This window comes from Hyaena hyaena, unplaced genomic scaffold, assembly GCF_003009895.1.
Source record: "Hyaena hyaena isolate Hyena2069 unplaced genomic scaffold, ASM300989v1 scaffold_418, whole genome shotgun sequence".
NCBI classification, from domain to species: Eukaryota; Metazoa; Chordata; class Mammalia; order Carnivora; family Hyaenidae; genus Hyaena; species Hyaena hyaena.
Window position 1 is genome coordinate 17,126 of NW_024081051.1, and position 72,089 is coordinate 89,214.

The window sequence follows — 72,089 nt, forward strand, 5'->3', positions numbered from 1 at the left end:
TTTCTCTACACCCTCATCAACACTTGCTATTGTCTTTTTTATTACTTCATGTATCTTCTTTGGGGAAATATCTATTCGAATGTCTGTTTTGCCTATTTATTAATTGGGTGGGGTTTTTTTGTTGTTGTTATTGAGTGTAACAGTTCTTTATATATTCTGGATACAAGTCCCTTATCAGATGTATGATTTGCAAATATTTTCTCCCATTCTATGGGTTGTCCTTTCACTTTCTTGATGGTTTCCTTTGAAGCACAAAAGTTTCTAATTTTGATGAGGTCCAATTTAACTTTTCTTGCTTTTGTCTTTTGTAATTTTGGTGCCATATCTAAGAAACCATTGTCTAATCAAAGGCCATGAAGTCTTCATCTTATGTTTTCTCCTAAGGATTTTACAGTTTTGATCTTACATTTAGGTCTATGCCCTATTTTGAGGTTTGCATATGGTATGAGGTAGCAGATCAGCTTCAGTCTTCTGCTTGTGAATATCCAGTTGTACCAGAACATTTGTTGAAAAGATTGTTCATTCACATGAATGGGCTTAGTACCTATATTTGTCAGGATTCTCCAAAGAAACAGAATCAATAGGATCCACAAAAAGACATCTATTTTAAGTAATTAGCTCATGTGATTGTGGGGGCTGGCATGTCTGAAATCCTGAGTGCAGGACAGCACGTGGAAATTTAGGCATGAGTTGATTTTGCAGGATAGAGTCTAAAATTTGCAGAGGAAGCCAAAATGTGCTTCTGTGTTGCCATCTGTCTTAAGCCAGACCTCAACTGCTTCTTCCTCTGGAAACCTGTCTTTGCTATGAAGGCCTTCCATTGGTTAGATGACACCTACCCATGTTATGGCAGGTAATCTACTTTACTTAAACTCACCGGACTATAAATGTTAATCACATCTACAAACACCTTCACGGAAACATCTAGGCTAGTGTTTGACCAACCAACTGGGCACCATAGCCAAGCCACGTTGAAACATAAAATTAACCATCATAGCACACTTGTCAAAAATCAATTGACCACAAATATAAGGCTTATTTCTGAATTCCCCTTTCAATTTCTCTGATCTTTATAAAGGCCTATTCTTATGCCAGTATCACAGTGTTGCTTTACAGTAAGCTTTAAACTCAGGGTGTGGCTCTTTCAACTTTTGTTGGGTTTGAGATTATTTTGGCTATTTGTAGTCTCTTGCAATTCATATCAATGTTAGGATCAGTTTTTTTTTTTTTTCAAATATTTTTATTTATTTCTAGGAGAGAGAGAGAGAGACAGCGTGAGCAGGGGAGGGCCAGAGAGAGAGGGAGTCACAGACTGAAACAGGCTCCAGGCTCTGAGCTGGCAGTCAGCACAGAGCCCGACGCGGGGCTCGAACCCACGAACTGCGAGATCACGACCTAAGCGGAAGTCGGACGCCTAACCGACTAAGCCACCCAGGCGCCCCAGGATCAGCTTTTTCTGAAGAAAAAGTAGTTAAAATTTTGACAGCCATTGCTTAAATCTGTAGATCAATCTGGGGAGTATCGCCATCTTACTTTTAAGTCTTCCAATCCAGGCACATAAAATGTCTTTCCATTTATTTAGGTCTTTTTAAATTTCTTAAGCCATGTTTTACAATTTTCAGTGTACAAGTCTTATAGGTTTGTTAAATCTGAGTATTTTATTTTATTATTTGATGCTACATAAGTGAGATCTTCTTAATTTCATATTTTGATTGTTGATGGCTAGTGTATGGTACATGATTTTTGTGTATTGACCTTATATCCTTCAACCTAACTGAATGCATTAATTTTTCTAACGAATAACACATTTCTAACAAATAACATTTTTGTGGATTCATCAGGATTTTCTCTGTATAAGTTCATGCCGTCTATAACTCTCTAGTCCAATGCTGAATAGAAATGGTGAGCATGGGCATTCTTGTCTTGTTCTTGATCTCAGGAAGAAAGCATTCAGTTTCCCCCCCAGTAAGTATGCTATTAGCTGTGGGTTTTTCACGAAATGGCAACCAATTTGAGGAAGCTTCCTTCTATTCCTAGTTTATTGAGTGTTTTTATCATGAAACGTTGTTGGATTTTGTCAAAGGCTTGTTCTGCATCAATTGAGATGATTATGTGGTCTTTATACTTTATTCCATTAATATAGAGTATTACATTGATCGATTATCTTACATTACACCACCTTTGCGTTTCTAGGATAAATTCCACCTAGTCATGATAATCCTTTTCATATGTTGCTGAATTCATTTCACTAGGATTTTGTTGAGAATTTTTGCATCAATATTTATATTGGTAGGCATTTTCCTTGTGATATCTTTGGTTTCGGTATCAAGTTAAAACTGGCTTCATAGAATAAGTGTTCACTCTGTTTCTGGTTTATGGAAGAGCTTAGAAAGGACAGGAATTAATTCTTCTTTAAATGTTTGGTAGAATTTACCAGTAAGGCCATATCTTTTCCTAGAATTTTATGGGAAAATTTTTTATTACTGATACAGTCTCTTTAATTGCTATATATAGGCCTATCCAGTTTTCTATTCCTTTTTTAATTCATTTTGGTAGTTGTGACTTTCTAGGATTTTCTACTAAATCCAGGTTATCTAATTTGTCAGGATATAATTGTTCATAGTGTTTCCTTTTAGTTCTTTTTATTCCTGAAAGTTTGGTAGTAATAGTCTCTTATTTTTAATTTTAGTAATTTGAGTCTTCTTTTTTTCTGGATCTAGCCAGAGATTTGTCAATTTTGTTGATCTTTTCAAAGAAACAACTTTTTTCCCTTTATTAATTTTTTAATTCTCAATTTCCCTTATATCCTTTCTTGTTTTTATTGTCTCTTCTGCTTGCTTTGGGTTTAGTTTGCTCTATCTCTAGTTTCTAAGAAACTAGGTGAGACTATTGATTTGAGCTCTCTTCTTTTTTACCAAAGATGTTTACAATTCTTAAAGTTTCCCAAGAGCACTACTCTCACTGCATCCCATAAGTTTTGGTCTCTTGTGTTTTTGTTTCCATTCATCTCAGAGTGTTTCCTAATTTTTCCTGTGATTTCTTCTTCAACACATTTGTTACTTAGAAGGATGCTAATTCCCACTTATTTGCGAATTTCTCAAATTTCCTTCTGTTCTTGATTTCTAATTTCATTTTACTGAGAACAGAGAACATATTTTATATGATTTGAGTCTTTTTAAACCTATTGAGACTTGTTTTATGGTCCAACATGTGATCTACTCTGGAGAGTGTTCCCTGTGGACCTGAGAAGAATGTGTATTCTGCTGCTGTTGGAGGGAGTGTCCTACAGATATCTGTTGGGTTTAGGTGGTGTATGTTCTTCATGTCTTCTATTTGTTTTTCATCTTCTGCCTAGTGGCCCTAGTCATTATTAAGAGCGCAGATAGAAGTCTCCAACTATTTTGTTGAACTTTTCCCTTCAATTCTGTCAAGTTTTGCTTTGGCTCTCTTTTGGGTACTGCATGGTATATCTTTTTCCATCCTTTCTTTCAACCCATTTATGTTCTAACAAAAAAAACTAAATTCTTCGGCGAAGTGTATTTTTCTTTCAGGTGTTAAAAGGCAGCAAATGATGGTTTTTAATATCCATTCACATTTAAATGAACATAATCAACATAAAAAAATAAAAGGTATTCTTCCTTCCTCCAGCTTTTAATCAGTTCTTGACTTAATGTGTAAGGATTTATTCTAGAGGATCAAATCTGGCTTACTTACCTTCTAAATGTTCACAAATCTGTTTAATGTCAAACCAGCAGGGAAAGGAAATTCCTAAGCAAGGAACACTGCTCAGGAAGTACTGTACCATGTCTCCAAATCCCTGAGAATCAAGTTGGAAAACTGGAAGCAACGGAAAGCACTATAAGGTAATTGATTCTCACTTTGTGACAAGTCATTTCCTAAATCTAAATGAACAAACTATGTAGGACACTTGTGTGTAGCTAGTTGGTTATTTTGCTCCCAAACAAAGTGGTGTTCAATAGAAATATCACGTGAACCACGAATGCTAGCCATATTTGTAATTTTTCAAAATGTTTATTTGAGAGAGAGAGAGAGAGAGAGAACGTGCATGCAGGTGGAGGAGGGGCAGAGAGAGGGAGAGACAAAATCCCAAGCAGGCTCCACGCTGTCAGTACAGAGCCCTAGTGGGGCTCAAACTCATGAACCCTGAGATCATGATCTGAGCCGAAATCAAGAGTTGGACTCATAACCAACTTAAGCCAGTCAGGTGCCCCCACATATGTAATTTTAAAGTTTCTAGGAAATCATATTTTAAAAAGTAAAAACAGGAAAACTTGTTAATATAGTTAATAATTATCATTTATTAATAAGTATAATTAACATTTTTATTTAACCCAATATGTTCTCATTTTACATCTGACCAATATAAAATTGTTAGTCATTCTTCATTTTCTACTAAGTCTGAAATTTAGTCTGCACCTTACACTTAAAGCACACCTAATTTCTAACTAGCCACATTTCAAGTGACCGATAGCCACAATGGCTAGTGGCTACCACTCTGGACAGAGAACTGTAGCATTTAAAGCTGAAAATGACCTTAAAATGCTCTATGATGATCATGACCTGAGCCAAAGTCAGATGCTTAAGCCGACTGAGCCACCTAGGCACCCCGTAAAAAATTTTTTTCTTAACATTATACATTGCTATAACATGACTGCTTTCATAATAGGAGTATAAAAATGCAGTAACCTAACAAGTAGATGTGCAATCGAATTAACAAATCTTGGAGGCTTTGATCTGCATCAGTAAGGACAGCTAACTTCATTAAGCATTTACTCTGTGCCAGCACTATGCCAGGTATTTTAACACTATGCCTTCTGTCATTTCCATTTCATAGAAGAGGAAACTGGGGCTGAGAAAGGTTAATTAACTTGGGCAAGATCATAGCATGTAAGTTGTAAAGTCATTATTTGAACTCCCATTCTGGCTGGCTCTTGGAGCCTGTGCTCCTGACTTCCAAACTCTATACCTCCTTAAAATGTATCCAACCACCTGCAGACATTCAGTGAATTTCATATATAAATCTAAGAGAGAGAGAGCGCGCAAAAGAAACTAATCCAATTCAAATTTCCCGTCTGTGTTCATTTCTACAATTTGCTGACTAGTGTGTGTAGTGCCTTTTGGGAATATGCAGGTCTCACTTGCCCCAGGCCGGCATGCTCTGACTGTAACGGACTGCCTCAGACAGGGGCTTAAAAGTCTTGGTAAAAGGCAGCTGAAGAAATGGAAACAGTTCAGCATCTTATTTTCAGTAGACAACTTTCCTCAATAGTTCTCATCTGTTCTGCTGGCTCTTACCTAAACAACAAATAGCTTCAATATTAGAAAGCATTAGAAATTTTATTTATCAGCCAAATACCTGTTAACCATACTTAAACCATCAACATACCATTTAATTCTGCATAATTGGGAGGAAAACTAACAGAAAATATGCAAATACACTTCATACATAACAAATGCAATGTGTACATCTATATCACATGTAGCTTTAAGAATAACCTGTCTACGGTCTATTTCTTATTTCACCCTAAAATCCATCTAACCAATAATAGCTGACAACTATTGAGTGCTACGGTGTCATGCTATGTGCATTTACAAAAATTATCCTAATTTCTACAACACCCTATGCAGAAGCTACTCCCCTTTTCCAGATGAGGAAACAAAAACAACTTTTTATATTGCACCATGTTAACTATGAATACAAACACCTGTAAATAATACCATAACCTCACATCTGTGTATAGTTATAGATAATACTTTCATTTCTAGTATTTAAACTGACCCTCGAAATCAGTTGTGATATAGAGAGCGCACGTGCTTACATCTACCAGCACAGGTAGGTGAGGCTCTTTTGGAGTCTCAGGCAACTTTTAAAAATTTACAGATTGTTCATTTGGGAGGATCTTATTTTCTTTACATTCAGCACCCGATAAACCAGCAATGATGGACAAGACCAAATTCTACCCCAGCTGAAAGAAGCTTTCACAGAGGTTTTATAAGCCTCACTTCTCCAGCCACTCCCATCAACACAAAACCGATAAATTCAAGAGCAGTACCCGAGGAAGAGTCTAATGCTGTCTTGCCTCCTGTATCATTACAAATAGGCCAGGCTGTGCAGTACCTTATGACAAGCAGCAAGAATCCTAAATTCCCTGGATTTCATGTCCCAGTTGAGAGAAACTTCCAGTCTTCCATTTTCCCAACCTCACCCTTTTACACAAGGGGTTGTAAATGCTCTGAGCAAATATGCCTCCAGAACTTCACGGAGGTAGTAGGGTCAGGTCTAATAAGCTGAAGCAAAAGGCATCAGGAGCTGTTCACAGTCAACTGGCCTAAAGCAATGGCAGCTAGTTGGGAGTGAGCAAGACTTCTTTCTACTCCTCCATTTTATTTCCAATTATAATTTAATGTCAGAACTTTTGTGATTAATAATATCATAACTTAACAGCCATTATTACTCCATTTTATGGATGAGAAATTGAGGCTTAAAGACATTAAGTGCTTACTCAAGTTCACATTAGGAAGAGACTAAAGTCCCCAATCCACTCAACTCAAGTTCAAGGTTCTTTACCTTCTACCATCTCATGTCCTTGGGAAATAAACCTGTATTCTTATGGACTGCCATTCTACAATATTTGAGCTACTTTCTTACGGGGAGATTGTGCTCATTAAACAAATAGGACTTTCTCCATGGGAAATAGGTTTCTAAGTGCAATACATTCCCCAAAGGCTGAACATTATGAACTCTCTAAAGTGGTAGGCCTCCTGCTGAAAACGGAGCCCCCTCTTAGGAGGTTTCCTGGACACAAGAACTGATCTCGGTGGTCAGGGGGGCTGACATCCACCCCAAGTTTACAGAAATTTCTCCCATTGGGGATCTCATTACCCTTAAAAATCTCCTTACTTCTTACTTAGAATATTAAAATAAAGCTGGGCTGACATTTCATATTGTAGCAGTTGATGTCTCGACTAACTTGTTTTATTTGTAGCCTGAATAAGTTTGTGCTTCGCCTCACCAAAAAACGAGCTCTCTGGGGCACCTGGGAAGCTCAGTCAGTTGAGCATCCAACTCTTGTTTTCTGCTTTGGTCATGATCTCACGGTTGGTGGGATAGAGCCCTGAGTGGGGCTCCGCACTGTCTGTGCGGGGCCTGCTTGGGATTCTCTCTCTCCCTCTCTCTTTGCCCCTCAGCTCACGCACTCTCTCTCCCTCGGCCCCTCTCCCCTGATTACTCTCATACTCTCTCTAAAAAAATAAAAAATAAAAAATGTAAAACATCTAAAAACACAAGCTCTATATCTTGACAAATCTGTAGACCTACGGTGCAATTTCTATTATTTAATAATTATTAAACAAATGTATGTAATCTACAGAGTCATTGCCAATAAAACACATACCACAGCAAGTGTTAAAAAGTAACTGGAGAGCAGGCCTTACCCTAAGCAGGCCTCCAGGCAATTCATCTTATTTCACTGGTAAAATAGTCATAAAATGGGTTGGGTAAGTAATTCCCAAAATCTTAATAACCTTAGGTGAGGAAAATGCCTCCCAGAATCCAAATATGACCACTGCTGACATACGTGCATACATACATAACAAGCAAAAACAAAACCAAAATCAAAAGCCTACCCCAAATTAATGCACATGATGTTCTGTCTTTAAAAATATAATGTGTTGGGGCACCTGGGTGGCTCAGTCAGTTAAGCATCCGCCTTCAGCTCAGGTCATGATCTCACAGTCTGTGGGTTCCAGCCCCGCATCAGGCTCTGGGCTGACAGCTCTGAGCCTGGAGCCAGCTTGGGATTTTGTCTCCCTCTCACTCTGCCCCTCCCCAACTCGCTCTCTCTCTCTCTCTCTCTCAAAAATGAATAATTTTTTTTTAAAAAAAGAAAGAACGTGTCATAAGAACAACAAATTGTCACATCTAAGAAGCATCAATTTTTCAAAGGTAGGTCTGCAGACCTCTTGTAAAGAACTCTTACCACTATCACAGCTAAAACTTTCTAAGGGAGTTTTCTTTTTTCTCCACAAATCAGAATCCTTTAAAAGATCTCGGCTGGCAATCACAATTGCATAGCGATCTCTCCCCCCGCCCCCGGGCCTCAGCACACAGATGCTGGGCCCAGTGGCTTGGATTCTAATACAGAGCAAGGTTTAAAATCATTCACTTTAAAGTTTTAAGTGGGCTTCCAAAGAGAACGACTTCCGAGTAATCGACAGGAAATTAAATTCCCTACGGCTGCCAAAAGTGTAGTACTCTCCATCTCAGCCGATGTGGAACCTCCTCCCCACCACTGTCCTTTTGAAGCAACGATGAATTATTGTTTTCCTCACTATCACCCTTAGCCCAAAGCACTGGACACAGTAGGGGCTCAGCATAAGCGCCCCTAGATTTGAACACATCAAATCTCCTATTTTGGCAGCTCCAGGAGCTAGGGAAGATTGGGTGTATTGTCTATGCAATTGAAATCAGGTCTCTGGGTGCCCCCTCGGTACCGGTAGTCATCACTAAGCATTTAGATCAGATGCCCTACAAACCAGGATTGCTTTAGGGAGGGGTGCTCTGTCTCAGCGCCTCCCAATCATTGAAAGAACGGGACCCCAAAACAAGGAATTCAAGGAAAAAGTCTCAGATCCTGGGTGAGGAGGGGATGGAGGCATGTGTGCTACGTGTACAACTCAGGACGACCCTGGGCTGGGGAGGGCAGGGGAGGGAGAGCCCAGGGCTGAGTAACACCCCTCCCGGACAAGCCGAAGGTGTGAGTCACCGGTGAGCGCGGCGGGAGGAAGGGGTGGCCTGAGTCATAGCCCCGGGGGATGTCGGAGGGTCTGACAGAGGAGCTTGTGAACCCGGGGGTGGAATTAAGTGGGAAGTGGGTGTCAAAGGAGCTTCTCCCTTGCGGGGAGTGGGGGTTTAGGGTCCCAGAGACTGAGGGGGCTGGGGTTGGGGGGCGCTCCGCAGGCCGCAGGGAGAGGCTGGGGGGCGGCTGCAGAGGAGGCCGGCCAGCGCGCGGCGCCGAAATCTCCCGCGCTCTGGAGCTGGCCCCACCTCCCCAGCCTGACCTCACGGCCCTCCGCGCGGCGCACCAGCCAGCCCCTCCCTCCCGCCACCCTCCCGACGTCACCCCGGGCCCCAGCTGGCCGGCCGAGTCCCCGCCCCGCCTCGCCCGCGACCAGCCCGGCAGCCCGCCGCGAGTCGCCAGTGACGGCACTGCAGGGTGCGTGGCCAATCGGCGCGGCCCCGGAGGAGGCGGCCTCGGCCCCGCCTCCCGCGCCCAGAGCCAATGAGGCGCCGGAGCTGGGGGCCGCGACGGGGTGAGGGGTCACGAGTCCCCGCCCCATCCTCCCCTTTCCCCTTTGCCCCGCCCTTTCCCGCCCGGCACCCCCCCGCTCCCCCTCCCCAGCCCCGCGCCGCCGCTGGTGCAGGTCCCCGTGCTGGGCCCGCCCCCATCCCTCCCGCCGGCCCGCCAGCGCGCCTCACGGCTCCCGTCTCCCCTCCCTCCTTCTCTCTCACACGCCTAGCGCAATGGCGGCGGCCGCGGCGGAGCAGCAACAGTTCTACCTGCTCCTGGGAAACCTGCTCAGCCCCGACAATGTGGTCCGGAAACAGGCAGAGGTAACCGAGCTCGTCGCCCCTGACTCCGCGCCCCGGCCGGCGCGCCGGCCTGCCCCCCGACGCCGCCCCGCCGGGCCTCGGCCGCTCAGCCGTGGCCGCGCAGGCCGGGCCGGGCGGCGGCCGCGTAGCCCACGTGTGAGGCGGCCCGCGGCTCCCGGCCGTGCCCCCGGGCCCTTCCGGCCCTTGTTGCCGCGGCGCCCGGGGCCAGTGGCCTCCCCGCCACCCCTCGCACACACGTGCGGCCGCCCCTGACACGCTGCCCCCGCTCAGACGGGGAAGCCGGGCGGCGGGGAGGGATGGGGGGTGTGGGGCGGGCCACGGGGGCTCCCCTCGCCCCTTTCCCGCGCTCTCCCAGTGGGAGCCTTCCCCCGCCCTTCCAGCCTCGGTGTCCACCCAGCCTCGCCCTCCTGGGCCCCCAAACCCTGCCCGCTACCTGACCCGTCACCCCCGCCTCTTTGCTGTCCCCTCATTCTTCACCCTCCCTCCCCCAGCCCCTGCTTCTGAGACGTGTGTCTTGCCCCCTTCTTGACTTTCCACTTACTCCATCTAGTCCTCTTTCTTCGTCCGGCTCCTGACATCGGAAGCTGGATTCCCCTCCTCCCCCGTCCCCCGCCACAATTTTGTAAAGTTGCCTTTAGGGCTTCTTTCGAAGCCGCTTCCACCTTCACTTTATTCTTCCTTTGGCCACATTTTCTTTGATCTCTAGAGATTTGTGGTCTCATCACTGCGATGTCCTGGGACTTCCGTTGTTTAAGTGGGCCACTGCCACCATATGTTTAAGTCTTTAATTTCATTAAATCTAACCTGAATTCCATCCCCCCCCCAACCACCTCTAACTTGTGTGTGGCCTCCCAAATGTGGAGCTGTGGATATATTTTTCACGAGACCCTGTTTCCGATGTACGTGCAAGTTCCTTTACCAAGTAGAAGTAAGACCCACTTGAGGAGGAGGAGAGGAGACTGTTAGCGCTGTCAGTGTGGAGACCACGGCACACACGTGAGACACTGTAAGGAAGGGTAGAAACTTCCCAGGCTCTTCTAGGTGCATTGGAAGAACCGTCTTCCAACTTGATTAGTATGTGCAGTTCTCTGCTACCATGTGATTGAAGGTTTTCATAAGATTCAGCGAAGGATGTTCAGCCAGATATTTTTAGGGAGCAAAATTGATTTTACAGTGTAGCTAACAAAATTGGGGGGCGGGCCCTCTTCTGGGCTCATGGGTTTCGTAGCTATCTTTAGAATCACAATGTTGTCAACACTTACTTTGAATAGATTAGGATATGCAGGTTACGCTTAGCGGTTTTATAATACTGGAAGGAAATACGCTGGAAGTTCAGTTCTGTGTGAGAACGCGCTCTAAACAACTATTTAGTGATTTTTTTGCTTCGGGTGTTAGACACGTACTATGTGTTCAGGGTAAACACTTAAACAGTGCATAGTTTTTTTTCTCCCATTCCCCAAAGGTAACCACTTTGAAGTGACTTGTGGGTCATCCCTGAAAATCTCTTCATAACTGTAAATGTTTACATTCAGTTTTACATGCATGGGCCTGTAATACACATACACACGTAATTCACATGTTGTGAACCTGGATTTTTCACTCAGTATATTTCACATTGCCACATCCGAGATTTTGTTAAAGCAGCTGTGTAGTAGTCCATCACATGAAGGTGTAATTTATTCAGCCAACCCACCTATGAATGGACATTAAAGTTTCTAGTGTCCTTTTAAAAATAAGAGTACATGCACACCTATCTTTTCAGACTTTGCCAGGTTTATTTGGAACACTTAAAAGTAGTATTTGTCCTTGGAAGTACAGTGCATTTATTACTTGCATCAATTTGCACTCCTATCGGTGGGACGTGATGGTGCCTGTGAAAACATTTTAATGCATTCTGCTAACTCTGGGGGTAATTTTTCACCAAAATAAATTCTTAATCCCAACCCATAATAGAAATTGCCATGTGTTACAAAGCAGAACAGCATTGTAATTAGTAAGCTAGTTTAATTCTCCCTCTTCCCTCCAGTTGCTTAAGTCTCTATTGTCAGGCCTAGTGGGGATTCTCTCTTCTATTGAACGAAATACCAGTGTCTGGTTCAGCTTGAATTCCAATTGGTGCCTGTTGTAAATCTTTTATCACTTCCATCACTTTGGGGATAGTTAGCAGCATTCAGCACATTTTCTCATAAAGAACAATTGGAAAGTATAGTTGACCCTTGAACAACTCAGAGGTTAGGGACACCAGCTCCCACCCCTCTAACACCCCCAGAACTTAACTACTAATAACCTTCTGTTGACTGGAACCTAACCAATAACATAAACAGCTAGTTAACACATATTTTGTGTATGTGTTATGCACTGTATTTTTACAACAAACTAAGAGAAAAGAAAATATTATTAAGGAAATCATACAGTGAAAAGATAAATTCTGGTACTGTACTGTGTTTATCCCCCCCAAAAAGAAATCCACTTATATAGGTGGGCCTGTACAGTTCAAACACATGTTCAAGGTTCAGCTGTACTGTTAGTCTTTTTATTCCTAGTGAAAACATTCAAATACTACATTTTTACTTTCTTTGTATATCCCAGGAATATATTGTGTGAAGTATTATAAAACAGAATATTCTTAATTTGACACCAAAAAAGGTAAATGTTAGGGAAGTTTCCTGATGCCACATAACACAAAACTTAACTGTGAAGTAGAGCTTAAGAAAGCAAAATAGTAGTTGAAAACATAAATAGCTGTACATAATGATACTTTAATGCCCCATTTTTTTGCCTTCTGAAATCAGCTCTTTATGAGTAATCAAGCCAAATTAAATTATTACAGTCTGATATGGCAAATAAGGAATTTTTTTAAACTAAAGAATTGGCAAAAGCTCGGTTAATATCTTTGTAATTTACCTAGTCAGAGTAAAAAATCCTTAGGTGACACAAATACTGAACTGTTGACTAAGGTCATGAATTCAAACATGAAATCAAGTACAGTAAAAGATTCATTGTAATATATTGTGAAATCATTGAAAGTCTTCAAAATTTTTGAGGTTTTAAAATTTCCATTGTATAAACCATTGGGTAGGCTTTAGATTATATTTCTGCTAAATCTTCAAGGATTTTTCGCTTTAACTTTATAAAAAATGTTTCTGGTGCTTGAAGAAATGATTTAAATGCCTCTACGTCTAAAAATACAATGATTAACATGAATAAGCAGTTTGAATAAATAGTTGACAAGTAGTACAAAGTTAAATTGTCCATGGCATTCATGACTAGACATTTTTATGTGACACAAGCTTAAGTATTATATTAATCATATGCTTGGATTTTATATTCTTTCTATTGACTTTGTTCTTCATTGATTCTAATATAGAACTTCATCGATGAGATTTGAATTGGAGGAGGGTAATGTATTGAAAAATATACCTGATTTTTGAGGAGCCAGGTCGTTTACTAGGTATAAGTTGTTGTACTAGGTAAAACTTGCCCCCTCTTTTCATAAACAAGGTAGGCTTGCCATAAATATTTATGGAACGAATAAAATGAGTATTTATTAGCATTTCTCCTTTGTATGGGCAGGAAAGAGGGTGGTGAAATACTTTGCATTGTGTGATTGTCCAATGGAGTTGTAGTTCTGTTTGCCACGACACTGGCAACAGTCATTGAACCTGCACGGCTGTTTATATATTCTTTATATAGATATTTCTTATATTTGCTGCACTCTGATGTGCTCAGTGCTGGGAAAACAAGGAGGAAGAGATACCATCCCTGTCTTGGTGGAACTCTGTCTGTTTAGGCTAATAACTTGCTTTTAAGGTTGTGTTCTTGCCAAACTATTATCCTTGACCGGTGTTACGGTGTAAATGTAATACTATATCTGGATTGCCACAGCGGAACCTACCAAATGGGAGAACCCTCTCTCAGGAGTCAGATGTCACTCATACCAAACTTTCTTTCCATCAACTTTTAATTCCTATGGAATAGAGTTCAGTTTTTGACTTAGCACAGTGTAACTGTCACATTAATAGTCCCAGCTGGGCAAGGTTTTCTGAGAACGATATCCTAGTAAAGAATTTTTTTTCTGAGACTTGATTTAGACCACTGGAAATTTAAGTGTTAAACATTTATGGCGGATACAGTGCATCAGGGGCTAGGCTAGGTACAAAGACTAAAAAGGCATTTTATTGTACAGTGAGAGACTATTAAGTGGAAAGGCTACACCGGTCGTTCAGTTGCATTCATAAAGATTAAGTGAGAAACCTCAAGGTACATTTCCATTTTTGCAATCATCTTATGAATATCTCTACATAAATTATCTCATTTCTGTATACATAAATTCAGACCATCTTTCCTCAGCTGTGAATGCTTGTCACAGTTTTCAGCATTGTTGTGTTTTTCTGTGCTTATGTGCTTGACAGGAACTTGAGTTTATCAGAGGATTTTGAATTCTCCTTTCCCCCAGATGTGCTTTTCACATTGAGATATGTTTGAGAAGTCTGAAAACTGTGCAACACTGCGTAAACAGAACTGGTTGGTTGGTGGAGTCAGACCCCAGGAGAGAGAGATACCCGGAAAGAACATTCAGTGCCAGGGAGATTTTGAATACAGTTGGCCTCAGAAAACCAAGAGTTCTTTCTACCATTTATTGTATGTGACCTTGGGTAGGTCATTTAACTTCGGAGCCTTTATTTCCGTATCAGTCACTAGCTCAGGGGCGCCACAGAGCACTTAATGGAAATTACAAGGTAGATGTGCGTTCGGGGAGACCCTGTGTTCCCTCCCTCTTCCTTGTCGGTTCTGTCCAGAGGAACCACATAGGTTATAGGGGTAGCGGCTGTTAGAGAGCAGTCAAGTTAAGAGTCCTTGGGAAAACAATTCCAAGTATACTTCAGTAATTTTTTCCCACAGTAAAAGACTGCTGTTGTCATAGAATTCTTTATTTTATTTTTTTAATGTTTATTTTTGAGAGAGAGAGCGTGTTTTAACATTTATTTTTGAGAGGGAGACACAGAATCCGAAGCAGGCTCCAGGCTGTGAGCTGTCAGCACAGAGCCCGACATGGGGCCTGAACTCGTGAACCGTGAGATCATGGCCTGAGCTGAAGTTGAAAGCTTAACCAGCTGAGCCACCCAGGCGCCCCTGTTACAGAATTCTTATACATGCACATGAATCTATCTTTCTCTTTAACGTACTTTTGTAGACAACATATACTTAGATCTTATATTTTGATCTCCTCTGACAGTCTGTCTTTTAGTTGTCTTTAGTTGGTGTCAACTTTTTATTGTTAACCGATTTGCTCTCATTTTACATTATTCATGAGGAAGGAAAGAAGTGCAAATGAGAGTCACAAAACTATATTTCTAGATTATTAAAACAATATTAAATTATTTTAAAGTCTCCTGGTCAACTTTCTCCTGGTCATATTCATTGATTATGTATATAATAATGGCTTTAGTATAATCCCTTGCTCGAAAGAAGAATTTGAATACTTTCTTTCCCTTTCTTGGATTTACTTCATCTGAGGTATGTTTCCGGTAGTTTGTAAGTTAATGGTAACATAAACCAATTTTACGTCATCTGATCTAGAAAATGTTGACAAGATAAGTAGTTTTCCATGATGTAAAGGGATACTGGGTAAGCACTTACTTTACAGCATGGTGGCTCAGGTCACATTTAGGAATTTTTTGGCCCTACTAGGCCTTGAGTTTTGTTGCTCGGGGAAGCAAAAGTTGGAGAAATATGCACTTACATTAGAAATATCTAAGAGCCAAATGTAGAAAGAATCTTGAAAGTCACTCCCTGGGTATCCTCTCTTTCATTACCAGGAGAAAATTTTAACACTAGACCTAGATTACATGACTTCTGATGCACAGACCTTTCCCTGTCGTGATTTCATTTCATTCTCACTGGTGTGCTTGTGACATTTTTGAACATCTTCTAACCTTTAATGTTTTTCTTTTCCCTGAAGGAAACCTATGAGAATATTCCAGGCCAGTCAAAGATCACATTCCTCTTACAGGCCATCAGAAATACAACAGCTGCTGAAGAGGTACTCTTTTAATATTTAAGAATATGACATTCTTACAAAACAAGTTTGGGTATGAGATGGTGGTCCATGTGGGTAATGAGAACTGGTGTTTACTGCATAGATGTTACCAGAATTTTGAACTTCTATTTGCTAAAAGCTACTTTGCAGTTAAATTTTTCTAAGTACTCTATTAAATAATGTCTCTTTTCCATGTCAAATGATGTGTTCAGGACATTGAAGTTAATGGTTTTTAAATAATTACATAAGAATTATTAAATTTAAGTGATTTCTGTAGCTGTAAAAAAATTTTTCTTCTTGAAACCATCCTAAAGGAGGAAATGTAATTCATTCACTGTTTTAATATGTTGCCAGATGTTTCTGAAAAACTGTGTTTTGTCTGTCTTTAAAATTCTTATGCTTATAATCATCTCTAGGTGGTGAATAAGATGTGGAAAGATGTTTAGGAACAAAGAGACACTTTGTTGAGTCCTTTATAAACTGGTTTTTAGCAAATGACCTGGTGACTGTACCAAATTCAAATGTGTTTTTCCTACCAGTTTTCTATGCATTAGCAGCTGATTTTTTTTCTTCCCAAAAGTAATATCCTTACATATGTTAAATGTTAAGTGAATATTTTCTTTATTTCAGAAAAGGTGTCAAAATATCCAAGTCTAGAAAACTAGTCCCACCTAGGAAACATAGAATTTAGAATGTGTAAAGTGAGGGGCGTCCAGCTGGCTTGGTTGATAGAGCATGCGACTCTTGATCTCAGGACCAGGAGTTTGAGCCCCACATTGGGATTAGAGGTTACTTTCAAAAAATAAAAAAGTGACAGAATTTGTAAAGTGAGACTTTTTGCTAATATTAAAACATGATGGAAATGAAGTCACACTAAACTACATATTATTACACCTGACTTCTTATAGTCAGTCGGTTTAAATTGGCAATTTAATGTTCTGTGGTATTACTTACAAAACAGTATGAAAGTGTCGCAGTTTTTAAAAATAGATGACAAAAGGTGCTTCTTCACCTTCGTAATATATTCTTTAACTGAAAATGATTGTTAAAGTATGAAGAATAAACATAAAGTAACAAATCTCCGGAAACAATTGGCTATTTTAATTCTTGAAAATCGAATCAAGTTAATTATGAAACACATTTTAAAGCCAAGAATAAATAATACTAAAACTATCAAATTTTACTTTTAAAAACCTATACTGAACCCATTTTAAATCTTGAATTAGATGATGGTTATGTATGAGCTAGTCTCAATGTCTTCATTATGGTTTCATAGTTTTCAGTGTATGTGTGAGAACCGCACAAATTTTAAGCACTGTCACAGGGATTTTAACCATTTTGAATCCTTTCTAAAGCACTGAAATTTTTTAAAAGTTTGCTCTTTGCCAAAATTCAAATAAAAAGATTCAGGGGCGCCTGGGTGGCTCAGTTAAGCAGCAGCATCAAACTTGGGCTCAGGTCATGATCTCTCCAGTTTGTGGGTTTGAGCCCCCCATTGGGCTCTGTGCTGACAGCTCAGAGCCTGGAACCTGCTTCAGATTCTATGTCTCCCCCCCTGCCCCTCCCTTACTCGCGTTCTGTCTCTCTTTCAAAAAATAAACATAAAAAACCTTTTTTTAATTAAAAATTCTGTGAAAAATAACTTGAGGAAAAAATTGACACTTTTTTTTTTATATAGCTTAACTGTTTTTGTTGGTCATCATAGTCCCAAAGTAATTAGAGTGATAATGAGTAGCTGCAGCCCAGGAAAAATTGGGTTTAATAATTTTAATGACTTATTGATTTAGTATGATAAAATTTTAGAATGGTATTTGTCTTGTCGTGATAATATAAAGGAATATTATACAAAAACTGCCGAACTTAAATATATTCTATAGATTTTTAAATGGGAGAAGAATGTACACATTGAGATTGATTAGCACTTTTAGGCATTAGAACTTGTAATGTTTGTCTGGTTGAATGAAGCATAAAGCATAAACATGGATTTGATAGCATGTTGTCTCAGGTTAATGAAAGGGCTGTGATGCAGGGAGATAAGGCCTGGCTGGGATTAGGTATACTGGGATAAGAAGTAGGAAAAGAGCAGTCTAGAGTTTGCAGTTTGTGTTAATCCTATTTTTCTTCAAAAAATGTATTTTATTAAAAATAGCAATTAAAGATTAATTTATCATTGCTAAGATATATTTTTTTATTTGTGATCTGATGTGGTCAGGACTTTTCCTTAGCTATTAACAAAAAGCTTTTGGGTAGCATTTCTATATAGTAGAAAGTTTTATGTATTTTATCTTTTTAAAAATGAATCTAATAAAGTGCTTTTGAAATGAATTGTAAAAGTAGAATAGTAAAATGCACTGGTGGTGGAATGAATGTAGTTTGTTGAAAATTGGTTCTCTTGGAAGACCCCAAGTTATCGACCATATTATCCACATACAGGCTAGACAAATGGCTGCCGTTCTCCTGAGACGTCTTTTGTCCTCTGCATTTGACGAAGTCTATCCAACTCTTCCTTCTGATGTTCAGACTGCCATCAAGAGTGAACTCCTGATGATTATTCAAATGGAAACCCAGTCTAGCATGAGGAAAAAAATCTGTGATATTGCTGCAGAGCTGGCCAGGAATTTAATAGGTGTGTATGCAAATACATTCATTATTATGTTATAGAAGAAAATGAGTATATTCTTCCTTTTTTTTAAGTGGAATCTTTTTTAAAAATTTTTAAAAATGTTTATATATATTTATTTTTGAGAGAGAGAGTTGGGGAGGAGCAGAGAGAGGAGACCGAATTCCAAGCAAGCTCCGTTCTGCCAGCACAGGGCCTGAACCCACAAACTGTGAGATTATGACCTGAGCTGAAATCATGACACTAATTTTTTAATCTCCACTACCAGGAATGTAGAAATTCTTGTTCAAGTCAACTTACAGATATCAACGAATTCTTAAAAATAGGAAATGTGTTGAGGCACCTGGGTGGCTCAGTTGGTTAATCGTCTGACTTCGCTTCAGGTCATGATCTCATGGTTTATGAGCTCGAGCGCCATATCTCAAACTCATAAACCGTGAGATCATGACCTGAAGCGAAGCCTGCATTGGATCCTCTGTCTCCCTCTCTCTCTCAGAAAAGTAAATATTTTTTAAAAATAAGAAATGTGTTCAATTTTTTATTTTAAATAAGTTAACCCACTGAAAGTCTTCATTTTGAATTTTTTTTAATGTCCATTTAATTTGAGAAAGAGCAAGAGCTGAGAAGAGGCAGAGAGAGGAGAGAGAAAATCTCAAGCAGGCTCCACATTGTCAGCACAGAGCCCGACTGTGGGCTTGATCTCACCAACTGTGAGATCCTGACCTGAGCTGAAATCAAGACTCGGGACGCTTAACTCTCTGAACCACCAGGGGCCCCTTAATTTTGAAAGAAAGAAAAGGCTGGTGAACCCCCCATTGTTTTCTGGGTCTTCTGTGACCACACTTTATAAATGACATCATTTCTAATTCAAAATCACTTAATAATGTAAATGTTTCAAAGTGCTCTCCCCATTGATTTTTTTTTTTTTGAATCATGATTTTATCCCCTTCCAACCTTACGTATGATCTTTATGTTAAAAGGACTGATTTAAGGGTATTTCTTTTAATGCCAGCTCTTTAGAAATAACCACTGCCAGTATCTGTGCTTATGTAACCAAGATGCACAGTTGTTATTTACAAGATTAGAATGCCATGTTTATGGTTCAAGAACCTAATTTTATTAGGATGTTTTAAAAATACAGAGCATGTGACATTTTCTACGACTACATACTTTGAGCCTTGTGAAATGAAAGGATTCACCCTTCATTCTTTGAAGTTTTGACTTACACACTTCATGCCTGGTTTTCTTTACTTTTAGATGAGGATGGCAACAACCAGTGGCCTGAAGGTTTGAAGTTCCTTTTTGATTCAGTCAGTTCTCAAAATATGGGACTGCGGGAAGCCGCCCTTCACATTTTCTGGTACATACATTGATCTTACTTTCTTGAAAAATGTAATGTCATGGAGGTGCAAAGCACATTTTAAGGGATTATTTTAGTCTGACTTTTTAGACTTAAAGAATGCCTTTAGGTGAGCTTTTTATTTGTGTTGGAAATAAATTGAAAAATCACAAAGCTTTTAATTTCCTACTATAATCCTTTTGTACACAGTGGTTCTCTGCCATTTATTTTCTATCCTTTGTCTTTTATGATTCCAAAAAAGATGGCTTCATTTCCTTTATTTGCAGGCTGACACAGTATTAAATGTATCTTTTAGAAAGCTGCTTTAATGATGAAATCTTGAAAAAGAAAGAAAAGGCTGGTGAACCGCCATTGTTTTCTTGGTCTTCTGTGACCAAACATTATAAAATTACACTATTTTAATAAAATTCTGTATATTTATAAGCAAATGGTCTAAGTTTAAGGCTAAAAGATTACCTGCACTAAGAAAATTTTTTTTCTGGTGTTATCATACAGTTCTACATTAGAAATATAATTGAATTTATAACTTTTCAAGATTAAATACTTTTTAAAAAATGAGACACACCTTGAACATCAGAAGAGAATGAGGGTAGACATTATACCATTTTCTACTTAGTTTGTCAAATGGATCTCCTTTATATAGGTAATTGCAAGTATTGAGTGTACTTGTTAGCTACATTTCGAGCAGAGCAGAACTGGGACCACTTGGGTCACTAACTGAGCCCAGGGGCAGATCGTCAGAGGCAGCTCGGTGACTACAGCTACCATCTGCAGCCTCATACTTGCTTTTGTGCCTGCCTGCACTCCTGCACTCGGGTCAGCTTCCTACAGGGACAGGAGTGATAAGGATAAAGCACAGGGCTGGGACGGGCTGCTGAGTAGTGTGTGCGCACCTGGGTCACCTCTGCGCCCAGCATAATCCTCTCTGCTGTGTTTGTTGCCATTCACCCAGCCCCCAAAGAGGATTACTTGGAGGCTGGGTAGCTGGTGTTCAGCCTTCAGGGTTAATGCACACTTAAGTCAGGCTGATGTTTAAGGTTAGAGTAGAACATTAGATGTTCTAGCTGGCACTTTACTGAAATATGTCATTTTTAAAGAGAGCTTTGGATCTTTTTTAGGAACTTCCCTGGAATTTTTGGGAACCAACAGCAGCACTATTTAGACGTTATCAAACGGATGTTAGTTCAGTGTATGCAAGATCAGGAACATCCATCGGTAAATAATTTCAATGCCATTAATATTAACACCTCATTTAATATAAAATTTAACTTGTGAAAAGGATTTACATATTTGGAGATTATCTTTAGTTTTAATACTATAAAATACAAATACTAGTTTTACTGACGAAGAAAATTTTCATTTTAAGAAATCTTGACCTTGCATCCCTCAATAATTTCTCATGTTTTGACATGTTTTTACTGTCTTCGTATTAGATCAGGACATTATCTGCTAGAGCTACAGCTGCATTTATACTTGCAAATGAGCATAATGTTGCTCTATTCAAACATTTTGCAGACTTGTTACCTGGATTCTTACAGGTAAGAAAACAGTATAGAGTAAGTGATAATTATATCCTTTTTTGGTTTTCTGTAGTTTCAAATTCTCATCAGAATTCTCAAGTACATTTCATTTATTCAGTTATGTCGTTGGCTACTGTTTGCTAGCACGAGGCACTAGAGGGAATCTCTGTCCCCATTGAACTTAGATCTCTTGCCTTTCATAGACTCTTAGTCTCTTAAAGTACCTAGGTTAGGGTTTCTAAAGTTTTCTAAATAAATAAGTAATTTATTAAGTAATCACATAGGTTATTACCACTGAATCAGCCAAAAAGCCTATGAAATGTAATACCCATTTTACATAAGGAGAAACTAAAGAGAGGAGGATAAGAAACTTGCCCAAGGTCACAGTGTCAGTAAGTGATGGGACCATGTTTCAAACCGCAATCGGACTGTAGTCCTTCCTCTTAATCCCGGGGCTTATAATAGTTTGTACTATAAATAGTTTGTGGTTAATTGTCACTATTGGATCCCAAGGGTGTTATTATTTTAGGGATACCATCTGCCTCAATCAGAGCATAAAATATGATTGGGTAAGTTAGAACAATTACTGTCAACCTTGTTAGACCCAGAGTTTCTAACTTTGCATATTCTATTTTGAAATACTGAAATGCATAGGTAATGGACTTATATACATGCACAAGTTTTAAAAATAAAAATATATTGCTCTAAGTTATAATACAAAGAAGAAATAAGTGGCATGCTTTTTAATATATAAATGGTAGGGCATGACTATAATGAAAGACATAGTAAACTAGGTGATTTTTAATTTTTTGTTTCTTTTAGAGAGAGCATGCACAGGCAGGGAAGAGGGACAGCGGGGGAGGGGGCTGAGAATCTCAAGCAGGTTCCACACTCAGCAAGGAAGCCTGTGCAGGGCTTGATCCCATGACCCTGGGGTAATAACCTGAGCTGAAATCGAGTTGGATGCTCAACGGGCTGAGCCTCCCAGGCATCCCGAGACTAGGTGATTTTTAAGTGATCTATCCAAACTCAGTAGCTAAACATGTGGACTGATAGATATCATTGGCAAGGCAAACACCACAAATGCTGTTATTATTGATGATTTGGTTTCCAGAAATGGTAAAGTTCTGGACAGAACAAAGTATGTATTCATTCTTGATTTATACAGTATTTACGTTTGGGGGCAGAGGGAATCATGGTACATTAAAACCAGACAAAACCTAATTGTAAGTTAGGTTTTCGGTTCAGATCATTATAAATGAGTTTTTCAGTTTTAGAAGTTTGTATCTGACATTTATGATCATGTGAGATGCAAGGTAAGAAGGTCCTGTGAGTTCCTCATAGGCGTTTGTGTCACAGATGCAGGACATCTAGTAAGCCTGGTCTGTGCCCTTGCTCGGTCCATTGTGACAACCAAGAAAACTCCTGGGAGAAATAGTGTCCTGTTGAGAAACACCAGGTTAGGGAGGATTCAGAGAAGCTAAAACTGGAAAATCCTATGTGAATTGTACATGAATCAGAGTAATTTTGTAGGATTTAGTATAGAAACTTCTCTCCCAGTGCTATCAAACTGAAAAGATAGTTGAAGTCAATGACAAAAAACATTAACTTTTCCATTCTGTCATTTTAGTCATTTATTACCTAAAAATTTGGGGTTACTCAACTGTTGAAGTTTAATCTCAGATTTTCCTTCCCTTGAATTTAGAGTAAGTTAAAATGTTAGCCAAAACTTTTAGGAGTTGTCATTCTGAAATAGGCAGCAGTAGATACAGAATGTACACTTAACTACCACAGTGAGCTAGCTTGATGTCCTAGAGAAATAAGTTGAGTAATATTGGACTCTTGAAATGTACCCAAAGTCTAGTATTTATTGTATGTCTGAAAAAAGACTAGGACATGGAAGGACAGAGGAAAGGGATTCCTTCTAATTATTAAAAGAATTTCTTGACAGCCTCAAGTTTGTTGTGCTGGTTACTAGAATTCTTAGATTTAAATCTGTTTCTAGTTGACATTATCAAAAGGAAGGTGTATATGTGACCGTAGGTGAAATTTTGTTATGTAGATTGCTAAGTTGTTATTTAGCGAATAGTCTTCGATAGTGCCACTTTGTTGTCTGCCTTTTAATGTTTTAGCAGTAAGGCATCTATAAAGTGACTCTTGAACACAGACCTTTTTCCTTTTCTGTTTTATTTTTTTCCAGGCTGTGAATGATTCCTGCTACCAGAATGACGATTCGGTCTTAAAGTCCCTCGTTGAAATTGCAGATACTGTTCCAAAGTATTTGCGTCCTCATTTAGAAGCTACTTTACAGCTAAGTCTGAAGGTAAATTAAATACTTCAGTAAATGTTCTGTTATTATTTTCAGTGAATAAACTACGAAGTGTATACAAATACATTTTCTTTGTAGTTGTGTGGAGACACCAGCCTCAATAATATGCAACGCCAGCTCGCCCTTGAAGTAATCGTGACCCTCTCTGAGACGGCAGCTGCTATGTTAAGAAAACATACCAATATTGTTGCACAGACTAGTAAGTCAAAGGTCTTTAAATAATTTGTGTTCATGTGGAAAAACTGTTGGGACGGATTTGCTGAAATTTGTGTAAGCTCACAGGTTTGTTGAGAATATGATGTCCTTTCAGAACAGATGAGTCTGGAGAGATAAATCCCTGTACGTATTTATGTGCACGGTGGCCATGCTGCAGACATCTTGAAATCTCACAATAGCAGGCAAGGCTTGTGCCTGGAAACAAATCCAAAGACCTAGAAGACCTTTATGGGGAAATTGGATAACATGTTGAAAGATTTATAGAAGAACTAAATATCAGTTCTTCTGAAATTAATCTATAAATTAATACAGTTTCAGTCAGAATCCCAGTAGAGTTGGGCATGATAATATTGATCCTAAAATTCATGTGGAATAACACAGGGCCTGAAGTAGCCAAGACAATTTTGACAAACCTCTTGCCCTTTCAGCTATGATGATTAGAATTTGTTGGTGGCACGGGTGTAGACAAAGGGAATCATAGGAAACAAAAAGATCTATGAGGGGATCTACTGACGTGGAAACAAAGCTGACTTAAAAAGATAGATAATTGAAAAAAAAAAGATAATTGATCAAAGGTCATTTCTATGGCAAAAATATATTCCAACCTCAGATATCCTATAAAAGCTGATTTGGGGTTTAAACACCTAAATAATAGATCATTTTTACAAGTAAAGATTGATAATAGAAAAGTATTTTTTTAAGACTGAATTACAAACCACAGAAGCAAACATTGCTAAATATGCAAATACTAAAATAATTTTTTGACCAAATATTCCATAAGTGAAGTTAAAATATAAGGTGCAGGCTGCGGAAAAATAGCTGCAGTGCACAGAGTCAACAAAGTTTAAGTATCTAGGGAATAGACGAAGGCCTGGGAACTGGAAATTCACAAAGGAGGAATCTGAACTAGCTAATGAGCACTTCTTGGTCTCAAACACCAGTGCAGTTGTGGAGTCCCAAGTTGTCAGAAAATTTTACAGCGTCCCGAGAGTTGATGAAAGGTGTTGAGCAGACAGGACTCCTACAGCTTCAGGGCACTTCACACGTTGTGGTGAAATAAGACAGGTCTCCTTTTAAACTTCCTCTAGGAATACACGCTTGTGAGACCACTCTGCAGAGCAGTTAGTCTTTCTTAGTAATGCTGAAGGTAATCTGTAACAGTTTCATGCTCTGAAGTCACATAATTTCAAGGATATGTGTATAGGAAGCAAATTTTTTAATAGGAAGGAAATTGGAGACAATCAAAATGTCCATCGATAGAATAGCGTGTTTACGTAATGGAATACTGTGAAGTAATTAAAATGAAATCCATATGTGTTGAAAAGAAAGCAAATTGCCAGAGGATACATGTAATGTGGTACCATTTATTGTGTAAAAAACAAAATCTTGAAATAGTGCTGTATTTTGTATGTAGGGAAATCTGTAGTTCAAGTGTAAAAACAGTTTGGGAATGAGAAGCATCGGTTTTACTCAGGGCTCACCTTTGATGAGTAAAAGAGAGAGGGTAATAGGATCTAGGAAATTTGACTTTTATCCTTAGTGTTACTTCTTAAAAAGAACAAGGTCTAAAGCAAATGTGGCAATAAGGTTAAAATTTATAAACCAGATGTTTTTCTGTCTCTTAGAGGCAAAGTAAATCCTTCATTTTTTACTTCTTAAAATTCTTGCTCATAAATGGTGATATTGATAAAATAAAAAAGCTACAGTCTTCAGGTGTGAAATGATCTGCTTTAGTTCCTCAGATGTTAGCGATGATGGTTGATCTTGAAGAGGACGAGGACTGGGCGAATGCAGATGAGCTGGAAGACGATGACTTTGACAGGTAATCGCATGCGCCAGAGGCTGCGGGGAGTCTCCTTGACAGGACGGAGCGAGCTTCGGTGGTGACGAGAGTGTAGGGCTCCGGGGCCCATGTCTTCCCACTGTATTCTGTAGTCTAAAGTTAAACCTGTAAGTTGGGAACATGGTACGCTGAGGCTTTCTGTGTCAAATGGTAGAAAATACATTTTATTTATTTTTAATTAAGTAGCCAACTTTCCTACCTCATTTTACTCTGAATTTTCTTCAAGATGATTTTTTAGTCGGAGTATCTTCATATCTGTATAAAGAAGCTTTATTGTGAAAAATGCCTTTATATGCACAGACCTCACTTAGAATAGCTGTTTCCACAACGTTCCCTGCAAAATTCCCTGTTTTCCCAATTTCACTCAACTTAACCGCAGACTGGAGAGGAGACAGTGGCAGGGTTTGTGCACTAGGTTACCGTGACCCTGAAGCTACTGTTGGAGACTTAGAGGCCCTCACTAATAGAGATTCCTCTGGAAGTCCACCAAAATCTGTATTCACTTCAGTGGTGATGATGGCCTCTTCTGACATGAGTATGAGAGGTAGCACTTTAGAACTCTGTTATTTTAACTGATTCTTTCAGTGGTCCTACAGATAGATTCTCAGGGAGAATCTATGGAGAGGGGGTTTGAGTGATTTGTCCAGGGTTTGTATAGCCCATTTGTAGACTGAGGTTTAACACTATTGCTCCTACTCTTGCCAGTGTATCTTATTCTCTTTCTCAAAGAGCTGAAAGTATTGCCCAGAAAGACTGGTAGTTGGTATAAGCTACTGTAACAGGTATTCATTCAAATGAAAGACATTTGGCTTACAGAATGTACAGAGTGCCTCTTGCGGCTTAGTCTCATTATTTGAAGTGACTACTTCTGGCTTAAATGCCATTTTGAAGTATATGAAAATAATCCTTCACTGGAAATCACCTCATAGAGCTGAAGAGAAGACCAGGCTCAGATTGAGTTTCCTTTCCCTGGTTCAGTTACTGTAATGTGCTGCTCCCTGGCCTTTAATTTGTCCTGTAAAAGGCACTTACAACTATATGCCTTATGAACCTCCTTTTTCTGGGCTAGATGGATAAGATTTTATCTGTGAGTAAATAGGTCATAAATATATTCGAGATGAGTTTAGATACATTCTAAAAATCATTTATAGCTTCATCATTATAGTCTCCACTGGACAGTTGGAGAAGATCCCATGACAAATCACTGCTAATCTTACAGTTCAAAGCCAGTGGATAAGGCTCTTAGGTCCAGGTTTCTTCCATTTTCAGTGAAAACACTGGAATTGAGTCTCATCAGTGCATAAATGTTAGCTGTGCAGTTGGTACTCCTTTAAAAACAGGTAAGTTCACAGCAGAGAAGGCATCCCTGAGTCCGAGCACCGCTTTCAATGTTCTCCATTCTGTCTGTCATTGGAGTTTGAAGGATGTGTGTCCAGGAAACGAGGTAACAAGGCTCTCCTGGACCCTTGGCTCATACCCCTGAGTCTTGCGAGCATCAAAGCTAAGTGTTAGCCAGTGAGGATTGTGCTCAGGAAGAGGCAGAGAAAGAACAGAGTCCTGAAAATTAAGATAGAGACAGGACTTTATACATCATGGTGAATGAATCATGAAAATGTTATGTGTCCTCCCGCTTTTCTTGAGGATTTTTAACCCACAACTTCATACATTTGAAAGACTGCTTAAATTGGTCTTTTTCAGCCTTAGTTTCATAGCATGTTAGAAATACATGTGCATAGTGCACTGTTCTTCTGTGTGTTGAGCACGTTGATACATTCTTTGGTTTGTGTGCAGCAATGCGGTTGCTGGTGAGAGTGCTCTGGACCGAATGGCCTGTGGACTTGGTGGGAAGCTGGTGCTGCCGATGATCAAGGAACACATTATGCAGATGCTCCAAAATCGTAAGCTGTGTCTCCCTCAGATGCTAGTGTAGTGCATGTGGCTTTCTAAGTCTCAAACTGACAGATGCTTAGACTTCACCTTTCTTTGCCTTTTTATATCCAATGTTTAGCCTAATTTTTGTTTTATACTGATAAAATTCTATTTAGTCCTCTTTAGAACCATCCAGTCTTACACTAAAGAATGTTTTTTCTCACTACTGTGGATACTAAACTTCCTCTGTAGAATTGGCTTCAGTGCATAGGAAATAATTACAATACCAAGGAAAAACTAGATTTTCTCCCTAACCAGAAATATCTAGATTTTAATTTAAATAAGACATCATTATTTAATGCTTACAAATATTAGCACATTTGATTCATATGATCTTCCTTAGCCACTGTCTTTTATTTTTAAAAATACATAATCAGAAGAGGAGCCACTTCTGGGGCTCCTGGGTGGCTCAGTCGGTTGGGTATCCAACTTGGTTTTGGCTCCACGATCTCAGTGATTTCGTGGGTTCGAGCCCTACGTCGGGTATTATGTTGGAGATGCAGAGCCTACTTGGGATTTTCTCTCTCCCTCTCTCTCTGCTCCTCTCCCACTCATGCTGTCTCTGTCTCTCTTAAAAATAAACTTTGAAAAAAAAAAGAGAAGCCTCTTCTATTTCTGTTACTGTTTTAATAACAAATATTTGGTCATTTGTCAGCCTCTGTACCTGTAATTTATATCCATATCAAAAATTGTTGTATACAGGTTATATTTTTGTCTTTTTTTAAGATTTTATTCTATTTATTTACTTCTTAAAATTTATTTTTGAGAGAGAGACAGCACAAGTTGGGGGTGTGGGGGTGCAGAGAGAGAGGGAGACCTAGAATCCCAAGCAGGCTCCAGGCTCTGATCTGTCAGCACAGAGCCCGACATGGGGCTCGAACCCAAAAACTATGAGATCATGACCTGACCTGAAGTTGTTTACTTAACCAACTGAGCCACCCAGGTGCCCCTAAGATTTTATTTTTAAGTAATCTCTATATCCAGTATAGGGCTTAAACTCATCAACCCTGAGATCAAGAGTTGCACTTTCCACTGACTGAGGCTGCCAGGTACCGCATGCTTGACTTTTAAAGAAAAAAAATTCAGAAAACAGAAATATATAAACTAAAAGTCCCTTAACTTATTAGATTTAGAGGTGACCACTGTTAATTGTCCTCTGAGACTTTTCTCTGACCTCCTTCGTACATATATGCAGTTTTTAAAACAATGTGAACGTACCATACAGACCCACCATTCTTAGGCTTTTACCCCAGGGTATATCATCACCACAGAAAAGCCCCCTCATAGCATTCTATAATACCCCATTAAATGTTATTGTTTTTGTTGATACAGATAATGCTAATGCATGTACTCTTCCACAGAAATCCTGGCTTACTTGATTGGATAGTCATATCTATAGGGTACATTACAAGAGATGCACTTGAGGGTCAGACAATTGATTGAAGATCTTAAAGTAGTAAAGCAGAATAATAACAGCATACCAGTTTCAAATGAAAGGAACTGTTGAGAACTGTAGCCCTTTATGCAGTTTACCTAATTCTTTCTTATCCTGTAAAATTCTTCTGAAAAGGCATGGCCCAAAACAATTAACTCTTTTTAATAGTATGATTGTATATATGGGTCTTGAATAAATTATTTCCCTCCCCCTTTTTTTTTAACTGTTTATTTTGAGAGAGCATGAGCAGGGGAGGGGCAGAGAGAGGGGGAGAGAGAATCCCAGGAAGGCTATTATGCACTGACAGTACAGAGCACGTTGAGGGGCTCAATCCCACAAACTAAAAGATCATGACCTGAGGCAAAGTTCAGAGTCGGAAATTTAAGCAACTCAGCCACCCAGGCAGGCGCCCCCATTTTCCCCATTTTGTTAGCTCCTCAACTTTTTGAGGTTTTTTTCCTGTCCCCCCCCCCAAAGGAATAGAGACAGCTTCACAGATTGCTTAAGCTATAAGAGCTGCTAGAAAGAATCTAGCTTTTCCATTTTTAAAATGAAGAAAGTAGCCTACAGACATTAAAGATTGCACAGTCACTGTTCTGCCATTGGTTGATGGTGGTCTTCAGGTGGATCAGTTGTGGACGTGGTTGTGATTTGTAATTAAAGAATTTGGTTTTTAAGTTTCTGCCTGCTACAGCTTACTAGCTGGATGCAGAAGGCTTTATTATATATGGCAGTGAATTCTTAATAAAGATGTTATTATTAACTGTATGGCTTTGAGCAAATTTTCTGCATCTTAATTTCCTCGATTGTGAAAGAGGGAAGAATGATGCTTGCCACATACCCAGGCTTGGGATTATATCCAAAGATGTACCTAATGTGTGTGAAAAGTATTTTAAACAGTTGCCAGTGATATGTGTCTCCTAGTAACTTTACACATGCCCCACTTTATTTTTAAAGATAGTTCTACTGGTTTTGCTTTAAATAATAAACAGCAAAATTTAAAGGAGAAAAGCCACTTCTAAATCCTCATAGCGTACCGTCACATTCTGCTGAACATACTTTCAGGAACTCTGCCTATTAGGGATATACAGACATACCTTTTTTTTTTTTTCTCTGATCCAAATAAGGAAACCTTTCTGTATTAGTAAGTATTTATTGCATCTCTTTAAATTAGTAAATCCAGGGCGCCTGAGTGGCTCAGTCAGTTAAGTGTCTGACTTCAGCTCAGGTCACGATCTCATGGCTCATGGGTTCAAGTCCTGCGACGGGCTCTGTGCTGACAGCTCAGAGCCTGGAACCTGCTTCAGATTCTGTGTCTCCCTCTCTCTCTAATGTCTCCCTCACTCACACTCTGTCTCTCTCTCTCAAAAATAAGTAAACATTAAAAAAAATTACTAAATCCAATATGCAAAGATTAACATCTGACTTACTGCTTTCCTAGGATGATTATTCCTCATTTGAAAAATTTTGACTTAATGATATACTGAGTAATTGAAATAAATTAAAAATAAGTAATAATGTCATTATTAATAATAAAAGATTTAATACTTAATAGTAAAATTAGGAATTTTTCAGAAATTGTTGAGAGGGGTGCCTGGATGGTTCAGTCCATTAAGTGTTGACTCTTTATTTCAGCTCAGGTCATGATCTCAAAGTTGGCGTCATTAGCTTGAGCCCCATGTCAGGCTCTGTACTAAGCATGGAGCCTGCCCAAGATTCTCTCTCCCTCCCTCTTTACCCCTTCCCTGCTCCTGCAGGGTGTGCGGGAGTGCAGGTGCACTCTCAAAAAAAAAAATTCTTTATAGTGGTATGTCACAACAGAGTTCATCTTGGGCTCCCCAAAGTGAAAAATTATTAATTCTGATATAATTTTGGACTCTTCTACAACTTTAGTTAACTCTTAAGCTAGTGGTTCTCAAACTTTCTGTTTTTAAGATCCTTTACACTCTTAAAAATTACTGAAGATCCTAAAATGCTTTCATTTATGTGGGTTATATTAATGTTTGTATTATTAAAGATGAAAACAAACATTTAAAATGTTCATTTAAAGATGACAATGATAAACCCATTACACGTGAACAGAAACAACATTTTTCATAAAGAATGAGTCTTCCAAAACAAAGATATGTTAGTGAGAAGAATGTCTTAAGCATTTTTGTAAATATCTTGAAGTGTCTTAGCTGAGTTCTTATTTCTGCTGCTTCATTCAGTCTCAGTGGATCGTACATGTGTTGTAATCCCTGGGATACTCCTGGACCCTCGGAGTATGGGAGTGAAAGAATATTATCAGGACAGTAGTCCCAGGGTGCTTGGGCCTCACTTTGAGAACCTCTGCTTTACCCAGATATTAGCTTTCTGTATTTATGTATATCTTGCTTTGTTCTACAAGTTAATGTGAAACCGCTTAAAGGGAACAAATGTAACGAGCATAAATGTTTAGAAATAAGATTAAGGGAAGTTATATGTTAGAATATGGTACGAAGGTTCAGTAAAATAAATACTGCTTAGCTGATACTCTAATAGTCTAAAACCAAATAGCCATTACTGGAATACAAATAAAGTTCATCTATATTCATTTACCATATTCTTACATAAAAATTCTTTAAAAGCATCTTTTCTCTGAATCTATATTCAGTAAATAGCAGTGTACGTCACAGAATCCAGGTGTTTGTTGCTAATGGTAAATCCTAGGGGGGAAAGGCTTATTTTCAGTAGTTGGTATGAATACTAATAAGCTCTTGGCTTTCCTATTGCCTTTGCACTCCCTTTGGAATAGAAATGCTCGTCTGACACAACCATTACCACAATGAAATAGTCTAGTCAAGCACTTTTTTCCTGTCTATTTTTCAAATTAATGCATAAAAATATTTTGGTGGTCTTTTCTAAATAAGGAGAGCTTTTTTCATACTTCTAACTACCAGAATGACACGTTTATACTGGTTAACTGTTCTTTCACGTGTAATTCTTTTTTGTAGCTGACTGGAAATACCGGCATGCAGGATTAATGGCCTTATCTGCCATTGGTGAAGGCTGCCACCAGCAAATGGAAGGAATTTTAAATGAAATAGTAAATTTTGTTTTGCTTTTTCTTCAGGATCCTGTAAGTACCAGTAAATACCTGATTCATAATTATTACTATAGTTTCACATGGGAGCCCTTTACCTTTACTTATACACAGTCACCTCTTCCAGCATCCACGAGTAAGGTATGCAGCCTGTAATGCCGTGGGACAGATGGCGACAGATTTTGCACCTGGTTTCCAAAAGAAGTTTCATGAGAAGGTAAGTAACAAAGCCTCAAACACTCAAACTAAGTTTAAGATGAGGCATGGAAATGTGGCATTTCAGAATGTACACTTGCCTGATTCTGCTTTCCAGGTGATCGCGGCCCTGCTGCAGACCATGGAGGACCAGGGCAATCAGCGGGTGCAAGCCCACGCTGCTGCCGCTCTCATTAACTTCACCGAGGACTGTCCCAAATCCCTGCTTATCCCCTATTTAGACAATTTGGTGAAACATCTACATTCTATCATGGTACTTAAACTTCAAGAGGTAGGTTTTCAAGGTCTTTAAGCTCCTATTTAGAGATTAATGTAGGTTATATTCGTAAGACCTGGAGAAAGAGGATTTTCAACCTGGCCATAAAGAATAGAAAGTTAGGTTAGTCTGTTTGAAGTAGAATAATTCAGTCTTGACCAGAGAATAGGCCAATATTGGAATTGGGAAAAAGTTAAGCCTAAAAGTTAGGTAAAATCAGTGTATGAATTGCCTTGAAAACAAGGCAGTTACTTTGAATTCTGATTTGTGTAAATTTGGAAGAACCATTTTGTTTTTTCTTTTTTATTGGTTTGTTTGTTTTTTATTTCTGAGAGACAGACATCTTGAGCAGGGGAGGGTCAGAGATAGAGGGAGATAAAGAATCCAAAACAGGCTCCAGGCTCTGAGCTAGCTGTCAGCACAGAGCCCGACTTGGGGCTCGAACCCACAAACCGTGTGAACCGTGTGATCATGACCTGAGCCAAAGTCCAACGCTCTGCTGACTGAGCCACCCGGGTGCCCCAGAACCATTTTGTTCTTAACTGCTGCAAGAAATTCTGATAATGTGATTGTAGGAAATTAGCCCAGTAGCATTGTGAGGCATAAACAAAACGGGAGAAAATTTAAGACTGTCAAGATTATTTTTCACAGAGCTTGAATGGTAATAGTGGAAATTGGGGTGGGGGGGGATGATTCTAAAAGTCATTTCTCAGGAAGCAGTAACAGTTTCTGCCAGTTTGAATTGAAAAAATGAAAGAGAGGAGGGGGCGCCTGCCTGGCTCAGTCCGTTAAGTGTGTGACTCTTGGTTTTGGCTCAGGTTGTGATCTCACAATTAGTGGGTTCGAGCCCCACGTCACTGTACTGACAGAGCTGAGCCTGCGTGAGATTCTCTGTTTCCCTCTGTCCCTCCGCTGCTTGTTCTCTCCCCAACCTCGCCAAAAATAAATACACTTAAAAAAAAGATGTAAGAGAAGTAAAAATTGTTGACCATTCTGCTCACCTGTGAATGACAGAAGATGGAGATGAGAAAGAATGTCATTTTTACGAGGTTGAAATTTTAAAATCAGGCTGGGCTATCGAAATAGAAGAAGGGTTATAGTGAGAGCTTAAGAAAGAAATGCAACCTAAGAAACTGAGTGGTGTTAGTACAGCAGTGCATGAGAAAGAGAGGTTGCAAGTGAGAAAGGCAAAGATTTAGGCTCAGTTTGTTGTAAAATGAGTAAAAAGGACAAATAAACGCCTTTTTTTTAAAAAATATTCAGCAAACAAAGTTAGTGTCAAATTGCTATAAAAGTAAAGTTTCTAATGTTACTAACTTAATTCTCACACGTCAATTCATTATGAACTAGTAAGAGTTCGCGAACCACACTTTGTGTAGTCGTGTTCTAAAGGAGAATGGGATGGAGACAAAATACAGTGTCTCCGAAGGCAAAGAAAAGAAAGGGCTTTTGAAACAGGATGGATGTTCAGTGTCCAGTGACAACAGGCCAGGAAGGAACAGGAGAGGGTCTGAAGATGGGTAGACACCCCGCTCCCCAGTTGAAGGCAGATGAGTTTGTTGGTTAAATCAGGAACAGGTGGATCAAACGTGACTTTACAAGTGGGTTTGGGTAGAGGGCTGAAGTGTAAGCAAGAGTGTCTGTTGCATCCCCTTATCCCAAAGGGGCAACAGGTCAGGCTTTTTAAAGACTAAAAGGAATTGCTAAGACAGCGTGGGGAAGAGGTTAAGTATATGAGCAACTGTTGTGCCTAGAGAGGGTAGCCAGTGAGGAACAACATTCCTCTGAGATCAGAAGCAGGTCAAGACCCAAAACATGGAGCAGATGCAGAAGAAGGGAGTAAGTTACTCCCTTATGGGGCAGTGGAAGTGGCCCTGCAGGGGGAAGAGCTCTGCTCAGAGTGGCTGGAGTTGATAAGTGGGGAGTGAAACAAATCTGGGTTAGTCCCTGGGTCAGGTACTCATGAACCCTCAAGGATTAGCACATAATGTTACCGGGTGACAGCAAGAGCCCAGCTGCAAGTACCCGGTGTTTGTTACTAGCCAGGTCAGAGAACCCTGTAGGTGTTTACTGCAGGAGAAGGGGGGGCTCGTGTGTTTCACCAAGACAGTGAAATAGCTCGCTAGAGCTCTGGCTCCAGTGGGGTCGTTAGTGCTACCTTCTGGGGAGAGTCTAATGAGAAGATGAAGGAATGGGCCATGAGGGGGATTTTCTCATACTTGGGAGGACAGCACAGAGTGTACGCTAAGTACTGGGAGTAGATGAGGTAAAAGGACCGTGACACACAGATGTTAAGCTGGGGTATAAAAATTGGAAAAGGAATCAGATTTGTGCTCGAGAACTAGCTGCTTGGAGTTAAAGCAGACATGAGCAAGGAGCGTTCTGTTGACATAGGGGAGATCCTACGTCAGTAGTTCCACAGGGAATCTTTAATTTGCTCCAGAACCTCCAGTCTCCACTCTGGCTGCTGGAGCGTGGTCTCAGCTGGCTGCTGCAGAGAAGCCTGTGAGAACCTGAACAGGTATTTCTTCCAGTTTCTCGTTCGCACGATTGATTTTGTGTGTCTTCCTTCTCCCAGCTGATTCAGAAAGGCACCAAGTTAGTTCTGGAGCAAGTTGTGACATCTATCGCATCAGTTGCAGATACCGCAGAGGAAAAATTTGTCCCCTACTATGACTTATTTATGCCGTCACTAAAGCACATTGTCGAGAACGCAGTTCAGAAGGAGCTCCGACTTCTCAGAGGAAAAACGATTGAGTGCATCAGCCTCATTGGTCTAGCCGTTGGGAAGGAAAAAGTAAGTGACCTGTAGATGGCTGAATTTACTGTATGTAGTTTGGCTATGGAAGCATTGAGGGTGGTAGGAGAGGGCTTTTCCTTGATCAGTGGTTTTCCGGATGCTTGTTTTTTTCCTTCACCTTACTTGTCATTCCAGCTTTATATAGAAATTCATTTTTTCAGCATAAATATTCAGGGTTTTTTCTTAATTCATTTATGCTCTTGAAACCTCCCCCTTTTCCTACCACATGTACAGTCTATCTCCTGGGAGGCATGCGGAGTTCAAGATCCATAGGTTTAGTTTCATTCATCTAAACACGTACTTGGTAACATTTTACTTGCTTCCTTACTAATCCACAAACCATCAGGTGTCCTAAGAGAAAGCTCTATTCATATAGCTCTTCAGAAAATAATTAGCAAGGACCATTGGCACATGTATTCTTCTTCCAGCCAGCACATCAGAATGTCGAAGCTGATCCAGAAGAGGTCCCCCTGTCCTTGGCCCCTCACGCTCTGAGTCTTAGAACTGTCAGCATTAGAACCTCTCTGGTTAGTTTCCAAAACCAGCATCAGTACTAACTTTACCTTAGAAGTTATTATCTGTGGCATACTGAGAACCTAAACAATAAAACACTTCCATGTTCCTACTGTGTCTGATTTTCAAACTGTCTCTGAAACACTGCCCGTGTACACAGCAGGGATTGCCAGAACTACAAAGAGTTACCTGAAAATCCTACACTCCTAGGGAGCAATCCAAGTTTTCTTTCTGGATTTGGATTATCTTTTTACTGCTGGAAAGACATAAACTGTAGGTCAAAACTCGATGCAGTTCACTCCGACCTTCACTGGAGAATCTATTTTTCTAGAAAGAGCACTTAGTGTGTGCAGTATAGTTGAAAATATTTCAGTGTAATACTCTTGTCTTGAGGGGTTATGACCCATGTGGGAAATGTAGTAGATTTTCTTTTGGAAAGTTTTGTTATAAGAAACACAACTGGGTAGCAGTAAGCACCTCTCTGTTCTGATAGCCACGAGCAACAGTGGTGTTGATTTTCCCAAATACTTTCTTCCAGTTCATGCAGGATGCATCGGATGTGATGCAGCTTCTGTTGAAGACCCAGACAGACTTTAGCGACATGGAAGATGATGATCCCCAGGTAAAGCAGCTTTCACATGTTTGCCGTGATCCATCTAGTGTAAAGTTAAATGTACTCAAAAAAAGAAATTGAGTAGTAGTTTTCTTGAGATAACCCCTGGTTGCAGAGATGTTCTTTACTGGCTTCACTTCTCCTTCCCATGCCATCTTTTTCTCAGTCTGCTCTAGCTGCCCCTCTCCCCTGACTTCAGCTTCTAGTTTTTTGGTTTTGGGGTGGGTTGCGCTCTTAGGGTTCTGTCCTAGGCCCTCTTAGCTCGTGAGCAGTGTCATCCACACAGTGGCTTCAGTTTTCCTCTGAATGCTGTAACTGCCAGGCCTTTCTCTCAACTCAGGGTTCATTGATCCTGCACCTTACTAGACAGGTTCCACTTGGACATCTCTTGGCCCTCTTGTTGCCACGTGACTTCCCACAGACATGCTCTGCTTTTGTCATTCTGCCTGTGAGCAAACATTCATTTCACCCCTGCCCCACACAGCCTGACTAATCCTTGCTCGTATTTCAGGGCTAGTGTAAGTCTTGATAGTGGGTCCTTAGGACACTGTGTTGTAAATTATAAGTGTGTCATGGTCCTAATAGGATTTACAATGCCTAATGAGTAACAGGCACTCCATAAATAACTGCTGGGTTACATTTGGACTTTACATGGCCATGCTATAATTATTTCCCATCAACTTAAATTGATTTTTTCTTTTTTTGGCATTTGTTCATGTGTTTAGAGTAGGTGTGTATATGCACGTGAGATAGATATATTAGTAAAAAAATCACTTTCTGGATTACGGGGGTGATGAATTAGAACTAGATTCTCTGTAGGTAGTTCGCAGGTGATTAAGACTATGTAAACACAGTAGTAGAAGAGGTGTCTTAAATACACCCAGCCACTTACACAGAAAATTAAAATAGCTAGGAGAAAAGGATGTTTTGTTTGTTGGGTGTTAATAAAATAATGAATGAAATGCTAGGCAGTAGAGTTAGAATTAGATAAAATATGTTCTTGTCTTCAAAAAATGTAGGGCCTGGTTGTTAAAATGGTTAAGTGGATTTTCTTTATGTGACTCAGATGCTATTAGAGAAAATTATATATTGCTTCTTGAAAGTAAGAAAAAATAAGACACAGTTCTGGTCTTTCTCTTTTGCCTCACCTGCTCTCTGTATCCTAGGGTGGAGGTTCACAGTGATTTTGTTGTTTCTGAATGTTTTAAGTATATGACCCTAGAAAATGTACTTTGTGCTTACAGGGCTATGAATGTGAAATAAAACATTGTTGGTATGAAATAGGGAAATGACTTCTTCATGATGTCTGTTTACCCATTGTTTTAAAATCAGTTTTAATTTTTTTCCCCAGATCTCTTACATGATCTCAGCATGGGCCAGAATGTGCAAAATTCTTGGAAAAGAATTTCAGCAGTACCTTCCAGTGGTTATGGGGCCTTTGATGAAGACTGCTTCAATTAAGCCCGAAGTAGCCCTTTTAGACAGTAGGTGTTTTCATGAAGACATAACAGTTGTAAAATTCCTCTCATGTTAATTATTTTTAACATGAATTTGTTTTCTTCCATGTCAATAGCCCAAGACATGGAAAATATGAGTGATGATGACGGTTGGGAGTTTGTGAACCTTGGAGATCAGCAGAGTTTTGGTATTAAAACTGCAGGATTGGAAGAAAAGTCCACTGCTTGTCAGATGCTGGTGAGTGTGCACGCCGTGTTTGCCAGGCTCCGGCTGACAGCTTCTCAGAACACATTCACACACACGCTCCAGAGGAGTGCCTCTCGGAGTCGTTAAAGAAATTATTTGAAAGAGCAGGAATATATTCTTTAAAAAATAAAATATAGAAACATTTTGACCCAACATTTCCACTTTTGGATAAAGAGATCATGTAGGTAAACTTCCATGATCACTGCTGTTTCTAATAACAAAAATGAAAAACCTGAATGCCTGTTACTAGGAAGAGAATAATTACTGTACCCAGCAGATACAGAGCAAGACTTTTTGTCTGTTCTGTGCTTAGTGTATAGTAGATCATGACCAAGGAATATTTTTTGAATGAAAGAATGAACAGAAGTGTGCTCATGATACAGAAAACATAACTGGTATGATGTCAGTTATATTAAAAATATAAACATGGTACGGACATCAAAATGTTTACAGTAATTATCTCTTGCAGTGTTATGAGGTCTTGTGTGCAAGTTTTCTTTGAGGTTTTTTTGTTTCCTTCCCCTTAATGAGCACGTGTTAGACAAGGATAACAATACATTTTTTTAAAGGTAGAATTAAGAAATTACGATATATTACAAACTTAGCAGTGAGTAAACACAAAGTTAATGACTTGAATTTTACCTTGCATTAATAAAGCATTGTTGTATTCACCAGTTCATTTAAACTTGTATTTCTTGAATTTATTCTTATCATTATCATCAGTACTTACTTAACTATATTTTGTAAACATTTATGCCTGTAATATAATTCACAGCCATTTTGGATTTTTGTGGTATCTTCTAACTAGAGAGTAAATAGAAGTGTAACATCTCTGAACAAAATTATAAAGTCTTTTAATGTAGGGGAAGAAAGTAAAGCTTTTTTTTATTAATTTATTTATTTTGGGAGAGAGAATCCCAAACAGGCTCCATGCTGACAGCAAGACCAAAAGTCGAATGCTCCACTGACTGAGCCACCCAAGCACCCCAAGAAACGATTACTTTTAAAGTAGCATTGTTTTTGTTTCACTGCAGAAATGATTTTTTTTTAATACAAAATACCATAAGCCTGTTTGCAGATTTACAGAGTAAGTGATGTGCTACAATTAGGTTTGGGGTTTTTTATATCTTTCTAAAGTATTTTTCTTCAATTGATACATTTTGTTTGAGGTAACTCAGAGTGCTGAAACTTTTACAGAATTCTCCCACACACAATAAAAAGGTGGGGTGCTTCAGTCTTTGAATGACCACATATACTGCAGTCATTCCACGGCCCTTTTCCTTTTTGTACAGCTCTGTCTACGTGTATATTTGTATTTGCCAATACTTTTCACAGTCCTGTATGCAGCGCTCGTGTACTTTAGTCAGGGTACAACATTCTGTGCTCCTTATGACTCAGCTGTTTAATAAATGGTAATACCTAAAAACTAACATGGATCTTGATTTCTTTTCTAATATTTTGGTTTCAGGTTTGCTATGCTAAAGAGTTAAAGGAAGGCTTTGTGGAATACACTGAACAAGTTGTCAAACTGATGGTCCCTCTACTGAAATTTTATTTCCATGATGATATCCTATAATTTTTTTAATGCAAAACATTTCTAGAATTAGTTAAATTATAGCTTGAGTGTTTGACTTTGTGTTAACTGAAGTGTGCATCGTGGTGATTGTTTGCACTAACTGTAATTTAAAATTATAAACTTCATTTTTTTGCAGGTGCTTTAGTGTCATGGTTTTTGCTTGTGCCAAAAACAAGAAGAAAATGTTACCCATCTTCTGGTTGACAGCTTTCTCTGTGAACTACTGGAAGGGTGTTAAGGATTGATATTTTATTAGCAAATGTTCATTGTTGTATATTATGGCTACTTTTCTCAAATATCTGTTGGTGATATTAAAGAAACTAAGACTTTTCTTAATAGGTTAAGAGACCCACAGATAACATCTGTGGCTTAGTCCTACATTTCAAATGTGCATATCACCTTGGAGAAACCTTTCTTGATAAATCTGCATGTTAAATGTCTCCTTCCTCACATGATTGTCATAATTAATACATGTGGAAACATTTTTATGCCTTAACACGCACACACAATTTCATAGATGGGATTAAAGAAAAAGGAACAGCCCAACTGAGTGGTTGCGCCCAGACCCAAAACCAGATCTGCCTGATTCCAGAGCCTCTTTGTTTTAGTTCCTCAGGCAGCATCCTGTAGTGGCATCCTTTACAGAAGATGCCTTTTGCCCAAGAGAAATTTCCCATGATGCGAGAGGACAGAGGGACAGGATAGGGACGGGCAGCTTATCTTCAGTGAAAATTGAAAAGGCTCTGACAGGAGGAGAGCTTCGTTAGTGTTCCGAGGAGAATCGTAGCTTTGGTTGCATTTATTAGTAACATTTTAAAATTTTTATTTTTAAAGTTTATTTATTTTGAGAGAGTATGAGCAGGGGGAGGGGCACAGAAAGAGGGAGAGAGAGAATCCCAAGCAGGCCCCACGCTTTCAGTGTGGAGCCCAACATGGGGCTCAAACTCACAACTGAGATTATGACCTGAGCCAAACCGAGAGTCGGATGCTTAACCTACTGAGTGCCACCCCCGCACCAGGTGCCCCATTAGAAATATGTATTGTGTAAAGTTTTGGGATGAGAACATCTTGACATGTGCTCTAAGGGTCCCCAAACCTTTTACAATTATTTCTATGTTTGGAGGTCACATTTGAGACTCACTGCTGTATTGTAGGGGACAGAAAAGACAAGAGATAAGTCATATGGCCTAGGAGGTGTCTGCTTTTATACACACATTATATTTAACACCAGCTCCTGGACGGCAGTCTCAGATAATCTGGCCATATGACTGGCACTCAGTGAGCACTTTAACATTTACGTAAGCAAAAAGATAGGACAATCTTTTGAGGAGAGCGATTACACTAAGTGTGTCTAAAAGCAGTGATTATGTTTCCTTAACAATAAAACGTGTTCGAGTGGCAGCAGCAGAATCCATGCCTCTTCTCCTGGAATGTGCGAGAGTTCGTGGTCCTGAGTATCTCACACAGATGTGGCATTTCATGTGTGATGCTCTAATCAAAGCCATTGGCACAGAACCAGACTCCGATGTCCTCTCAGAAATAATGCATTCTTTTGCGAAGGTAAATATTTTTTTCTTTAAAGTATGTGTAATGTTGTGTGTTCATATATTAGTATTGCTAAATAAATAAAACTGGATCTTATAACAAGTGATTTTTTTATTTACTGGAAATGTTTAATTCTTTTTTATGTTAATGTTTTAGTCCACTCTTGATTAGTTGCCACCATCATTCACCTAATAATCCAACTGCAGAATCTTGGCTTGCCTCCACCTCACACCTAGTTTCTGTCCTGTTCTCTCCTAGATCCCTCTGGTCTTCATATTCCCTTATGTCTTTGTGCTGAGAGAGCCTCCTTTGGTCCGCTCCCGACGTCTCTCTCCCTTCTCTCCCTCCCAGTTCACTCTCCTTCTCTGGTGTGAGCTTGCTCTATACTTGGCCCCCCTCGTCACAGTATTCCTGGTCACCCTCATTGTTCACAGCCCCATGGTCCGCCCCCAGTTCTTCAGTACCTCTCATTTGTCCGCATTTACACTGCTACAATTCACATCTCTTCTGTTTTTCCCAAGCATGCATCCCCCTGGGCCTTTGTGCCTGTTACTTCCTCTGCCTGCAGTGCCCTCCCAGCGCACACTTGCCCTTTCTCTGCGCTGTGTGTGTGTGAGGATTGAGCTCCTCAGAAGCTGGGTAGTCGCTCCTTCCTTGAGACCTCAGCACCTCACAGTAATGCCTGGCATTTAAGGTCTGCTTAGGACATGTTTAAAGTAAAAATATTTTTTAAATTATTTTCTTTGAAGTATTGTCATTGTAACAAACATACACCAAGCAAGTGTAATCTACTCATTTAATCGTTAGTCTTCCACAGTACTGAGTTAGTTCATTTTTCTCATGCTTATGTGTTATTCTTAAGAGCATTTAACTTTTGACTCTTAAAACGCTTAAATCTCATGGGTTGCTTTCTTTCCTCAATTTCATTGTAGTGCATTGAAGTAATGGGAGATGGATGCCTTAATAATGAACATTTTGAAGAATTGGGAGGAATATTGAAAGCCAAACTCGAAGAACATTTTAAAAATCAAGAATTACGGCAAGGTAAGTTCTCCACGCTTTTATTTCTCAATGTAATCCTTGACCATTTTGGCGACCGTTTAAAAAGACATTTATTTGGGTGTGTTTTAGTTAAAAGACAAGATGAAGACTATGATGAACAGGTGGAAGAGTCACTACAAGATGAGGTAAATTATTCCCTTCAGAACTTAATTTATATGACCATTTGCATCTGGAACATTTTTAAATGCTTAAGTTTCTAATTCATTTCTGACTTGTCATTCTGATGGTAATTATCAGTAATTTTTAGCAGAAGAGTCCGACATGTGTTTCATTTACTAATTTAGAGAATAAGTAATTGAAGTTAGCTGATTTGTGTTTTGGATGCTGTGTTGAATGTTTTGCTGCAGTACCTCCCACATAACAGCACTTCTAAGTTCACTAGTGTTTCTTTTATATATGCTTCTCGGCAACTTTTCATTTGCTGGCATATTCACCACTTTAAAGATTAGCGAACTCAAAGTCAGGTGTTAAATGATTGTTTAAAGCCGCACACTGCTGAGCGTCTAGAGCTTAAGGGCAGATCTTTTTGTAACAATAGCTGTCTTTCTACCGGACCACAGAATAATGCAAATTTCCTTCTAAGTAATATATATGCAGTGGTTGAGATAAGTCTTCTCTTCCTTGCTTTGCTCAGTTCTTTCCTCATCACAGCACTTGATGCCATCAAATGTATTTCAGCTGTGTGTTTAGGGTCCGGAATGTGGCATGTAGCCATCCTTGTGGACCTGTGCTCCCATGTGCGGGTCATCCCTTTTCTGTGTGGAGTGCTCCTGTGCTAACACACAAATTGCTCCCAGGGATGAGGTGTTGTCAGTAACTGACCCCTTCATCTCTCCAGCCATCTGCTCCAAAATTAGAAACATTCTTGCAGAAAACAAAAAATACTGAAGTAAAAACACTTCTGTTTCAGAATGTGAAATGTAAGTACATTCCAGGGAAAGTCTTTGGAGGAAGTGCAGTACTCGCCGCGCTTCTCTTACTGTAGGCAGGTGAGGGACGTGACACCCGGCTGTAGAGGTGCCCTGGCAGGGATGAGTAGTTTAATTTTCTGCATTTCCTAGATTTTTATAAATGAACATTATTGTTAGCAGTAATAGTGGAGATACCTTTTAATACATATGGGTGTTGTGTGTGTTTTTGTTTTTAGGATGATAATGATGTTTATATTCTGACCAAAGTGTCAGACATTTTACACTCAATATTCAGTAGCTACAAGGAAAAGGTGTTACCATGGTTTGAACAGCTGCTCCCGTTAATTGTCAACCTAATTGTAAGTGTTACCTCTCTTTGGCAGTTATTTTAGATAGTTGACCAGGAATTATTTCAGTGCAGCACTTGAAAACACACTTTCAGGTTAAAATGCATCTTAGAAATCCTAAAGAGTTTCCATGATTTTATCATGTTTATTGCATTGCCCTTGATATTTTCTCATTTAATACATACTTAAAAGTGTGCTAATTAGGTTTCCTGTAGTTCCGTTAAATCAGAATGTATTACGAAGATATTGAAATGACTTTTCATTATTTCAGGTTATCTGTGCCCTGCTGAATTAACAACATAATTACATTTTTTCAGTGGATCCTACAGGACTCCCTTAAAATCCTTGTCACATAGAGCCAGCAGTCATAGATTCTGCATGATGGCTTTATGTATTTAGTTTTTAAAATACACATGAAAAGCAATCAACAGAAATTTGTCTTGCTTTGGCTTTGACTCTTGTATTTAGTAGTGCAGCACATTTTTTTTTTAATTTAGGCACATATGACTTAGCCTATTGAGTGGATGTATAAAGTTAAGATCTTCATAACTTTTATTGTTTTTTTAAATAGAGAATTATCATTGTCTTTTTTATGAAGTAAATGTGCATACGTTGCTTCTCTTGGTTCTTCTGATACATGGTGATGTCAGATTGTGGGATTTTATTTTAAAAATCATACAAAGTCTTTTAAACCTGGACTTCATTAAATCTGTGTTGTAATTTGAGGATTCACAAGATGTGATTATCACTGTGTTTTTCATTGCCTGTATCTGGAATATCCATGTAAGCTTATCACTTGCGTGAGAGCCTATAGTGATTTTTCTGACGTTCTTCATGTACTCCATTATTCAAAGCTTAAAAGATTATCTCTTTTATAGTGTCCACATAGACCATGGCCAGACAGACAGTGGGGACTGTGCATCTTTGATGATGTCATAGAACACTGTAGTCCAGCCTCTTTTAAATACGCAGAATATTTCTTAAGGCCGATGCTCCAGTATGTGTGTGATAGCAGCCCCGAAGTGAGGCAAGCAGCTGCGTATGGCCTGGGGGTCATGGCGCAGTACGGCGGAGAGAACTACCGTCCTTTCTGCACAGGTACTTTTCTACTCCTCGGCCCCAGGCATCCCTCTTAGTGCGCTCTCATTCTCTTCCACATCCCCAAACATTACGTAGCTATTTCTGCTGTATGCTTCCCTTTTGTAAACCTCTCACCTATAACACATACAAACTGACCATCTGTAGTTTCATAGAAACGGAAATGAAATCCGTGTGGAATCAGAGCCTCTCCACCCCATCCTCCAGAGTAGAGTTCATTTTGGGCTTGGGAGGTACACCCCAGCTGCAGCATAGGACTTGTAAAACATGTGGGGGTCCCTGTAAAGTTAGCACGGGAATACAGCTGGAGGCTTTTAAAAGCTTGAAGTACCCTGAGATGATCGGGAATTGAATGTTGAGTCTGCTGACCTCTTGGGCTCCCCGCTAGTAGAGCGCTGGTGCTCCTGCCCACGCTGGGGCGGTCCTCCTTTCCTTCTCTGGTCTGGCTCTGCAGCCAAGAAGATAGAATGTGCTGAATAATTCTTCACTATAATCAATAACTAGGACGAAGATAAAAAGAAATATTATATGAAAAATATTTGCTTTGCATGAAAACGTGAAGTTTTAAAAACCTGACCTTTTTGCAATTGCTTATTTTAGAAGCACTTCCACTGCTGGTAAGAGTTATTCAGTCTGCCGATTCTAAGACCAAAGAAAACGTCAATGCCACAGAGAACTGCATCTCAGCAGTGGGGAAGATTATGAAGTTCAAGCCTGACTGTGTGAACGTGGAAGAAGTCCTGCCTCACTGGTTGTCTTGGCTTCCACTACACGAGGATAAAGAAGAAGCTGTTCAGACTTTCAATTATCTGTGTGACTTGATCGAAAGGTAAGAAAAAGGACAAATAGACCTTGTTTTCTTCCTCTTTAAACAGTGTTTCCTGTGTACAGTCCCTGAGATGTATAGGTTTCTAATAACGTTGTCTTTGAAACCATATCACAATTAACCTGCCTTACAATTAGATGTAGTGTGACTTGTTCTTTATGGAATTAAATTCAACAGATGAGGCATTATAGAACATAATGTTTTAAGAAGATTCCCTTTTAGTGGTGCCTGAGTGGCTCAGTAGGTTAAGCATCCAACTCTTTTTTTTTTTTTTTTTTTAATGTTCATGGGGTGCCTGGGTGGCTCAGTTGATTGTGTTTAACTTCCACTTAGATCATGACCTCATGGTTTGGAAGTTCAAGCCCCGTGTCAGTTCTGTGCTGACAGCTCAGAGCCTGGAGCCTACTTTGGATTCTGTCTCTTCTCCAGTTTGCACTCTGTTGCTCTCTCTCTTTCTCAAAATTTTAATGTTTGTTTATTTGTGAGAGAGAGAGCATGCACGTGCAAGCAGGGGAGAGGCAGAGAGAATCCAAAGCAAGCTCCATGCTATCAGCACAATGTCCAATATGGGGCTCGAATTCATAAACCATGAGATTATGACCTGAGCCAAAGTCAGATGCTCAACTGACTGAGGCGCCCCAAGCATCTGACTTTTGATCTCAGGTAAGGTCCCCTCTCAGGATCATGAGTTCGAGTTCCACATTGGGCCCTGCACTTGGCATTGAGTCTACTTTAAAAAGAGTTTCCCTTTTAATGTTTTTGCCCAACTCATTTATCTATTGTTTATTTATTTGGCTTTAGATTTTTTTTTTTTAATCTCTGCTTTACAGAAGTAGAATTGACATGTATCGTGTATTAGTATAATGAGATCAAAGTATGTTGTTAACAACATTGTTTGACCGGTAAAATTTCTAGTGTTTTTGATTCAAAAATCAGTGATATAAGGAAAGTATTCCAGTTGGGTAATGAAGATCTGGCCTTGGGCGCAGGCATTATTAATGCTGTTTTGTGTCCATGAGTGTATCTAAGAATTGGAAGCACCTGGAGGCTAGAGAAGCTATCAAATCAAAGGCACGTTCTGTGGTGTCTGTTTTTCTGAGTCCAAGTTCTTCTAAATATTAATCAGATCGAGACTCTGTCACTATTAATTACTGCTATTATTCATGAATAACTCCAAGGGCTACAACCACTCATCTCCTGGAATTTGCAGAAATACGCCAGTGAGCATATTCCTTCATGCCTGTTTAAGTTCAAGTTCACACAAATGTATTTGAGTGTTCCTACTGAGAACTGTCATTAAGGGATGTGCTAGCCCTGGTGGAGACTACACACTCCTTATCTACTCCTGCCTTTGAAATGACCACTTCTCCATCATGATGTTCGATCATCTCTCTTGGAAAGGACTGTTGTGAAATTCTCTTAAAGACAGAGACTGGGGGGAGCCTGGGTGGCTTAGTCGGTTAAGCGTCCGACTTTCGCTTAGGTCATGATCTCGCGGTTCGTGGGTTCGAGCCCCGTGTCGGGCTCTGTGCTGACTGCCAGCTCAGAGCCTGGAGCCTGTTTCAGTCTGTGACTCCCTCTCTCTCTGACCCTCCCCTGCTCACACTGTCTCTCTCTCTCCCCTAGAAATAAATAAAACATTAAAAAAAAAAAATTAAAAAAAAAAAAAAAAGACAAAGACTGGAATTCCAGTTAAATTCACTATTATGTTTCCTTCCATTAAACTTGCCTGAAGTTTACTTCCTGGTTTACTCTTTTTTTTTTTTTTTTTTAATTTTTTTTCTTATATTTATTTATTAGGGGAGAGGGGCAGAGAGAATGGGAGACACAGAATCTGAAGCAGGCTCCAGGCTCCCAGCTGTCAGCACAGAGCCCCATGCGGGGCTCAGACTCACAAACTGCAAGATCGTGACCTGAGCCAAAGTCAGACACTCAACTGAGCCACCCAGGCACCCCCTGGCTTATTCTTAAAATGCCCAGAAATCCTTTTGAACTTCAAATTTATTTGGAAACCATTTTGCCATATATAAATAAAATTGTGTTAAGAAACTGCTATTCTTAGGGGCACCTGGCTGGCTCAGTTGGTTAAGCATCTGACTTCGGCTTGGGTCATGATCTCATGGTTCGTGAGGTCAAGCCCCACATTGGGCTCTGCTGACAGCTCAGAGCCTAGAGCCTGCTTCGGATTCTTTGTCTCCCTCTTTCTGCCCTCTTCCCCCCCTCACACTCTGTCCCTCTCTGTCTCTCAAAAATAAATAAACCTTAAAAAAAAAAAAGAAACTTATTCTTAATAATAGCTCTTTTTTTTTTTTTTTTAATCACAAATTATTTATAAAGCACTTAAAACATTCTGTTTATTGTTTGGTCCTTAAAACTAACCTGAGAGATGAGCCAAGTATTTTTCTTAATTTACATGGGAAGACACTGAAGAGCTAATAAATAAAATTAGCTGGTTTTCCTCCCACTGAATATGATTTTAATTTAATAAAGACCCTATAGCAAAATTCCATATTGGGGGAAAGATATGGGAAAGTATGAGTGCTTCAGTGATTTCTCCTTAATTTATCATTTATAATGGCTTTCTTCTCTTTGGTCAGTAATCACCCGATCGTTCTTGGACCCAACAATACCAATCTGCCCAAAATATTCAGTATAATTGCAGAAGGAGAAATGCATGAGGCAATTAAACATGAAGATCCTTGTGCCAAACGTCTGGCTAATGTAGTTCGCCAAGTACAGGTAAGCTGTTTTGCTTAAATTGGAAAAGGGGAAATAAAATAGTTTCTTGGGGAAGGTGTTTTGTTTTGTTTTCTCTTCTACAAGAAAAAAAATAGATACCCAGTGAGCTAAGGAAATACATTTTTATATTCTCTTGACTCCAAGCTTCAAATTACTTAATCTATACTCTGTTCTCATTTTTTATTAGTATTAAAACATTCGTCTTAAATTTGAGACACTGTGAACCTTCCAGTTGGTGCTTAGTGCATACTGGACTTTTGCATTGTCTGTGAAGAAAAAAGGATGAGATTTTACTGATAAATAAGTTGTCAGCTACTAAAGTTTTTTTAAGTGATTTATGCTCCCTATTCCTCTGTGTTCTTTACTTGACTGTGTCCTCTACCTAATGTAGCTTTTTCAGGTTAGATTGGATGAAGAAAACAGTGTAAATGAAATGAACGTTAAAGAAATGAACAGATTTCTTGCTTTTATGATGACACTCCTCAAACTACCTCAACAGAAAGTATTTGGCATTATTACAGTCTACCTAGTGATGATTAGCAAGATGAGTAAAATACTTCTGACGACATCTCACTGAATCTAAATTTATGAAATTGTTCTTTCCTAGACTTCTGGAGGACTGTGGACTGAGTGCATAGCACAGCTCAGTGCCGAGCAGCAGGCAGCCATTCAGGAGCTCCTGAACTCTGCTTGAAGGGCCTTAATGCCACCACCAGAAAACTAACTCCAAATAAACGTTTACCCTTTTGTTTAGGTTTCTTTGTTTTGTTTTTGAGCAAAAGAGAACGGTAGAGTTGTGTTGTGTAGGCCATCCTTCTGCAAAGCCACAACAGCAGGAAGAGAAGCACTGGGTTTCAGAGTGGTGTTCGAAAGGATTTCTGTGGTACCACTGAAGAGGTTCCCCATAGGCCCTGCAGTAGCACTGGAGAGTATTTTTCTATCGGTATAAGCCACCCACATGAAGGTGAAAGGGAAGCAAAATATTTCTCATTAGACATAAGGAAATCTAAGACAAAACAGCTTTAAGATCAGTTATTCAGCGTAGATGTGTATTAAAACAATTTGCTATACACCTAGTGTTCTGTTAATTGGAGTGTGAGTCTTCTTGTAGGGTAGAAAGCCTTCTACCCAACAAACTAGTAGATCTAAAATTAAAAAAAAAAAAGCTGAAGACAAAAACAAGCATGAAGATGTCATATTTGATGTCACTTTCGGTTTTTTCCCAAAAGGCTTATGCAGTGACTCGATCTGGAAAGCTTTCCAGCTTCCAGCCCTTGAATGTGAAGTGTCGTTGGCATGTCTGGCAGTAGTGTCTCATTGACTCCTCAATAAACAACATTGAAATACAAAAGAGATCTGTGTAAAAATTCAGTACTGTCTGGCTTTGATTCATTTAATGTTTTTAATATAAGAATAAGCTAATATTTTTTTAGAGTAGCAACTATGTCTTTGAATGTTTTCTTTTTCCCCTAATATTTTCCTTGTGCAGTTCAAACTTAAAAGCATTTAGTTTTTACCATCTTCCATTTTAATTTAAGCTAAATTATATACCTCTTCCTTCATAATTGGTATCCCTTTAAAGTTTGCAAATTTCAACCAATAGTTTTTTTTAAAACTACTGTTGTTCTGGTAGATAAAAAAGATCTGGCTTAGTATTTTCACTGCAAATTGTAATTGATATGGAGCCACATACAAATTTCAGACTTTTAATTTTATGATAAGTATTATGCCTAAAATTATTTGCTGATAAATTCAGTAAAATGTGTGACATTTTTTTCTTTGTGTGTTAACCTAGCGGTAAATGACTTGCTGTTGTTTCTTTCCATAATTTTTCTAAGGGATCTTAATAGGTTTCTGTTGAAACTTCAGTGTTAACATTTTTATAGTTTGTACTAAACTTAACCGTGATATAAAAATGAATTTTATGCATAGATCAGAATTTAAAATTAAAGATTTTTTCTTTAAGTGATTTGCATTACTTTATTAAAGTTAACTCTGAAATGGAATAGAAAGAATTAATTAAAATTAAGATGGATCACTTGGTAGCAAATATCCTTCAAATATATTTTCAGTTTTCAGCACATCGTTAGCCCAGAAGCTTCAGTATCCTGCAGAACAGCATTGAATGACTTCACCAGCACAATTCCTGCTTTCAGTGGGCACCCACTTGACTGTTTTGTAACGTGTGTGGGGTAATTCTTGGAACTACTTTATACCCTGTATCCTGTCGGAGTAAAATGTGTCAAGACAACTCCTTTGTGCTTTCTTATATAGAAGAGAGTTTGGAAAGTTGAATTGTGTACCGATTCCAATCGCAGTTTCGCTGTTGTTTTTAATTTAAATTATTACAACACTTAAAACATGTTAAAAATGTGGCATGCGTGGCTTAGTTAAAATGAAAGTTTGATAAGAAGATGGCTGCCTGGTTCTGGAGAATCTAGTGTCTGCAGAGCTCTGTGCTAAGCACTTTCGGGTAAGACTTGGAACTTCTAGTTTAAACACTAATGGGAAAGTCAGAAGATGGACAGGTGAAGAGTCAGTAGTAAGATCCCTGAGAGAAGTAAATGAATGCAAATCCATCCTCAGGCTAGAAATAGAGAAACTAGTAACTGAAACTGAATCACATTCATTGGGGAAAGGTTGGTCCTAAAGGCTGTTCTGTGCCCTGATCCGGAGACCCGGGGGTTCATAACTACTTGTAACATGTTCATGAACTAGCAGTTCTTTGGAATTCTCTAGGGGCACATTTCTATTACCTCATTTTATCTACACAAGATGAAAATTCATGTTTTTTCCATTTGTACCAACGTTAGTTCCTAGCAGCCTTACGTGTCAACCAGGAATGATATATTTAAGAATCCAAGCTACTTCTGGAGGAAAACCGTGTGTGGCTCTTACGTTTTGCGGGTATTTTGTAACAGAGGATTAAGTTACTGCACAAGTGTTAGAAATTTGTAGCAAAATTTATTTGGAGTATTTTTTTAATGCTGTAAATTTTTAAAAAAGTAAATTGTCTTAAAGCTAATTTGACACATCATAACTCTGGAGTTGTAGTTTGGCTAACAGAGCCCCCACTAAATACGTACGCAAATAAACATTCTTGATGCACCTGGTCTCATAGTAAATAAGGGGGGGTGCATATTAATAGTGGTGTGAGCATTATATTTTTATTATGGAATTTTAAGCAATTTGAAAGCCCCTCAGAGGTAGCTAAATGTCTTCCGCAGTATGGCTTCATTCTGCCTACAAGTATTGGGTAAAACAACCTTTCGGCTTTCGTCTTGTCCCGTAGAGGTCACTTTGCTCCTGTTCGTGTTTGCCTCAAAGGAGTGATGGCCAAACCTGCCGTCTTGGGTTTCCTTAGCTCCAAACGCAGGAGTGCCGCTGTTTCAGAAGAGGTAAGCCAACTGCAAGGGGTAGGCTGGGATTTATTTCCAGCACTTGAACTTCTGAAGCAGAAGGCCAGGGGTAACTCAGACCATTCTGGACTAAACTTGCTTACCCCCCGCCCCTCGTTTTTTTAGAGACCTTTAGTCCCAATAGTCCTTGACTAGACAATGCAGATTATATTGTTTCTATGAATGGGTAAATAACCAGCACTCTGAAGATAAATTATAGCTTAATTGTTAATTTTCTAAAAAATGAATCCAGAAGCAGTGCAAGATGTATGGTTTTTATACAAAACATCCCCAAAATGTTTTAATTCTAGGTACGGTAGGAGAGTGAGTGATTTCTGAACTGTGTTTCTTGGTGATTCTGGATCTTTCATTGTTTCTTCAGTTTCTAAGTCCCTGTCCTCTTGACTGTCATTCAGATTGTGATGTAAGTCAAGACTTGTGCTGTTTGCTGTGGATCAGGAATTAGTTCCCCTGTCTCTGGAAACGTTGTGACAGATGGGTAGAAAATGTCAAAGTTTTCGATTGCAGGTTGATCACACCCTGTGTCTTCAGGCACACCTTGAAAGAAAGATCATGGTGTTGAGTGATGAAAACCAGGGGTCAGCAAACTTCCTGAAGGACAGTAAATATTCTAGGCTTTGCAGGCTCAAGGGTCTCTGTTAAAACGACTTAGCTGCCATTCTATCGCCACAGCATCCACAGGTGATCCCAGACGAGGGTGTGGCAGTGTCTCATTAATCTCCAAAGCAGGCTGGCCGTGGTTTGCTGACGCCTGATCAGAACTACTGACTGCTTGGGTTCAGAAGTCTCATTGTACATGTATTGGCACCTTGGGCAAACTAACCTTCAAGTCTTAGCCGCCTTCTCAAAAGTGGGAATAATGGCGCACACGTTTTGGCTGCAACTGCTTACTAGTCTGGGCCCTCCTGGATCCCCTGTGTTTCTCTGCCTCAGAACACGCTTATAAACAGTTCATCCACAGGGTGGGCGTGAGGCCCGAGGCTGTGCATCTATACCAGACACACCTGGGACAGTGCCTGGCTGTGCAGGTTTGCTATTTGAGTACACGTCTGAAGAGAGAGAATTTGGACAGTATCTGCTTTTTACAGCTAGTTATGTCACACATTTACTCCAGGGAAAACGGAAGCGGTACTTCCCAGCGAGAATCCAGCCACCTTTAAGCTGTGTCTGCTTCAGAGCAAGTGCTGAGTAAAACATGGTCGGCCTTCAGGTAGGGGACACCTAATTACCTAACAAGGAAAAGGAGAGGGTAGAATAAGAAGAAAGAACTAACTTTAAGTAACGCGAATAGGGCATGTACGCAGTGGCCTGAAACCGCCCACTTGCGGTCTCTGAACCCCCCCCCCCCCCACCTCCCCACCGAGCTGAAGCTTTGTGCCCGGCCTTGCTGGCACGGTGAGCTTGTGCTAGGGTTGTGTCACAGATAGTCCAGAGGACGGGAATGGCATCCACTGTCTTGGAGCGTGAAGGAGCCAGATGCAGAAAGCCTGTTGCTTAGGTCTCCAAACCCTCTCCCCACAACTGACCACGGCTCCTGCCTGGTGGAGGGGGGGTGGGCGGGAGGGTTGCCTGTAAATCACAATTTGGTTGACCGTGAAAAAAGATGTGCCAAATAATTTATAGCCCATTTAGAAACCTGGTCTCAGTCCCCAACTGCAGCCAACTCTTGTTTCATGATATGTAGAAACCTAGTGGGGCAGGTGACCCTTTTTTTTTTTTTTTTTTTGTCTGCCCCATCCAGCTAGCTGTACAGGACTGCCCCTTACCACTTAATTTCACACTCCCGGATTTTCTCAAACTGCTTTCAGCCTCAGCTGACACGTCTTACATAGTTTTAAAATTTGGCCTTTATAATAAAGACCCTTTGACTGCAAATAGTGGGAAAATACAGGATCATGACTATATTGCACTTTGTGCTTTAAAAATATTTAAAGTTTATGGGGCATCTAGGTGGCTTAGTCGGTTGCAACCAATCTCGCAGTCATGAGTTTGAGCCCCACGTTGGGCTCTGTGCTGACAGCTCAGGAGCCTTGAGCCTCTTTGGAATCTGTCTTTCTGCCCCTCCCCTGCTCGCACTGTCTCTCAAAAAAAAACATTAAAAAAATTTTAATAAAAGTAAAGTTTATTATAATAGAGGGTCAGAAAAGGGGCATGTGAGTGGCTGAGTCAGTTGAGCTTCCTTCTGACTCGGCTTCAGCTCAGGTCATGATTTCATGGTTCATGAGTTTGAACCCTGCATGGGTCAGTGCAGAGCCTGCTTGGGATTCTCCACGCCCCACCCCACCCCTGCTCAAACTCTATTTTGAGAGAAAAACACAACCTGTCAATTATTAGTGTTCTTGAATTGGGTCTCAAGGGGAAAGGTCACCACTACTATAAAAGATTAATAAGACATAAGACCAAGAACTCACATTATAGCTGGTGTTTAAAGAGAGTAAAAAATACAAAATAGCAACACTAATACAGAGACATAAAACTGGACTGAAATTCTAATTCTTTTTTTTTTATTTTTTTTAATGTTTTATTTATTTCTGAGAAAGAGACAGGCAGCGTGAGCAGGGGAGGGTCAGAGAGAGAGGGAGACACAGAATCGGAAGCAGGCTCCAGGCTCCGAGCTAGCTGTCAGCACAGAACCTGACGCAGGGCTCGAACCCACGAACCGTGAGATCATGACCTGAGCCGAAGTCGGACACTTAACCGACTGAGCCACCCAGGCGCCCCAATTCTAATTATTTCTTTAGAGAATGATAGTTCTGGATAGCAGTCAAGAAGGACTCTGAGGCACAATAAAGTTTGCCTTTGAAGATACCAAGGGGCCTTTTCTAAAAAAAATTTATTTTGAGAGAAAACAAGCAGAGTAAGGACAGAGAGAGAGTATCCCAAGCAGGCTCCAAGCTGTCAGCTCCAGAGCCCCGATGTGGGGCCCAATCTCATGATCATGTGATCATGACGTGAGCAGAAATTAAGAGTTGGATCCTTAACCTGCAGGCACCCCATACCCCCATGAAGACACTAAGGGGGGTACTTCCTGATTCATAGTAGAGAGCGCCCCTTCCCTCTCAGGATGGAAACCTCCGGATCTCACCAGAGATGATGTGTGGGAGACACTGCAACGGCCTTCAGGCATCCCACTCACCCCAAAGCTACTTGTTTTCCCAGATGGACTGCGCAGTCCCAGTGCAGAGACCAGCTCGGGCAAGTCATGCCGGAGGTGGGGGGGGGGGGCAGCAGGACCTGCTTCCACACCGCCATCCGACTCATCCACGGTCCCCTGCCTCCCGAGTCCCCAGCAGCCCCAGCCCCACTTCCTCCTGGGAAGGGAGCCCTGGACCCAAAGGCTTCTGCTGGTTTGAACACTGCTCAGACCTGCAGGTAAGGTGCTGTCTCCCTCCAACCCTGCTCTGCTTTGTTGCACTAGACCATTTGCTTCTTGCCTGGGCCTGTTATCCTTGCGAACGTCCCAACCTGGCCTTTATCTGAGCTGCGACATTGTTTCCGAATTGTTGCTCCTGGGTGCTTCAACGACTTCTCTGATTTGTGTGGGCTGGAGAGTGCTGGTGACAGTTCAGTGGAATGATGTAATGTGGTCCAGGGCAGTGACACTGATGCCCAGGTCCTAGAGACCAGCCGCTAATTAATCAAATATTCCAAAACCATCCAAGATTGAAAAACCTGATAATCTGAGCTTTCTGCTTCAGAAACACGATGTGAACATTTTGCGGAAAGTATTTTAATTATTTATGAAAAGGTCATTGACATATTTTCTGAAGCAGGTGGCAGTGGATAAATAAAGAATGGGTAGATAATCACTGTTGGCATATTTTTTTTAAAAAAAAGTTCTCTTCCTTAGCTGGTGTATGGGTATTTTGAGAAGAGGCTCAAATTCTGTGGAGTCTTAATTTTTTTTAATTATTTAACTTTTACACAAAGGGCCACCTGTACCTGGTTCAAAATCCAAGATTTATTTTTAAAAGTATTCAGGGAAAAGTCTCTTCACTCTCGTGCCTCAGCTAGCCCCTTTCAGTTTTCCTTGTGAAAGAAAAATTTATAGACTTGGACTCAACAGGACATTTTTGTCCTGTAATTGATAACCTCCCTCTGGAAGGAAATCAGCATTCCTGATGAAAAGCCTATGCTTTCTAGTGGATATGAGTCAGGTTTACAGTTCTGAGAAGGGCACCTGCCTGGCTCAAGAAGTAGCACACACAGCTCTCTATATTGGGGTTGTGAGTTTGAGTTACACACTGGGCAGAGAGAGTACTAAACATTTTTTTTAAAATTTTTAATGTTTTTCCAAAAAAATAAAACTATTCTGAGAAACTACTCACCTACCTAGTTAACCCAGCATGAACTCTAATCAGACATACAGGTTTGTTTGTTTTTTTAAATAAGCCAACAGTGACTATCTAACCTAATTTTTTTTGCCTCTAAATACCTCTGCTATGACAGAAATCTTTGAAATTGGTCTGCTCAAGATCTATGTTCATGCAGTAAATTTATACTAAAGTTCCGACATACTACAGTTCTGGAAAGGATTTGTTAAGCCATCTCCTTTCTTATGTCTCCTTCCAAGTTGATGAATAGTCAAATGGATCATTGGAATAAAAGTTACATCATTTTCCCGAGGAATTATCAATAACCAGACCTATTAAAGGTGGAGGTGAAACATCTTTTGCTTTTTAAATTGATATCCTCAGTATTGGTTATTGTCACATTGGGCAAATGAGATAATCACATTGGTTTAGAAGCTCATTTCACCTTAAACTAAGTGGCATCGGGCTAAATATCCTTTCATTGCTAAATCAGCATAAATTCTCCTTCCCATTAGGGAGCATATTTTCAAGTATGCATTTTCATAAAATAATTATCTTTACTAGCATTCCATTCTATTTTTAAAAATTTAATAACAAAGTTCTGTTCTTTATGTGTTTAGTTTTGTGGTTACCTGCTGTTTATGGCAAATGATACCAGTTTTTTATTTGGGGGAATAACTTCTCTTTTAAAGCACTTTTTAAAAAGTAAGCGAGCTGATTGTTTAAATTATAACGCAAATATAGGCACAGGGGCCTGAGGGTGCAGTGAAAATCATGCAGCTGGTACTTGTGATTGAAGTCTTGGAGATACTTCTTGACCAAGGTTTGCAACAAAATCCTACAGGATCGACAAGTTTTGTCCTTCGTTACGAGAAACGCAATGCCATGATTGTTCGGTAGGGTTAGACAAACCGAACTCAGCAATAGGCTCACCCAACAAGATACTTGGAGGCATGAACCAAAAACTAAATTGCTGTACAGGTTTGGGGATTTTTAAAAATTTTTTATTTTATAAAACAATTTCAAATTCATAGGTAAGTGTACAAATACCACAAAGAGCTCCCATATCTCCTTTCTCCAGAGCCACCACCTTGAACATTTACCTCCCCAATCCCTTGAGGATGATGAAGACTGCCTCCTTGACCAAGCTCTGAGCAGGTTCCTCTGAGTTCTTCTTCACCCAGGCCTTGACTTTCAGACTTCCATGGTCCTCTCTGCCTCGTCCAATCTAGTGAGAATCACGCTATCAGTGGAGTCCCCGGACATCCAATATCTGGTCAGGTTCAGGTCCCCCGTGCCCCACCACTGCCTCTGAAAGCATTTGAATTGTACCTACTCTCTATTAAGTGGGTGGATTTGGAAAATGTATTTGGCATTGACAAGCTTCCTACCTCAGTTTGCTCATTGGGAAATGGGGAAATCAATACCTACTCGGCAGAGTTGCAGTGAAGGCTGAGTGAGCTCAGGAGTGCGGAGGCCAGGGCATTCCTTGGTGCAGAGCAAGGTGGGCCCTGCCATCCACACGCCCTTCCTGCCCAGGACAACTCTGGAAAATTCTTTTATCTGAGAACAAAAGTGTAGTTGATAGGCTGATGGTAAACACAGTGAAACAATCAAGATGGAATCTGCAACTCATTTATTATATGCTGGGTAGCCTCAAACCCAAGAATATTAGGTATCAAAAAAAAGGTTTTGCTCTTTTACCTTAAAATGTATGCAAAATATATCTTTTAATTAATAGATCTTAAGGATCCATCATCCCGAACGATGCTAATAGCAAGTAAATAGCCACTCAGGAAATCAGTAAATGGAAGATAATATTACTGTTCCTTAATCATTGGGACTATCAGTAGTTTGCATTATGAGTTGCTTACGTGTGATTTGTATACTGTATTTTCGGTGGTATCTTGGGTTACTTAAAAATGTGTCTTCCTGGAGAAAACTCTGAGAACCTTCAGGGGGCAGCAAAGGAGCATCACAAGTTGAAAAGTTGAAGAACAATGAGGAGTTTCGTCATTTCGGGCAAGAAATACACTAACCTATCCTGAAGCAGTTTCTAAAGAATATACCAGTTCTATTAAATACCTCAACGCTGAGCCAGTCATCAGGTGTATAACGTGGCTGTGTGTCCCATTGCTGCCCAGTAGTCTACTTTCACCCTTCCATGGTCAATGTTCAGATCATAACTTTGCAAGAAACACAGGTTATTGTGAATAATTGGAGTCCTAGTGGCAAAAAGGAGAGCAGGTAATTCTCAAGTGGAATGGTCCTCTCCTCAGTTAATTCTCAGTGAGTTTGCATTGTATTAGCTTTTCCAGTCCTCCTCCATTATCTGAACAAATAATCTAATTAACAAAGCAAATGTGGTAAACCATGAGGCCAGAGCTGCCATTTATGTAAAATTATTTTGAAATTTTTCACATTGGGGGAATTTTTTAAAAGCCCTTTCTGGGGCACCTGGGTGGCTCAGCCATTTAAACATCCAACTTAGACTCAGGTCATGATCTCACGGTTTGTGGGCTCGAGCCCCACAGCAGGCTCTGCGCTGATAGTGTAGATCCTGCTTGGGATTCTCTCTCTCCCTTTCTGTCCCTCCCCGACTCGTGTGCTCTTTCTCTGTCTCTCAAAATAAATAAACATTAAAAAAAATTTTTCTATATAGTCAGTACCTGATAAATGCCAACGAATTATTTGACCTTCAATAAATATATGGCAAATTATTAATTGCTATGTAGCATTTGTCGATTTTTTTTTGTTTTTTTTTTTTTAGTGTTTATTGATTTTCGAGAGAGAGAGAGAACAGTCCTGGGTAGGGACTGAGAGAGAGAGGGAGACACAGAATCTGTACAGGCTCCAGGTTCTGAGCTGTCAGCACACAGCCTGACACAGGGTTCGAACTCAGGAACGGTGAGATCATGACCTGAAATGACGTTGGACACTTAACCAACTGAGCCCCCCAGGCGCCCCGGTAGCCTTAGTCTTTAAAGCAATGTTTAGATCCCAGGTTTTGCACATTCCTGTCAGAATTATGGCCTGGTACTATATGGTTAAAGAAATTAAAGAAACCATGAGAGTTTTAAGATCAAAATAATAGCACAGTAGAATTAAGGGGATCATTGAGGATAAATATTAGAAAATATGAAAATGAACATCTGCTACCTTAAAATACAGGTTAAGCTGGCTCTACGTACTTAACACATTTTTGAAAAGGAATATATGTACCATACGGTAATATTTTTTACATTGTTATAAATTTGGCTTATGCCTCTGGAGAAAACTAGCTTTTCTGTGTGATAAAAAACACATGCTTTTTTTAAAAAAACTTTTTAATGTTTTATATATTTCTGAGAGAGAGAGAGAGAGAGCCAGTATGAGCAGGGGAGGGTCAGAGAGAGAGGTAGACGCAGAATCTGAAGCAGGCTCCAGGCTCTGAGCTGTCAGCACAGAGCCCGACGCGGGGCTTGAACCCATGAACCGTGAGATCATGACCTGAGCCGAAGTCAGATGCCTAACCAACCACCCAGGCGCCCCAAAACACATGCTTTTGACATAACACTAGGTTTGTTCAATTATACCCTTTATCATGAATGGCCAACATGAGCACATTTAATTCTCCCACACTAAGCAGTCAACGTGGACACTCGATTTCTTGACTTCTGTGCATAATCCAAGCTTGTGGGCACTAAAATATGACATGGCTACTGGCATCGAACAACTTTTCGTGTGCTTGTTCACCATTCATGTTTGGTCACACATCCACTTACATCTTCTGCCTATTTTATAATTGGATTGTTAGTTTCCTTTACAGTCAAGCATCGAGAGCTCTTTATATTAAATATTAAAGATGTAAGATCTTTGTGGGATATGTGATTTGCAAATACTTTTTCCTGGTAAGAGCTTATCTTTCACCCTCTGATCAGGGTCTTTTGCACACAAAACAGGATAGAATCTGTATGCTATAGAATGCATCAGTATCACAACATATTGATGAAAAAAATAAAAGAAAATCTAAATAAATGGAGAGGTGTCGGGCACTAATGAATTGGAAGGCTCACTATACTAATATCAGTTTCCCCCAAAATTGATCTACAGATTCAACATAGTTGCTATAAAAATCTCAGCAAGATTTTTTTTCTTGCAGATATAAACAATCCAATTCTAAAATTTATACAGAATGGTGAAGGAACTCGAATAGCCAATACAACTTTGAAAAAGAAGAATTAAGTGCAAGAAAATACTCTACCTGTTTTTAAGACTTAGTATATAGTGTTAGTAACCAAGACAGCAGAGTACTGGAAGAGGAATAGATACATGGATCAATGGAAGAGAAAAGAGAAACCCAAAATAGATCAGTGCAATATGTCCAATCAATTTTTAGGAGAGGCACGAATCAATTCAAGAGAGGAATGGACAGTGTTTTCAACAATGATGCTGGGATATGGGACATCCAGAGACAAACGATGAAGTTCAACCTCAACCTCACACACTAGTTCAACAATGGATCATTAACTTATTTATTCTTTCATTCTAGTTTTTTAATTTTTAAGTAGGCTTCAGGCCCAATGTGGGGCTTGAACTCACAACCCTGAGATCAAGCAAGAGTCACATGCTCTACGGACCGAGCCAGCCAAGCACCCTGGATCATGAATTTAAATGCAAAATATAAAGTTCTAACACTTTAGAAGAATACTTAGGAGAAGTCTTTGGACCTTACGACTAGGCGAAGTGTTCTTAGACATGACACCAAAAGCATAAACCATTAAAAAAATTTTTTATTAGATATGATTAAAATGTTTGTGTCCACCTCCTTTTGAGGAGCCATTCTTTCTCCTTCCCTTGGTAGATATGGGAGCTTCTATTGTCTTAAATGATCCCATCCCTGTGGCTACAAGGAATGCAACAGCTGACCCAAGTTGGACCAGTTGAAATACATAGGCTCCTGGTCATGGGAATTGGTGAAAAACATGAACGCATGGTGGAAACCAGGCTAATCAGACCATTGCTGGGGTTTTCCTGTGGCCTGGGGGAGTGAGCCTTCTTCCTTGTCCAACCATGTGCTGTGAGAATAGAAGCCCCCAGGGGCAGCCATCACGTAAGACAGCAGGTGTGCAATGAGAAAGCTTGCAAAGGGAAGCAGAGAGACCACTTGTGCATGTTCTTATGTCCAGGTGCCCGCGCTGGTGGGCCCCCCGGCCTCCCCAGGGCTGAGGGGAAGAGGACCACCACCCACCTGTACCTGTACCCCATGCACGAAACACTGTTTGGGAAGCTCTCAGAGCCAACGAGTGTCCTTTATTCTAATGAGCTGTTTGGGTTCTTACCATTTGCAATGGAAGGAATTCTGACTACTTCAAAGCAAAGCTAGTTTCAAGACCCAGAACTGTCTAGTTTCAAAGGCTGTGCTTTTTACCACCGTGTGACATACTGCCCTCACCACGAGTGCCCTCTTCTGGTTGAAATTATACTTCCTAGAGACACCTTTTCTTTGGCAACTCTCCTCTTTCGGAGCCATCATGGCTTACACCAACGTTTCAACTACATTGAATGCTCCTCTTGGTGACGAACTTTGAGGTTCAGCTAACTGTTGTCCACTCTGAGTAGGCTTTTTCATATTTTTTTGTTTAGTATTCAAGTATTTTGTGATGTCATGGTTTTTGTATTCACCAATGAGGTAAGTGAAGCTCCATGAAAGTAAGGAATTAGCCCAAGGCCAGAGGTCATTTTCATCCCACTGATATTGCTGTGATCACTCCCCTTAATGGGCTGTAAGAATTTATGGCCTCTGCTTCAGATTCTGTGTCTCCTGTCTTTGATCCTCCCCTGCTAGCACTCTGCCTCGCTCTGTCTCTCAAAAATATATAAATGTTTGGGGCGCCTGGGTTGCTCAGTCGGTTGAGTGTCCGACTTTGGCTCAGGTCATGATCTCGCGGTTCATGGGTTCGAGCCCCTCATCGGCTCTGTGCTGACAGCTAGCTCAGAGCCTGGAGCCTGTTTCAGATTCTGTGCCTCCCTCTCTCTCTCTGATCCTCCCCTGCTCATGCTGTCTCTATCTCTCTCTCTCAAAAATAAATAAAATATTAAAATATATATATATAAATGTTTAAAAAATTAAACAAAAAATGATTATGGACTCTCTGGTGACTTTCCTTATTTTTCTTAATTAAAAAAATCCTATTGAACCCTCCTATATTGCTGATGAGAATGCAAAACGGTTCAACCACTGTGGAAAACAGTTTGATAGAAAATTAAACAGAATTACCATATGGTCCAGCAGTTTCACTCCTAGTATGTACCCAAAAGAATTGAAAGCAAGTGCTCAAATACATGTACATACATGATCAAAGTAGCACTAATCAGTCAAAAGGTGGAAACATCCCAAATGTCCATCAGTGAATGAATGGATTAATTAATTGTGGTATATTCATACAATGCACTATTATTTAGCCATGAAAAGGAGCAAAGCATTGATACATGCTACAACACAGATGAATCTCAAAAACATGCTAAATGAAAGAAGCCAGACACAGAAGTCCACATACTGTATGAGTCCATTTATTTAAAAAAAAATTTTTTTTTAATGTTTTATTTATTTCTGAGAGAGAGAGACAGTGTGAACAGGGGAAGGTCAGAGAGAGAGGGAGACACAGAATCTGAAACAGGCTCCAGGCTCTGAGCTAGCTTTCAGCACAGAGCCTGACGCGGGGCTCGAACCTACGAACCACAAGATCATGACCTGAGCCGAAGCCGGATGCTTAACCAACTGAGCCACCCAGGCGCCCCTGTATGAGTCCATTTATATGAAATGTTTAGAGTAGGCAAATCCATAGAGATAGAGTTGCCCAGTTGGTGGGTGTCCCTTCCAGAGTAGCTAATGTTAACACAGTGTTCTCTACAAATTATAAGGAATTTTAGGGCACCTGGTTGGCTCAGTTGGAGTGTAAGACTCTTGATCTCAAGGTTGTGAGTTCGAGCCCCACATTGGGTATAGAGATTACTTAAAAATAAAATCTTTAAAGATAAACAAAAAGGCATTTATGCATTTATACATAGCTATATCCAAGGGTTTTTCGTTATCTTATGTAACGGGATCATACCATACTAGATGTTCCTTCTACATCTTGCTTTGTTGTCACCAGAAATTCCTACTGCAATAGATCTAAGTACTGACATAACTCTGATTTTTTTATTTTTAATGGATATATATATATTGCTCTTCTAACAAAAGCTGAAAGAAGACCTACATTCAACCTACTATGCAGTAAAACCTTGGATTGTGAGGAACTTGTTCTGCGAGTGTTCCACAAGATGAGCAAACATTTCTAATAAATTTTAACTTGATAAACAAGTGATGTCTTGCAATACGAGTAGTACATGACGCTGAATGTCATGATCACAAGTGAGCCAACGGTTCTCTCTCTCTCTCTCTCTCTAAGGGATTGTGGGTGATTGTCTCCCATGCTCAAATGCTCAGTTTCAGGCCACAGTGTTTGGTAGAAATCAGTGATTTTTCAGAACGTTGGAAGGTACCCACAACTGGCACTAGGGTATGTTTTGTCACTTCAAAGCACTGATAGACAGTCCTTTGCTTTTCCATGCAAGAGTAAGCTTAGGAATGCTTTGCTTCCTTCTAGGTCATTGGATAGGTTGCATGAAAAGAAGATTCCTTTGAGCCAATAGATAGCAGTGATTCCTTTAGTGATAATGAAGGTCATTCTACAAAATAACCCTCCTCTTTCTTGTCTCCCTCACACCAGCCACAAAGGTGTTCAAAGGTAAGTGCAGGTTAATTTATTTTCTATTTTGTATTATCTTTATTATTTTATATTATATTACAGTATTGTCATCATTTTTATATGAATATTTTTGAGTTGTGGAACAAATCATCCAAGTTTCCATTATTTCTTATGGGGAAATCGCTTTGATATACAAGTGCTTTGGATTACAAGCTTGTTTCTGGAATGAATTATGCTTGTTTCCGGAATGAATTATGCTCGCAAACCAAGGTTTTACTGTTTTTACTACTATCTGTTCTTATTTTATTCTCCTGTCAGTTCCATAAGACCTCTAATTCTGTTCTTCATCTATAAGAAAGCACTGAAACTCCAAGATCGATGAGTCGTGTACTTTGGGAACCTGAGTGGCTCAGTCGATTAAGCAGCCAACTTCAGCTCAAGTCGTGATCTCACAGTTGGTAAGTTCCAGCCCTATATTGGGCTCTCTGCTGTCAGCACAGAGCCTGCTTCCGATCCTCTGTCTTCCTCTCTCTCTGCCCCTCCCCCACTCTCACACATGCACATGCTCCCTCTTTCTCAAAAATAAATAAACGTTTTAAAAAAATGAATCATATACTGTACAGTGTTCATCCAATTGTGTGAGGAGCATACCCATACTGTGTCACTCAGGCCCTCTTGGATGAGCGACCTGCGTTTTTAAGAGGACTGAAGTCCAGATGGCATTCTGTAACCGTGTTAGGAGCAAAGTTAACTTGTCCACATGGGGCCCGAACCCAAGACCTAGCCCTCATTACTGCCAGGACTGAGCCAGGAGGCAGCCCATGTCTGAAGATAATTAGCTGTGCAGACAGCCTCTCTCCTCTCATGGGTCCTTAATGACCAAAACAATCTTCTGAAGCTAACAAAACAGGCTCAGGCTGTTTTTCTGCACTAAAATGCAATCATTTTTCTCAGCTTCCTCCAAAATAAAATTTCATAATAAGAGCTGTTGGTTTCAGAGGTCAGTCACACAGGCGGTAAAAAGGCAGAAATAATGCCATGCTTTGTTTATTCAACTTGCTGACAGCTGAGGCTGTTTTCCATTGTTGTGTGTAGGGAAGGGAGAAAGCAGGGAGCACTTTCTTCTTAAATTAGGAAGCACACAGCTTAGCAGGCTGCCAAAGCACTGTTCTTCCACCCGGGAAGGTAGCGGCCATTTTGATGGTTCAGAAGCATGAAGGAGCGATCCTCACTAACGAAGATGGAGCCATGTAATCCTTGTGGGAAAGGTAAAATGAGATAGATCGATGGAGCTGAGAGCCTTGCCAACTCATGGTTGTCTCAGACGCTTCCACAGGCCTTTCCTAGTGGATGGAAAACATAGTTTTGCTATTCATCAAGGGAAGAAAAGTAACGACAATGTTTTTAGAGGAGACATTCCAAATTTTGTGGCGCTTGAAAAAAATACAAAAATAGATCCCTTTTGCAAATTTCACAAAAACTGATGACAGAAGGAACAAATTGCCAGGGGCTGTGGAAGGAGCTCATGTCACTGTGGAAACCTGAAGTGTAAGCTCCATTGGCTTCAGTATAACTCTACCCCTGATTTTGAGGACCTACTATGTGCTAGAGATTTTCACATGTTCTCTCATTTAACTCTCCCAACAATCTTGTGTTTTTACCTCCAGTTTTTCAGGATGCTAAGAAAAGTAATCACTCCCCCCCCTTTATATTTTTTTGTATTATTTGAATTTTCTATATAATATGTATTTTCTTTATTATCAAAAACAACAGATGCCATTTTCATTTTGGAAAACTAGCAGAAAGAAAGAAACATGTCCACAGCTTTTGTGCATAAGGCTTAATGCTGTTTTCCAGCATGTGGCCAAAAGCCTGGCGCTCAGGAGGTCCTCAGGAATAATATCATCATCTATTCACACAGTTGAATAGATTCAAGCAGGATCTATTCAGGCTGCATTGAAAGGCTGCATTCTCCACATATCCGGGTTGTCTCTAAAGGGCTTGATGCCAGGCTAGGAGAGCAAGAAGACCACCTTCTAGATAATGGGCCTATAATCAAAGCACCATGATTCTAGAAAAATTAGGAAGGCTCTTTGCACCCAAATTCTCAGTCTCCTCTCCTTCCCCACCATCATCCCTACAAAAATAAGCCATACTCTTGTGTCTGTTGAGGCTGGATTCTTCCTTGATAAGAGGCACATTATTGTGTCTCATAATTGGAATTAAGGCTTCATGTTTCCTCTGGGATTTTGACATGAATCCCACCCATCCATCCCCACACACCCCTTTCTGTAGCTGATTCTTAAGAGCAGTTTGGGGGAAAGGTGGCATTCTGAGAACGCAGGCAGCTAAGAACTGAGTGCTGGGAACTCAGGTGCAAGGGAACACCACCTCCACCAGCATCATAAAATCTGGCTCTGCCACCAGAGGAAAGATGTGGTGAGTTCTAGATCTTGGGAGCGGTTCCCGTTGTCTACAATAGGGATGGGGCCGGTTCTGCCTGGTTCTCGATGGCAGCTGTAGAGCAGCGGCTGAGAGCCGGGGTCCAGATGGTGTCTAGAGAAGAAAAAAGTTACCAGTAGGGAGAATGGGTCCAAGGGGAATGTGTACCTTGTGGGTTTTTCATCACTGCTAATGTCCAACTTAAGCCTGATGAAGTGATATTATGGAAAGAATTTCTCAGTCTTTAAGAGGATAGAACTGGGCCACTCACATCTTAAGGCTTTTCTTCTTAAAGAACTCTTCTTCAAGAACTCACGCTTCCTAAGAGTACACTTCTATTGAGCTAAGACTTCTGGGGGACTAGAGAATATTCCACATACTACATTCTTCATCTGTAAAATGTTGGCTCAACCTGTCATAATCCATGTGTTTTTACCAACCGAAGGGTCATCATTTTCTCTTAGAAAACTTTACATCAGTCATGGGAAAGGGTTCCATGTAGTGTAGCCTAATAATCATAGAAAATAATAGACCTTTTAAAAAAAATTGTGACTACAAGGGCGGGGAATAATTGAGAGAAAGCTGTCTGAGCGCATTTTGTTAGTATAGTCTTATTCCTACACAGAATAGTTTGGCAGATAATCAAAGATAAATTGAAAATTCAGGCAAGAAGTCTGTTGATCCTCTGTCCCCCTCTCTCTCTGCCCCTCCTCCGCTGGCTCTCTCTATCTCAAAAATAAATAAACATTTAAAAAATAAATAAAAGGGAGAAAAAGGAATGCTGCACATTTTTTTAGCTTTCTTTTTCTCTCTCGGTTTTATTGCGATATCACTGGCACAACACGGTGTGAGTTTAACATGACAACATAATGGTCTGATAGATGTATCTATGGTAGATTGATTACCACAGTAAGTTTAGTTAACACCTCCACATCCGTCACCTCACATCGTTACCATTTTGCTTACTCTCTTGGCAGCTTTCTTTTTTTTTAAATTTTTTAAATGTTTTTATTTCTGAGAGAGAGAGAGAGAAAAAGAGAGAGAGAGACAGCATGAGCAGGGGAAGGTCAGAGCGAGAGGGAGACACAGAATCTGAAACAGGCTCCAGGCTCTGAGCTGTCAGCACAGAGCCTGTGAGATTGTGACCTGAGCCAAAGTCAAACGCTTAACTGACTGAGCCACCCAGGCACCCCTCTCTTGGCAACTTTGAAGTATATGATAGAGTATCGCTAACTACAGTCACCAGGCTATACAGAAGATCCTGGAACTGAATCATTTTATATCTGGAAGTTTGTACTCTTTGACCAACATCTCCCCACTTCCCCACCCACCAGGCCCTGGAAACCACCATTCCACTCTGTTTCTACGAGTCTGAAGTTTTTTAGATTCCACATGTAAGTGAGATCATACAGTATATTCCTTTCTCTGTCTAACTTATTTCACTTAGCATATGCCCTCAAGAGCCATTCATCCACGTTGCCACAAATAGCAGCGCTCCCTTCTCTTTTATGGCCGAGTAATATTCCATCGTGTGTATCTACGAATACCACATTCGCTTCATCCATTTATCCACAGATGGACGAGTCAGGCTGTTTCTGGGTCTTGGCTCTTGTGAATTATGCCTCAATGAATGTGTGAGGGGGAGGGGCAGGGTGCGGCTATGTCTTCAAGATAGCCCTTTCATTTCCTTCAGATAGGTACCCAGGAGTGGCGTTTCTGGCTCATAGGCTAGCTCTATTTCTAATTTTTTGAGGAACCTCCATTCCATTTTACACAGCAGCTGCACCAACTTACATTCCACCCCCCCCAAGAGTGCACGAGGCTCCCTTTCATCCACACCCTCGCCAACACCATTGTCTCTTGGATACTAGCCATTCTGACAGGTGTGACACATTGCCCATCCTCACATGGCTTTCTGCAGCCATACTCATTTGTCCTGGGATTGCTGAGTCATAAGGTAGGCGGATGTTTAATGTTCGTGGCCACTTGGGCCTGGTTTGAAGTTTTGAAGGACCAGTCACATCCCTGTTAGGTGGTCGTCTTCCTTTCTGCTGCTGTATAACAGATGAGCATAAACTTAGAGGCCGAAAACAATACCCACTTGTTATCTCTTAGTTTCTTGGGGTCAGGAGTCTGGGCACAGCATGGCTAGGTCCTCTGCTCAGGGTCTCACGAGGCTGCAGTCATGGGGTCTCACGTAAGCTCAGGGTCCTCTTCTGAGCTCATGTGGTTGGTGGCAGAAAGCGATTCCTTGTCATGTGGGTCATTCCTCCCTCCCATGGTGACTCTGCAAACTGAGATTTCCATCTCTTTCCAGTGACACGTGGTATCACAGCCCTCAACACCTCTGATGTTTTCTGATGTGTCTTGGGATTCTTTCTCCCTCTCTCTCTGCCCCTCCCCGGGATGCATGCTTTCCCTCTCTCTCTCTCTCTCAAAACAAATAAATGAACCCTTTTTAAAAGGCCTTACTTCTTTAATATGGAATAGACTCAGAATCTCCCCCTTAGTAATCAATGACCTGATAAAGAGAAACGTAGAATCTTTTTCTAGGTAGATTATGTGAAAGGTAAAGAAAAGCATGCATCTACAATTCCTTGTAAATAGCAGACCAATAATCTAAGAAACCATTTTCTTTTGGGTGGCGGGAGGCAGGAGGAGCAGAGGGAGAGAGAAAATCTTAAGCAGGCTCCACACCCAGCATGGAGCCTGATGTGGGGCTCGATCTCAAGACTGTGAGATCATGCCGGGACAAAACCGAGAGTCCAATGCTTAACCCACTGAGCCACTCAGATGCCCCAGAAAACGTTTTGTTTCTAACAGAGAGAAAAACCAAATTCTAACTTTGCATCAGCTCACTTTTGATATTAAAACCCATTAAATATATTTATCCTAATCTAAGCCAGCTTGACTACACATTTTAAGACTTTTTTCACGAATCTTTCTAACCCTTTCCCCCAGATTTTGTCCTAAAATTTTCCTCTTTAAATAACTAGCCTCAATTTAAGGCAAAATTGCTTTTTTTATTCTCAACGAGAAAAATGCATTTTCGTTCCTCATTTTACCCAAAGCACACATCCTACTTTTCTTTCCCCACCCCCTCCAAGTTTTTATTTAAATTCCAGCTAGTTAACATACAGTGCGATATTAGTTTCATGTGTAGAGTGCTCCATTATATGGACTTAGCAGAGTTTATCCAGCCAATCTCCTGCATAAAGGCACTTCAGTTATGAACAGTGCTGCAACGAATAATCTTGCGCATGTATATTTTCATGTTGTTGGAGACATATCTATAGCAGAGAGTCTTAGAAGTCGAATTGCTGAATTGCTGGGTCCAAAAGTAGAAGTGCATGCATAGTACTGTTAGGTGCTGCCCGCTTTTTCTCCAGAACGATGTTGCCAGGGAGCATGCCCACCAGCAATGTCGGAGATTTTCTGCTTCCCCACAACCTCAGCAACAGAATGTGTTGTCATGTGTAAAAATTTGTGCCATCAGGGGCGCCTGGGTGGCTCAGTCAGCTATGTCCCACTTCGCCCCAAGTCATGATCTCTCCGTTTGTGAGTCCAAGCTCCGCGTCGGACTCTGTGCTGACAGCTCAGAGCCTGGAGCCTGCTTCAAATTCTGTGTCTCCCTCGCTCTCTGCCCGTCCTCTGCTCCCACTATATCTCTCTCTCTCCTTCAAAAATAAATAAACCTTAAAAAATTTGTGCCATCAGAGAGGTGAGAAATGAGATCTTAGTATGATTTATTTTAGGCGAGCTTGGACATTATTTCATCTGTTTTGAGGGCAATTTTTATGTCTTTTTCGTGACTGGTTTGTACATACCCCATTCCCATTTTTCTATTGTATTTTTAGTCCTTTCAATAGTGAAGAGACTTTTTATGTATAAGGGATATTAGCTCTTTGTAGTATAATATGCTGCAAATATTTTCTCTTAGTTCGTCAGTTGTCTTTTGACTTCGTTTATTTTTTTATGCAGTCAAATTTATCAATCTTATTGCCTCTGGATCTTGTCACAGTTTTGAAAGACCTTTCCTACACCAAGTTTAAAGAGGAATTCACCCCATTTATTTTCTAGTACCTGGATGATATTATTTTGTTTACTTCCAGAGTCCTGATCCATTTGGGATTTGCTTTGTGTGGAGTGAAATATAAATCTATTTTTATCAGGGCGCCTGGGTGGCTCAGTCAGTTAAGCGTCCGACTTCGGCTCAGGTCATGATCTCAGGGTTCATGGGTTCGAGCCCTGCGTCAGGCTCTGTGCTGACAGCTAACTCAGAGCCTGGAGCCCGTTTTGGATTCTGTATCTCCCTCTCTCTCTGACCTTCCCCTGCTCACGCTGTCTCTCTCGCTCAGAAATAAATAAAAAACATTTAAAAGTTTTAAAACAAAAATAAATAAATCTATTTTTATCTTACCCCAAATGACTGTGCAGTGCCCCCAACACCATTTCTTAGATTCCATTTTGACCCAATGATCTGAGTTGCCACGTTGGTCATATATTAAACTTCCCCATGTATTTGAGTCAAATCCGGACTTCCCATTCTATTTCCATTGTCCATGTTTCCATTCACAGGCTGGCACCCCATTGCTGATTATAGAGGCCTCATCTATGTTGTAATGTCTACCAGGGCTAATCTGCCCTCACAGTTTTTATCTTGCACTGTTTTCTTGGCTGTTCTTGCATGTTTGGTCTCCATCGGAACTCTGGGGTCACGTTGTCTAACTCTATAAAATAGCTTGTTGGTATTTCTTACTGGGTCCTGTCGTATTGGATCTGTAAATTAACTTAGGAGAACAGACATCTTTAAAATTTTCAGTTATCCTGTCCCAGAAGAGGAGATGTTTTTCTTTTTGCTGAAGCCTATTTTTGTGTCTTTCAGGAGTGTTCTGAAACTCTTCTCATACGATCTTTGCACGTGCCTGCTCTGCTCACATCTCATCACCCCACTGGTGAAGGAAGGATTCTGCGCCCTAAATGGTGTGTGATCGCCCCCTCACACAGCACCAGCGCTGGACAGATGAGGTGGACAGTGGATTGTTAGTCACATGCATTCCCAGTCCAGGGAGGACACCCAGGCCATGCAGGGCCACCGAAGGGCCACACTTGGGAGCAGAGTGACCCAGCCCATGTGGTGGGAGGCAGGCTGTGTGGTGACAGGAGGTGAAGATGGCTCCCACATGAAGATATGACTTAAACACCCCATGGGGCGGGGGAAGGGGGGCGCGTATCCGACAAGAACAGAACTTACTGCTTAAGCTTGGGGCCCCATGAGGCTCAAAGACACCAAGGCAGCCCATAGAATTTCAGGCTTTATGATGCAATATCTTGTTAAGTTTATTCCTGAATAGTTTCTTTTATTTGTTGCTATTGTAAATGGGATCTTCTCCACCGTTACATTCTGTAATGAAACAATATTTTTAAAAAACTGTCGCAAGCAGCAGAGTCAGGCAGCTGCTGTTCAGAGATATGAAGACAGGAAATGCCTCAATTTTACAAGTGAAAAATCAGGGAAGACATTTACGGAGCAATTTCGGACGAAGAATTATCATCCCAGGTCAGCGACTCTGTCAATTTGTCCTGCTTTGACAGTAGAAGAGCCACATTTGTAAATTCTCAGGAACGGAAAGGGCTACCATTAAAAATCCTTCATTTCAAGGATCATTAAAAATGGACAATTTAATTTGCATTTCAAAGGTAGACTCAGAGAAAAGATTAATTTGTCAGTATGACGAATGGGGAATGTTTGATGGCGTAAATTATTATCTTTTGTCTTAAGGGAAATGTAGTATATAATAACCAGGTATTTAAAAAGGAACTAAAAAGGGGGTGGTGGGGTGGCTCAGTGGGTTAAGCATCCGCTCTTGATCTTGGCTTAGGTCATGGTCTCATGGTTTGTGAGTTCAAGCCCTGCATCAGGCTCTGTGCTGATGGCTCAGGGCCTGCTTGAGATTCTCTCTTTTTTCTTTCTGCCCCAACCCTG

General features: G+C 40.2%; 1 protein-coding gene across 2 annotated transcripts; it reads left to right on the forward strand.

Moving 5' to 3' along the window:
* The first annotated feature begins 3,783 nt into the window (after positions 1 to 3,783).
* Positions 3,784 to 49,547, forward strand: IPO5 (importin 5). 2 transcript variants are annotated; one of them, XM_039252524.1, is made up of 27 exons: positions 3,784 to 3,863; positions 9,541 to 9,634; positions 15,597 to 15,677; positions 18,108 to 18,300; positions 19,552 to 19,654; positions 20,773 to 20,869; positions 21,088 to 21,192; positions 23,375 to 23,497; positions 23,582 to 23,702; positions 25,454 to 25,541; positions 27,354 to 27,460; positions 31,902 to 32,026; positions 32,118 to 32,207; positions 32,304 to 32,477; positions 35,041 to 35,259; positions 36,314 to 36,397; positions 37,740 to 37,872; positions 37,962 to 38,083; positions 39,561 to 39,657; positions 41,056 to 41,228; positions 42,146 to 42,257; positions 42,345 to 42,400; positions 43,423 to 43,545; positions 44,412 to 44,631; positions 45,232 to 45,460; positions 48,055 to 48,196; positions 48,804 to 48,890. In XM_039252524.1, the coding sequence occupies exons 2-27, from the start codon at positions 9,545 to 9,547 to the stop codon at positions 48,888 to 48,890; spliced, it is 3,294 nt and encodes a 1,097-aa protein (XP_039108455.1). In that variant the 5' UTR covers positions 3,784 to 3,863; positions 9,541 to 9,544. The 2 variants fall into 2 exon arrangements, with proteins under 2 accessions (XP_039108455.1, XP_039108454.1); XM_039252523.1 differs by lacking the exon at positions 3,784 to 3,863 and having other exon boundaries at positions 9,545 to 9,634; positions 48,804 to 49,547.
* The last annotated feature ends 22,542 nt before the right edge of the window (positions 49,548 to 72,089 follow it).

Excerpts from the sequence above, each read along its gene's own strand:
- IPO5 (XM_039252524.1), top strand. The coding sequence starts at position 9,545 with ATGGCGGCGGCCGCGGCGGAGCAGCAACAGTTCTACCTGCTCCTGGGA. Across the intron at positions 35,260-36,313 it reads TAGCCGTTGGGAAGGAAAAA|TTCATGCAGGATGCATCGGA; the intron begins GTAAGTGACCTG and ends ACTTTCTTCCAG. Across the intron at positions 39,658-41,055 it reads GAAATTTTATTTCCATGATG|GTGTTCGAGTGGCAGCAGCA; the intron begins ATATCCTATAAT and ends TAACAATAAAAC.